We start from the raw sequence: 69,303 nt of genomic DNA, 5'->3' as shown, positions 1-69,303 counted from the left end.
TCGCCGCTGTGGCTGCTGTGTCAAGACTCAGTGTGGGGCCTGTGGCAAGGGGAAGTGGAGAAGTGACTGTGGCCGCCCAGGTGACAGGGCTGAAGCCACAGTGCGGGGGGAAGGGCACACTGCTTGCCGGTGGATTGTATTCTGAGGACCACGAATGGAGGGTGACACCAGGTGCTGCCAGGCCCAGGAGTCTAATAGGACACTGGACAGCACACAGAAAAGAAGTACCAAGCCTCAGTTTACCCACCTGCTGACGCCCGTTTGAGGCTGGTGGTGAGAAGCAAACGAGGTCACAGGTAGCACGGCCATACCCTGGGGTTGATAATCACTGGCTCTCTTCTCTTGGAAAAGCCTGCATGCCCAGCTGGGCCGCCAGAGAAAGGGCCTCAGACCAGCACCTGGGCGGGGCCTGCGAAGCAAGCCCCGTGTTGGGTTGGCAGAGCGGCACGTGCCACTCACGTCCACACAGACCCTGCTCCCGAGTGTCGAGAGCAGCTTTATTCAGAGCTGCCAAAATTCTGAAGCAGTAAAACACCCTTCAGTAGGTGAAGGAATAAGTGAGCTGTGGGTCCATCCACGCGATGGAATCTCACACAGTGCAAAACCGAGCTATGAAGCCGTAGAAAGACAGGGAGGAAGGTGAAATACACATCAGCAAGTGAGAGAAGCCAATCTGAAAAGACCGCTTGCTGTGCGATCACAACTGCACGTCACGCTGGGACAGGCAAAAGTAGGGGAGGCACTGGGAGACAGTGACCAGATCAGGGGTTGCCAGGGCTTAGGGGGAGCCCAGGGAGCCTGAGGGCAGGGACCCTTCCTGTGGGAACCACGATGGGGGCCACATGCCATTACACACTTGTCCAGGATGAAACCTCGCACCCCTACAGACTCTGTGTCACTGATGGGACGGTTTGGTTCATCCGCGGTGACAGGTGGGCCACACTCGGGGGGACGCCAACTGTCAGGGAGGCTGTGTGTAGCAGGGGAGAAGACAGGTCGGAACTCTCAGGAGCTTGCTCAATTTTTCTGTGAACCTAAAACTGCTCTAAAAATAGTCTGTTCATTTTTTGAAAAATGCAAATCAGCTTGAGGCAGAGCCTCACGGGCCCTACTATTCCTTATGGTCCCCCCCCCGCCCCTGTGGGCATGCAACCTCTTTCTTTCACTTTAACTGTCCAAATTGAATGGTTTTTAGTATGCTCACAGAGTGGTGGAGCCATCACCACCAGTTCTAGAACGTTCCATGACTCCCCCAGAAAACCCTGTTCCTTTAGCAGTCATCAATGCAGACTCTGGCCTATGGGGTCTGTGTGTTGGGGCTGCAATGAACAAATGCACATGGACTGCAGAAGTCCTGTGGAGAAAAGGGATGGCATGGCTGCTCTCTAAATGAGCGAACCCCCTGGCCCTTGCCTGGACAGGCTTTTCTTGTTTTTCTGGGCACATTACATCGAGCATGGTCTTCATTTACTATGCAGGGGTTTGCTTTAGGGGGTTACCTTTTACAGAAAACAAAGGAGAGGATGTTGCTGATGACACCACAGAAGAAGGATATTTGGGGTTTTCTGAATCCGGGGCTGGCTACCCTCCCCATTGCCGTGAGGAACGGTCCCCTGTAAGTTATCCTTCATTTTCCTCAACTTCCCAGCTCTGGTGACCCCCAGTCGCCTTTCCTCCCATTCTGCATGTTTCCCACAATGGGGATGGGGCAACAGGTGGCTTTTTATGTCAGGCCTCCTTGTGTGGCACGAGGCTGTAAGGCTGGTTTGTACTGTATTCAGCGCCAATTCGTCATTTCTTATATTGCCGAACAATATTCCATTGAACGCACGGACTGCATTTTATTTATTAATTCATCTCTTGATGGATGTTTGGGTCATTTCTGCTTTTGGGCTATGATGAATAGGAGTCCTACGAACATTTATGTGCAAGTTTTTCTATGGACAGAGTTTTTATTTTTCTTGGGTATCTACCTAAATATGGAATTGCTGGGTCACATGGGAACTCTGTTGAACCTTTTAAGGAATGGCCAGTTTTCTGAAGTGGCTGCGTCTTGTTATCACCCCAGCAGCAATGAAAGGGAGTTCCAATTTTTCCACATCCTTGCCAACACTTGGGATTGTCTGTCTTTTTCACACGGCCGTCCTATGGGTGTGAATCGAGCTTCTCTGATGACTGAAGACGCTGAGCAGCTTTTCACATGCGTCCCGCCTGTCTGCACAGCTTCACCCGAGCAGTGTCTATCCAGATCCTTTGCCCATTTTAAAATCGGGCTATTTGTCTTTTTATTCCCTTTGAGGCTCCTGAAAGCGCCAGGTCTTCCACCCAGGACAACACATACGAGAGCTCAGGCTGGGCCACTCGGGTTCTGGAGCCGGACTCAGGCTGACCCAGAACGGACTCAGCAGGGGAGCTTGGGAGAGGCGCGGCTCTTGCCCGGAAGGGCGCCCCCTCCTGGCTCACCGTGACACTGTTTCCATTTTTTGTAATTTAAGAAACATACTACATCATTACCTGTTTTTAAAGAGTTAATAATTACCTGAATAGTCACACTCTTCTTGGATAACTACTACATCAAAAACATGAATTTTACAAATTAGAGTTCCCCAAAAATTTTAACAGTGATCAAAAACTTCATCAGTTAAACTCTTCCCAATGCAAACTTGATGAAACTATAAGCCAAATTAAAATACCTCTCAGCCGAAAGAAAAGATGAAGTACTTGCATTTGCAGCAAAATGGATGGGCCTTGAGAATATTATACTAAATGAGATAGGTCAATCAGTCAGAAAAAAACGAAGACCTGTATGATTTCACTCGTGTGGGGAACATAAAACTGAGAGTCAGACACAGACAACGGCATGGTGGTGACCAGCGGGAAGGGGTGGGGAAGTAAAGGGTAAAGGGGGGTCAAATGCGTGGTGGCGGGTGGTGACAGGACTTTGGGTGGTGACTGGACTTTGGGTGAAGGGCACACAGTGCAACATACAGATGACACAGCTGGGGCACTGGGGCCCAGCCCTGGATGCCGGTGTACCACCAGGAACCCTGGCCCTGACTGAAGACGGCAGGAGGGTCAAAGGCACTGGGGAGCTGATGGGAATGGTGGACACTGACGTGCCACGGGAAGGGCCCTGGTGGGGGTCTCGGGGGAGGTTCCTAGCTGAGCATTTGCATCAGGGTGGGCTGAAGGCCGAGGCAGCCACGGGCTCAGAGGCGGTGTGCCACGAGGCCTGCCGGCCTGGAGGCCTGCCTGCCCACGAGGACGGTGGTGGCAAGCAGAGCCGTGGGAACGCCTGGCCAGGCTGCTCAGAGTTGAGCTGCAACCCGGAGCGCTGAGCTGCTCACGCGGTGGGGCGTGGCCGGAATCCGGCCTGGTTTGAGGGAGGGAGGCAGGGCTGTGTTTTGGGGGTTTTCAGGGAGGAGGACTCAACGGCAGACTTCTGCCCTTATTCTAACCCTGTATAACCTGCCCAGGGACAGCCCCTCCTCTTTCTCACCAGACTCTTGCTTTGGGAGTCGAACTTCTTGGTGGTGGGCACTCAAACCCCACGGCCGTTCCGGAGCACCACTGGTGGGGTTCTGTGACATTTCCACCTCAGAATCCTGAATTTAATCCTGTCACCACAGACCCCTTTTGCAAAGACCACATCTCTGGTTGCATGGATCGGGACCCCCATATCTTGCAGAGCACCATTGTTCAGCCTGCGGCCTCCCCCCACACAGCCGCCCGATCCCTCCCTTGACGTAAAACGCGCTCTGGGCCCTGTGGACAAAGTGGAGAAATGGAGCCCAGTCGTGGTAACGGTGGGAGGGGCTGAAGTCTCAGACTGCAGGAAGGTTCTTTCCAGATGTCTCAGAACAAACCCAGGCTGCCTGCCCCCAGGGCTGAATCAACAGGAAGAGGCCCCCGAACCCCGTTTCAGAGCAGCTGGAACCTTCTAGCCAAGCTACCAGCGGAGACTGCTGCCCCAGGAAGAGCTGAGAATGTGAGAAACCGCGCTGGCAGCAGGAAACATGAAAGACAGCCCTTTCTTCTGGCCAGAAGGTGTTTTGTTCGTGGAGAACTAGGAGGAGCAGGACTATTCCCCGGCTCTTCTTGCCTCGGCCTTTGCTGTGAAAGAGACCGGTCCGGCAGGGAAGGATAGGCCGAGACCACGGCTTTCCTCTCCTCGGTTAGAAGGCTCTGCAGACTGGGCCCCGGGGCCAGCCCTGGGCTATCTGGGGAACTTGGCGTGGCTGCTGGAGACGGCCCGGGGAGGAAGGGTGCATGCAGGGCATAGCCAGGGGCCAAGGGCAGGTGAGGCTCCCGAGTCAGGGCAGGACCTGGTGGGCCACGGCCCTGCACAATGGAGTGAGGACAGAGCGGAGTCCCTCCAGTCAAGCAGAAGTGATTCTACTCCTGTTTTAACTAGCCCTGGGGACCTACCTCTGAAATGTCCGGTCCCTGCCTGTCAGCGCTCCAGACCACCCTCTGATCCTCTCCCGGGTGGGGGGCGGGGGGCGGGGGGAGGCGCGCATCCAGACCACCTGGCATCCCTTCTCCTGCCTCAAGGGTTCGGAAAACAAACACTCGGTGCCTGGCGGTTCAGTCAGGGGCACTGACCTGAACGAAGGAGAGCAAGAGGCGGGAAGATTCCTAGGCAAGTGGAACGGGGACAGTCAGACATGGAAATGCAACCAGGCCCAAGAGTTTGACAGCAAGACCTTATGTCCTCTGACCAAGGATACTTGGGGGTGGGTGGCCTGCCCCTCTCCTCCCTGTCCAGAGGACACACAGCCTCCCTGGCCCTGCGCCACACGGGGTGGGGGAGAGAGGGGCACCGGCTTGGGAAGAGGCCTCCCGTCTCCCCTGGCAGCTCCTCCTCCCCTTACTCCAAGCAGACTGTCTGCGCTCCCCTAGGAAGTTCCCTCCCAAATCCCCACGTTTCTCTATACAGACTTGCTTCTGAAAGCTGGAGCTGGGGTGGCCGTTAGGGTTGTAACCCTCCACCTTCTCAGACAGCTCGACTCTGACAGTAATGCATGTGCGACTGTAACCCAGTCCCCGTGTCTGTCTGGCTGAGCGGCGGCCAGCAGCACGAGCCCAGGACTCGGTTGCCCTCCGGTTTTGACCTCCTTTCCCTCGGACTGTCAAAGAAAAAAAAACAGAGGCAACAGCCAACCCAGCAATATCATCTGGTGTGCAGGGACCAAAATTATACCTGTTTTTTGGGTCAGATCAGTGAGAAGTATAATGTAAATTTTTGCTGTGCCACAGAATTTTAGTCCTCAGTTTCTGTGGCTCTGAGAGATGAAAAAGGTTGAAAATCGCCGGTCCAGACCATTTCTAGGTGCCCGTGTCCTTGCCGCCTGGCCCCTGGCCTCTGACCTCTGACTGTCCCGGACACGAGCTAGGCCGAGACTGCTGGAGGGGCCCGTCTCAGGAACACACTCTCTCCTGTAAGCCCCCTCGGAACGTTTCTTTGTTCCTTGGAACACTTCCGGGTTTCTCCCACTTTGTGTTTAGTGGTGTTTCAGGTTTGCAGACCGTTAAGACCCTTGAAAGGACACCTGTATCATTTCTGTCTGGAGAAGCCTCTGGATCCTTTCCGAGTTCCTTCAAACAGCCTGGAGAATAACTCCGGTTTCTGGGACATTTGCCGGAGGTGGAGACTCTTAGTTGGAAAGCCCCAGGGCGAGCGGCTGTCTCCACGGAGCACACCTTTGCCTTTCCCAGGCCCCTTCCCCCAGGCACAGGGTTTCTTTCCCTCTCTCGCCCCCACCCCCCACGAACCCCCCTCCCCTGAGCTCCCAGGGCCAAGGGCCTCTGTGACTTGTTTCCAGAGCCTGTTTCTCCTAGGGCCCACTTCTTCTAACTCTGTGACTTTCTAAATAAGCCTTCTCTCGTCCTTAGGGGGAAAAAAGTAACAGGGAGATTTATGCAACGCAGACGCACTGAGCCAGCTAAACAGCCAGCCCTCTGTTCGAGTGCCTGTCCTCTGCCCTTATCAAGGGGAATCAGGAGCATGTATGCCCGGATCCCCGGATTCAATTCTTGGGAGTCCTCCCCTCCCCACCTCCCTTGTTTCCCCGGCACAGGCCCTCCAACCTGCCCCCTGTCGTCGTCCCCCACCGTCCCCCAGAGTTCTGGGGGGACGCACAGAAGGCAGATGGGGACTCAAGACCACGAAGGGGCTCCTGACAGCTCAGGCCCGGCCGCAGGACTGGCAGCAGAAACGATAAGGGAAAGGAATTGCTTAAGCAAGAGGTGGCAAGGGGGTGTGCGAGGGCGTAGAGCTTTACCGAGGAACGCTCTGCACCCCACGTGAGCGTCAGGGTCACGGTGGGCTGAGGGCAAGGGGCCGCGAAGGACCGAGAGCCTGAAACTGGCAGAAATCAGCAGGTGTCTATCGGCCCCTGTGTTGTTCCAAGTTTTGAGGCAACAAGGACAAAACGAAAAGATGGTCTTGTCACTCTTGTCCCCGAGACCATGGGACAGACACCATGGAAAGGCTGTTGACAAGTGGAGAGCTGCTTTGTGGAGCGATCACGAGACCCAGCGATTCCAGCCCTGGGTAGACCTGTCCAAGAGGACCGAAACATACGTGTGCACAAAAGCCCGTACATGCGTGTTTGCAGCTGCATTAGTCACAGTAATCAGAAAGCGAACACCCCGAATGTCTGCCAGCGGATGAGGGATAAGCACAGCTCAGTCCATCCACGCACAGAACCCCGTGTGGCGATCGAAACCAGTGGGGCACCGCTCCTCCACGCTGCAGTGTGGGTGCACTGGAAACCGGGGTGCAGCCGAGAGAGGCTAGACACAGAGGCCCACGTGCCCTGTCACTTCACACGTGTGAAATGTCGAGAAAAGACAACCCCACCGACACAGAAAGCAGATCCGTGGCGGTCTGGGGTGGGGAGGGGAGGGGGAGTCAGCCCGCGACTGCCCACGGGTGGGGGCCGCTTTCTGGGGTGATGAGATGTTCGGTGACAAGACAGGGTTGGCTACTGCGCAGCCTCGAGGACCCACGCACGGCGCCTGGGCTCCGCACTTCAAACGAGTGAACTGCATGGTGTCTGAACCGCATCTTGGTTCAATCTGGTTTGGGTTGGTTTTGTGTCAAGGGTTAAAATCGCAGAATACTGAGGACACCGGCAGGGGGCGGGGGGGGCGCTCACGTGAACTTCCTGTGTTTCCTGTGTTCTTCACACCAGCGTGGTTTCCCTGCTACCTCCTCCAGGCCACAGACACTTCCTCCAGGCGTGTGTCCCCTGGTTTAAATAAAACAAGCAAATGCAATTTCTTGCCACTAAAAAACCCCTCCATATTTTCTAGCTATGGGTTCTACGAAGAACGCCTGGAAGGCTAAAATAAGAAAGGGAAACGCTGACTTTTAAAACCTTTTCTTCCACAGTATGGGGTGGGTCCTCGACGACCGCTGATCTGCGTCCCTTTCTTCCTGTCCCTGCGGTGGGTGTCTGCCGGTGGCTCAGGTGCCCCGGCCACCGCGGTCAGAAGCAGCCGCAGGTGGGAAGGCGGAGCGGGCACCTCCGTAGAGTGGGACAGAGCACGTGGTGGGGAAGTGACGGGCGGGACAATTGGGTCAAAGCAGAGGGGACAGCCCAGCCACTATGGGCAGACCCCTGTGATGGTATCTTTTCTACCGTGTGACTCGGTCCCAACGACTGACAAGGCCAAGGGACGAGGAAGGCCGCAGCCCCGGGGACAGACCCCCGTGAGCGATGGCTGTTTACAACCAATGCTCTTACCAGTCCGACACTCATCTCCGTTTTGCTGCGGTTCTGGGGTTCTGGCCGCGGCTCCTCGAAGCATTCGTGCTGCACTTTAAGGAACACGGATGATCATCAGCTTTGATGTGCTCCTCAAGGGCAGTGAGGTCGGTCAAAGGTCACAGCACGAAACTTAAAACAAGGAAAAGAAATCGGGGACGGAGGGATGGAGTTAGTTTTGCTCACGCCTGCTCCATACAATGACAATGACAATGACAATGACAATGACAATGACGGCTTTTAGGGCTAAAGTGAAGTTTGCCACTGAGGGCATGGTTTCTAGCGAGACCCGTCAGAAAGGGGGGCAGAACTGAGACGCTGCGCCCCCTGCGTGGTCCGCGGTGCACCCCTGAAGTCAGACAGCAACTGCCACCCCCCGAAACGCAGTTGGAGTAACTTTGCAGAGCGTCACCCCCTCTCACGGGCTTTACTTCTCTCTGTCATGGGTCCCATGGAGTTTTGTTCCACGGAATCGGCCCCAGTGAATCTGCACGGGTCCTCGGCTCCCTGAGCCGCACGTGTGATTGTCGTGAGCTCAACACGGCTTCGGTGCACCACTCCGTCGCCTGTGAATTCGAGAGATTCCTCTTGGTGCGCAGCACTGTCCGGGGCTGCCTCGGAGGAAGGGGCCACGGCCCGCTGTGGGGGCGGCTTCTCGGGGGCGCAGGGTGAGTGAGCTGCTCAGAGGCCTGGTGCAGTGCTGGGCGGGGAAGGTGGCGGCCACGCAACCTTGTTGCGGAGACAGGCACCACCGGAGTGGCCGCTGCCCTTCCGGCAGAGGCACAGGGCGAAGGCGTTGTCGGTGGAAAGCGGGCATTTCCACGGGATCTCGAGGAGAGCGTCCCAAGGACCGGTGGTGAGCACAAGGGACTGTGGTGTGTCAACATGTCCTCGAGGGGAAGTAGAAGCCGCTCCCCTGAGTGCCCGGTTTCTCATTTTCGCCCGTCCCACCAGGGAAGAAGCAAGGCCAGGCACCAGTGTTTCCGTTTCATGTTAAAGCCGTCCTTTGGCTCCTGCAGACAGCTGCTGCGGGTCCCAGCAGCCCCCAGACCCACATGGTTGCGTGTCCCCAGCCGAGAGAGAACCCATGAGCTCTTACTGGGAGAGAGAGAGAGCAGGTGAGAGCACTTCTTTGGTTCCCTGGGATTGTAACCGGGAGCTCTTTCAAAAGAAGGAATCAACCTCCCAAGCTTTTGTGGGCGTTGGCAGGTCCACAGCCCCCAGTTAGTCCAACAGTCCTCGATGGCCCAGCACCGCCGCCCCCCAGCCCCGCCCTTCAGCGAAGCAAGCTGGTGCCGAGGCGGGGAAGGAACGGTGCAGCAGCGCTGTGGTCCCCGGGGTGTGAAACTGCAGCTTCCTGAGGAAGCCAGCAGGCTCCTGCTCCCCCGTGTGTGAAGCGCAATGCCCCTTTGCCCCTTTCTCTACGAACAGTTAGCTGAGAACGAGTCATGAGAGGAGGACAGGGGGCGGGCGGGCGGGTTTGGGCCAGGGGCGGGGTAGGAGCCCCTAGGGCATATGGTGAGCTCTCCCCCAGGAAAGCCCCGGGGGAAGAGGAGGGCAGGGGAAGGGGGAGGGAGAAGGGCGGAGGTGGGTGGGGGCAGGGGGAAGAGAGGGAGGAGGAGGAGCAAGAGGGTGCAGGTGAAGAAGGGGTAGCTGGCCCCTGGCTCCCTTGAGGGGCCCTTCAAACCAGCAGGACGCACGTTTCTGCCCAGCGCCCAGTGGTGGCGCACAGGGGGACCTGCGAATGCTCGGCTGGGCTCAGGACTGGGGCTGATTTCTCACAAGCGGGTTCTTCCCTTTGTCTCACTTTCTCAGCAGCAGCTGGTCGCCCACATCCTTCTCGGTACAGCTGGGCTCCAGACCTGCAGCTGCAGAATCCACCCAGGCCCCGCAGGGCACAGGCCTCCGTGTCTGTCAGGTGTCTGGGACGGAGTCTTTCTGTTACACAGTTTCAGAAGTCCCAGCCCAAGTTTCAGCCACAAAGAGTCAACAAGATGATAAAGGTCAAGTACTTCTCCCAAAGCCTGGCACTTGGTGGTCATTCAGTGTCACTTTGTCAACAGGATGAAGGAAAAGAAAAGGGGGTGCCTATTGGAGAGGGAGTCACCCCCACAGCTCCGCGGTGTGAAAACAGAGACTCCAACAGCCCCAGGGAGGAGGCTGTGAGTGCCTGAGGTGACCCGGCAAGGAGACAAGTGACAAGGAGCCAGCCAGGGCAGGATTCGGCCCCAATGCCCCTGCCAGCACCCTGCAGGCGCAGTGTGGCGGCCACAGGTCCTCCTGTCCCCTTCCTCCCAGGGAGCCCCTGGGGGGCTGCGCAGGCACGGGTTGGCCGGTCTCCACACCAGCCGGTGCACCCCAGGGCCCGGAGCTCAGCGGTCCCCTGTGGTTCGGGGCCTCTGCCGGCACAGCAGGGCTCCCTTCATGTGCGTGTCCCCCAGCAGCACCCTCTGTCAGACCGCGGTGGAAACGTCACGCGTCGGACAGGAAGATACTGGGACCAAACGCTTCGTGAGCTGCAGCAGCCGGACGGGTGTGAAATGCCCGCCCTGCTGTGTTTTTCTGAGACCGAGGCCAGTCACCAGCTCGGAGAGCATCTGTGTGTGTGAACCCGCTGGGACCTGAATGCCCGTTGGAATGAGGACCATTTGTAAGTGTTTGTATGTTCGTTACAATTTTCCCCAGCGTTTTATTTTGAACACTTAAATCTATAGAAACGTTGATTGTTTAGATGCCCTTCACCAGCATCACTACTAATGTTTCACAGCATCTGCTCCCCCCAGACATACACCCCCACCACACATCTACACACGTGTGCACACACACGTTAGTGTCTCCGACATTTCGAGGTGTCTAACACTCCGTAGTGAGGCACAGCTTAAGTGGCAACATTTTCTCCACCCTCCCCAGGGGCTCAAACACAAGGTCACAGTGCGTGTGACAGTCGGCCACACCTCAGACCCAACAGACAAAAGGAGGGTCAGAGTGCGCAGCGCGGCGTGGGGCTCCCTGCCAGCCTGCCCAGGTGACGGCTGTCATTGCTGAGTCCCGAGTTCCCACGGCTCCGTCAATCAGCTCTATTTCGAGGCTGTGCCGTTAGGCGCATGTGCGTTTCAGAACCGTCTCGTCTTCCCCTGGACTGACACTCTCCGTGGCTGTACAATGGTCCTCTCAACTCTGGTAGTGCTTTGTGCCTTAAACTCTGGTTTGTATGATATTAATATAGTAAAAGCAACTTTCTTGGTTAGAATTGGCCCGGTATATCCTTTGCCCTCTTTTCCGATTTTTCTGTAGTCTTAGGTTTTCTGTGGGTCTTCTAAAGACAGCTCAAGAGTCACTATTAATTTAGCAAGTACAGTCTGACAATCTTGTCTTTTACTGGATCATTGAGTCTACTTACTTTTGTATTTATTTCTATCACGTTATTCGACCCTTTCTGTGAGTTCTGCCTTTCTTTTTTCAAAAGTGCCATCTTTCCTCCGGCCCTGTCCGAGGAACCTCGTGGCGGAGAACTCTTTCGCATTCCACCTTTCATTTCTCAGCCCCAGCCGTGCTGGCATTGGGACCCAGACAATTCCAGGCCATGTGTCCCCGTGGGTCTGCCTCATATGTCCCCAGTGCTTTGGGCATCCAGAGGCCTGTGATGCCCCTCCAGCGGGGACAGCCAGAAATGTCTCCAGATGTCATCCAGGGCCCCTGGGTGACACAACAGCTCCCTTCTCCGACTGAGAACTGCTTCTTCGGGGATGAAGTTACCCTTGACATTTTCACCTACGTGACGTGTCCACGTCTCAAATCTGTATTTTCTCCGAAACGCAGCAGGACCCGGCGGCGCTTGCTCTTCGGGGTTCTCTCTGAGTTTTAGTTGTTGTTTTGTAAACCCAGAATATACCGTATTTTGCCGTGTATAATGTGCACCCGTGTTTTTGGCTCAAACTTTCAGGAAAAAAGTCTCTAGTTTTTTTTCCAAATACAATTACTTATTTATTTATATTTAGAAGCAAAACCGATGATCATATTCCACAGTTTTATTTTGCATATTGATATTGTTATTGCTTTCTGGAGTGACATTTTTTATGCATACACATAAATAAGAGATTTAAAAACATTTGTATAGATATAGAACTCGCACTATCCGTGTATAATGCACATGATTAGTTTTCCTCCAAAATTTGGGCAAAGGGTGTGCGTTACACACAGCAAAACACGGCGTTACTGCTGTTTGCCACAGTGGATGTTAATCCGGGTGTACGTGAGTCATTCCCAGTTTCTTCCCCACGGTTCTCACGTGTCACCACTTCCACTGGGGATCGTTTCCTTCTGCCTAAAATACAACCTTTGATCTTTACTTAGTCAAGGTCTTTTGAAGTTAAAAGCTCTTAACTTTTGTTTGTCTGAGTCTTTATTTTACCTTTTTCCCTGAAATGCTTTTTTTTTTTTTTGCAGGATATCCCATTGTAAGTTGACAAAGGCTTGTCATGGACTTGGGCGGTGCCCTACCCCTTCTGGCACCTGTCCCGGCTGAGGTGCCGTCCGGAGGCCTTACTGTTCTTCCCCTGGTGCCCGTCTGCCTTGTCTGTGCTTGGTGTTCTGAAGTTTCGCTCTGGTGTGACTTCCGGTTTGGTTGGGGTGTGCTGGGGTTCCTGAACTGGTGAACTGGGACCTTCACCAGCTACCACCCTTTCAAATATTCGAATGCAGGCACACCTCAAACATGCTGTGGGTTCAGACCACTGTGATAAAGCGAATATTGCAATCAGGAGAGTCGCAAGAATTTTCTGGATCTCCAGCACACGCCAAAGTCATGTTCACGCTGTCCTGCAGTCTGTTTCGTGTGCAAGCATCACTGTCTTTTGCCATGTACAATGCTCATTTTTTTGCCCGAATTTTTGAGGGAACAATGAGGGTGCACATTTTACATGGGTATAATGATTACATTCCATGGGTATAATAACGGGCATCATGGGCACAGTCCTGGGCATAATGCACACAGAAATGTGGGTGCGCCCTATACACAGCAAAATACATTGTGTCTAAGAAAACAATGCATCCGCCTTGACGAAAGTTACTTTGTTGCTACACCTGCTGAGCAACTTCTGAGTCCTCCATGAGTCATAACCCTTATCTGCGGCGGGGCCTTCAGGCCCTAAAACACCAGCAGCACCTGGGACGCACAGTGAAAGGAGGTACGCCGGTACTGATGGGCCCTCCCTCCGCCCTTCCCCAGGGACTCTGGTGGGACGTCTGTGAGATCATCTCACTCAGTCACTCGTGGGTCTCCTCCCTCGACCTTCATAGTCTCCATCTTCACATTGCTCTGCACCGCTCCCTTGGGAACGACTTTTACCCGCCACTGTGGCAAGGCCACAGTAACCGAGGGGTTGGCCCATCACCCAGTCTGAGTGTTGCTGTGAGCACTGTTCTAGATGAGACGAACGCTGAAGTCTGAAGGCTTCGAGTAAAGCGGACGGCCCTCGCGCTGTGGGCAGGTGGGCCTCCTCTGATCAGTTGACGGCCCCGAGAGCAGACAGACCGAGGTCTCCTGAGGAGGAGAGGATTTTGCCTCCAGACTGCTGTGGACTCTGCCGAAGCGTGGAGGCATTTCTGACCTGTCAGCGTTCCGTTCCGTGGGGCTTGCCAGCCCCCGGGGTGGGGTGAGCTGGCTCCCCACAGTGAGGTGAGGTTTTCTCTCCACGCTCACAGGCTCACGCACACACCTTCTCGGTTCTGTCCCTCCGGAGACCCCCGACGACGGTGCTCCTCCTTCACTCCTTTCACTCCTTCTCTCTGTCACTGTGTCTCGTCTGCTGTGAGACCCTCCTCTGACTTTTAAATTTCAGTGGCTATACTGTGTCATCCCTCAGGGTCTATTTGCCCCTCCTCCAAAACTGTTTGATCATTTCTTTGTGTGCGGTAGATTGTAATTATCCCTCCCAATTAGTCTCTCCCTTCCTTGTGAGAGAATTACCCACCCCTCCTGCTGCTAGGTTCGTGCACTTCTCCCCAGGCACAGACACTCCGAACTCTGGTGACACTGGGTTTCTCCACGTCTTTGGCCAGAGAAGCAGAAGGGACTAGCTCCATGTCCAAGCTTGGAGAAGCTTCGAGAACTATTGTGGGAGTTGGATTTCTCTTTTATTTTTAAGTTTTTCTATTGTTGTGCAATTACAGTCGTCCCCGTTACTCTCCCCTGCCCCACCCCCCACCCACCACATTCAGCCCCCCCGCCCCCGTTGTCTTTGTCCCTGGGTCCTTTCTACACGTTCCTTGACTTGACCCTCCCCGGGCTTTCTCCCCTGTTATCTCCCACCCCTCCTCTCTGGTCACTGGGGTGGGGCAGTTGTATTTCCATCCCTGAGTGGCACATCCTTCAGCAGGCATTCGGGAAGGAAGAGGTCATGAAGATTAGGAGAGAACCGTGGCTGATCTCCAGCCCCTTGAAGATGAGAAGGGTCTTTGTCTTAAAAGCCGATGAGATCAGGGTTTCCTGCTCGGCCACCGTGGCACTGAAGAAGGCAGCCTCTGTGCTCTGCAGACGTTGGAGATGCCATCTCCGAGGACGAAACTGGGAGCAGTGCGCCTGCGTGGGACCTCTGGCTGTTTCTAGTGACATCTGGAGTCCTCGAGGGCCTGACTCAGCAGCGGGTGGTTTCTGCCGGCTCTCACTTGGTTTTGGGCCCTGTGGTTCCCAAACAGCTCACCCTGAGGTTTTATTTAGCCACCCAAGTGGAGTGATCTGGGGACCTGCTCCTTGGGATGAATTCTCAGAAAAGATCTGTTTTGCCCCTTTACTCAGGAAGCAAATTCAAAACCAAAAAGGCTTCCTTCTGGTCCTGGCCAGGGGTATGGAGCAGGGTGAAGAATGGCCCCAAAGGTACCGGGCACCCGTGAATGTGACCTTATTTGAAAAAAGGGTCTTTGCAGATGTGATGAAATTAGGGATCCCGAGGAAGGGGATTGTTCTGGATTATCAGGGTTGGGGAGGAGTCCGGGGGGGTGGGGGAGACACCCTGAAATGCACCCACAAGTGTCCTCATCAGAGAGGCTGAGGGAGACTAGACACAGGGCAGGGGTGGCAACGAGGAGACTGTGGCAGAGGCTGCAGTGGTGCCGCCGCCGCGGGGGGGGGGGGGGGGGCGAGGCCTTTGGAGCAGACCAGGAGCATGGTCCCGCCCCTCTGAAGGCTCCTCAGGCGCCCGGATGCGGCCTGCTGCCGCCAACTTCAGACTCCTGGCCTCCAGGACGCGAGAGGACGCGTTTCCGTTGTTCAAAGTTGCTGGATTGCGCCCCTCGGTCCCCGCAGCCCCAGGAAACTCACACAGGGGCAGGGCGGGTGTCCTTGCCTGCTGCCTCAGCCGCACATGGAAGCAGGACTCTCTGGGGTTTCAGACTCATGGGGACGTGTCCCCTTCACACCCCGCCCTGGGTGAGTCCCCAGCTCTGTCTCCTGCCCCCTGACCCTTGGGAATGGCTGAGATCTACAGGGTTTGTCAAATGCCCTCAAGGGGAAAGGGGACACTCGACCGGCTTGTCTAGGGTTAGGCCCCTGAATATCCCTTCCTTCCTTGCTAGGACACACGCAGAACATTGCTTTGCAGACATAACGTCCAGCATTTTATTTAGTTGATAGCGTTGACGTCATCAGAGGGGCAGGGAGGTGGCCTGCACTGCCCCACTGCGGGATGTGGACGTTGAAGCGAGGCCTCCCTCTCACGGAGACTGCCTGCGGCTTGTGGCCAGGTGATACACGTGTCCCCTGCTATTCATCACGCCAGAGACATGGGCAGATTTTGCACTAAAGAGGCGGTCAAGACATTAACAGTTACTAGGACAGTGAATTTGCAGGGCACCTGTTTTCAGATCGAAACCAACGTTCAGCCGAGTTGTGGCCCGTGCAGGGTGGAGATGAACAGAGGCCTTGGTCCCCAAGACGCCTCTGGTTCCGTCCCCACAACACAAAACCCCTGTCCTCCCCAGCAGGGTGGGGCAGGGGCTCAGCCGCTGCCTCCTGGGCCAGCAGGACCCGAGCACTTCTTGCCACCCGCCCCCCGTCTCCCGGACGTGTCTCCCATTCTAGGCAGGATGCTGCTCACCCCCGGCCTCCAGCCAGCCAATCTCGGGCTTCACCCGTTTCTGCGGAGCCCTCCGGGACGACCGCCTCCGGAGGGAAGGCGCTCAGTCACCTTCTCTGCTAGGGAGCCACACAGGTGAGGCCTCCCAGCGTCAGGCTGGGTGGGGTCCCAGGACCGCAGAATTCCCGCCACTCCATCTTCTTGCCAGCCGGCCCGGGTTCTTGTTCAAACTCTGGAAACCGACAGGGTGAGGGGAGTGCGGGAGGGCCCCAGCGTGACACGGGGGCTCGCAGAATCTCTGGGAGCGCTGGAGGGGGCGTCCCGTGAGCCAGGCCCTGGCTCTGTGCCTACAGCACGGCAGAGAGGGTGTGGGGAGGCTCATCGTCAGGGTTAGCATCCCTCGGACAGATGAAGGGGCGCAGGCTTGAGTTCGGGAAAAGGGCCGCCGAGGGCCTGTGGCGGGCATAGGACAACCGGCGGGACCCTGCCTTTTCTTCCGCCTGAGCTGCACCCACGGGCCCTTGTCACTCATCAGCAGGCGGAGCCCCAGGGAGGGACAGAACCAGTTTCTCCCGGGGCTCAGACCAGCCCCAACCAGAGGAAGGGGCCTGAGAACCGAAAATACGGTGGTCACACCCTCACAATGTTATTGAAAATAATTTTAAAATACTGAACTGGAAAATGAACACAAGAAAGGTCCACAAACTCCTGATCTTCCCCCCATGAGGCTCCATTTATAAAATGTTATGTCAACAAGTGGCTTTCCTATTTGGGCGGGTGCCTTTGACAAATACGCGTCACGGAGCCATCTGGCAGAGAGAGCGGGATGTTTGTTAAGTTTGTGAGTTAAAGTCATATTGTGAGATTCTGTTGGAGGCAAGCAGCACTTTATGGGGTGAATGAAGGGTGGGGGCACTGGGGTGGGTGTCTTCAGTGGAGATGCTCACCCTCAGGTCTTTCCATCCCCATGTCCGTCTGTCCGTCTGCGCGGAGGAGGAGACTGACTGGCCACAGGCTGGGGACGGTCCAAGGTGGAGTTCAAAGCCCAGGGCCCTTCCGTTCTCCCACCTTCCTGCACTGGGAGCTCCCAGGTGCGGCCAGGCCCCCGCCCCGCCCTGGCTCCCAGCTCACAGACAGCGGGCAGGGACTGCGGGACTCCCACCGGGCAAACGCACATTGACAACAGCTCGCAAGAGCCTTGCCTGGCACCAAACAGCCTGCAAATGCAACGTCATGAACACACGAGGGGCGGAGAATAAAACTTTAATGGAGGCCAGCGCTGTACTCCACGTGGACAGGGAGAAAAACAAAGCCCCCACTCTGCACAGCGGGTTTCTGGGGTTGCGGGCCGGCCGGCGGGGTGACATCATAGCCCGTTTTCACTACTCACTGTAAGTATGTTCAGATCTCACAATGAAAACTGTTCTTTCTTTCGGACAGCGAGCCTGACAGGCCAAAACGACAGCCTTGGTGGGCGAGGCCTTTGCCAGGCAGCCGGTTCCTAGACGGAGTCCTCCGGCCAAGTGAGCCTTTTGAGACCAGTGCCCCGCTGTTTGGACACAGCCCTGGGTCCCAGGTTCCAGACTGGGCCTGGCTCGGGGAGTCTGGGCCCCAATGGCCACTCCGATCACCCTCCGAGGTGGCTGAGATGCAGGAGCTGCCCCTCCTCGGGGACTAGGTGGCGGGCGGGTCCCAGCCCGATGGCGGCCCGAGGCTGCAGACGTCCCCAGCATCCTGCCCGCCGCCTTTGGGGAGCTCGGCAACGACACTCAGTTTGTCGAAGACTTCGCTGTCCTCGGAGCGGGGGAAGGAGACGAAGAGCAGCCTGTTGTGATGCGGCTGGCTCAGAAACTGCAGGAGGAAGGGAGGAAGGAAGGAAGTGCGTCATTACACTTCCCCACTTCTCGTCCCGGGCTGGCAAAGGCTGCGCGCGAGCTCCCGCTGAGCACGCTGTTTTGAAGAACGCAACAAGAACATGTGGGGGTCCTCACAGTTAAACCTGTGGTGACCAAGGGGCCAGCAATTCCATGTCCAGGGAGCCACCCGGGAGACCTGCAGGCTGGGCCTCAGAGACACTCGCACACCCATGCCCCCCACCCCCCATCTGTCACCACAGCCCGGGGAAAACTGCCCAAGTGTGTAGCAGTGGGCGGACAGACGGACGGACACACAGTGCAGGTCACTCAGTCCTGACAGGGGAGGGGTCTCGGACACCTGCCGCCGCACAGGTGGAAATTAGGTGAGATAAGCCATAAAAGAACAAATGAGCTCGCTTGTTCAACAAATGAGCACCCTCTGGCCTTAGCTTGGGACGTCTCTCAAGAGCCACCCAGCTCCCCGGCACCTGGGGTGGGCAGAGGCCTCAGCTGGGACTGCACCCCACCCACTTCTGCCCCCACTTCTACCCTCTGCCCTTAGAGGGCTATTCTCACTACGCCTCCTGATGCAAGTGTCTGTCTCTGCATCTGTGTCCTGGGGAATGAGAGCAAAAGGGGGGCCCCCTAGCGCATCCAGGTTGGAGGGGCAGCCTTGGGAACACACCTCCAGGCTGGCTGGGCACAGGCCCCAGGAGCGGCCCAGCAGGCAGATGTGTGTCTTCCTCCAGGAAAACACGCCGGCCTGGCCAAGGCAGCCCTGACTCGGGGATGGGGGGAGCTCCAGCTGGTCGTGGTTTCCCCTCCACCCGGCTCCCCGCCACCTACCTCCTTCAGGTGCTGCGGGAGCGCATTCCCGTGGGAGAAGATGTGCTTGGTCCTCTTGTAGACGCACCATAGCAGGGCGGAGCAGCCCAGCAGCAGCAGGCAGGTGGCACACACCGCGGCCCCCAGCACGGCGGCCACCACGATCCAGGAGGGGGCTGTTTCTGCAGGGAGAACTGTGCGTCACCTTCCTGTCCTTAACCAGCCATGACCTCACGATGTCCTCACCACCTGGGTGCAGGGAGGTCTGGGAACAGAGCCCCCCACCCCCTCAACTGGCCAGCAGGCGTTGGAGGACCCAGAGCTTCAGACAAGCCCAGCCCCCTCTGATCTTCCTCGAAGCCGGCTGCTGGCACACTTGCACACTCACACAGAGAATAATGAGCAAGGACTCGGACCCTGTCCCTGCTCTCGGGCAGCACGGAGCCCCATCAGGGACAGCCCCCTCTCCCGGGGCCCCAGAGCCCATTGCACAGCTGCGCCTCGACGTCTGAAAACTGAGAGCACGCTCCCCAGGCCCCTGTCCCCACCTCCACCCCCAGACCCACTCTTCCGCTGGCTCCTAGCCGCCCGAGGCCGCCCGTGCCTGTCTTGGCAGTCGAGGCTGCCCAGGGGCCTCCCACGTGCTGCTTGGGCTCTGGGAGGGTTTACCGCGGAAAGCGGGGGCTCCTTCCTCTGCCCTCTGAGCTGAGGGTCCCGCCTGCACCCAGGAGTGTCTCCTCCCGGATCCAGAGTCAGCCCTTCACCACGTCACCATCACCTGGCCAGTCTCCGTCCCCCCAGGGGGCAGCCTGACAGGATGAGCACGTCAGCGTGGGACAGGTGGCCTCCTGGCACGGACACCGAGGGACCTGTTTCTGCCTGTTATTATCTGTCACTTCCTTCCTGACCCCTGTCAGCAAAGTCCCCTCCCGACTCGCCCACCGAACAGACCTGCTTCTGCCACTTCAGCGGCATCTGGCCTTACCTCTGACGGGATCTGCCCAGGAGGCCACCACGGTCCCGCGTGGCCCTGGCTCCGCCCCGGGCCCTCCCCTGCTGCCCTGGCCACCTGCCCTCTCTGCGCCCGACCCCTGAAGCCAGCAGCATCCTCTGGATCGAGTCCCAAGCCTCTGGCGCTGAGTGGGGCAAGGAGGAGCCCTGACCTTCTGCAGCAAGTCACTCAGGGGACTGCTGGGGGGGTGTCCATCTCGGAGACAGTGGGTGTTCCTGCAGCTCTGCTCGCACGCCCCGACCCATGGGGCGTGGCTCCCAGCGCCCCCTAAACACCTGGCCAGGGGCAGGTATTCTGTTTGCCCACCTCGTGCCCTGGCTGAGGTCAGAGGGCCCCGCGCCCCAGGTCCCTGGTGAACTCTTGTTCCACCCACCGTGGTCCAGGGGTGGTGCTTCCCAGCCCCACTTTCAGTGCAAACATGAGTTTCTTGGTGGATGCGGGGTCACACAGCAGGAGGGCTGGCTGGCGCGGCCCCCAGTCCCTTCTGCACAACAGGACTCGCACTTGGGATCAGACATGCCAGCCCCTGGCGGGGGTTCCGGGATCCCACACGCCCACCTGTCCTTCCTTCCAGTGTTTCGACAGCCCTCCAACTTGGCACCGCCCCAGCGTCACCCCTTACGCACTGACGGGCCGCTGGGCCACCTGGCCCTTTGACCAGCCCCGAAGAGCAAGGCTTGGGCCCCTCATGTCCCCAGCTGGGAAAAACAGCATCTCAGATGAGGACAGCCCACAGGCACACCTGGTAGATGGTGACAAAATCCAAAGGACTCGTTTGTGACTGACCCCGAGGGAGAAGAGGGACGAGAGAGAGGGCACTACTTCACGCAGGCCGAGGGTCGTGGGAGTCTCCTCACCAACACCCTCTCCGCAAAGCTCTCGACCTTGTTGGTTCCAGCTGCCGCCACCTGACTCTTCCTTTTGTCCACAGGGACATCGTGCCCTGGCCCACCTGCCAGACCAACCTGCAGGTGGGCACCGCAGCACAGGCGGCCTGTGCTCTGCCGCTTACCGGCGAGTGACTCTGGGCGGGCACCCCCCCCCCCGCCCCAGCCTTCCTGCTCCCGTCTGCAGGAGAGAAGACCCCCACGAGGCCCTCCCGCACACGTGCCGGGAGGTTCAATGAGATAACCATGTTTAAACAACCCTAAGGAGATGTCTGACACAAGCCAGTCTTCAACGAGTCCGACTTTTCCTTTTCTTTTACAAAACGTTTGGTTTTCATCAGTGCATAGGGGATCACTTCTGGTCCCAAGATATTTGAGAAATTGCTCTGTTTGGTCACACTGTATGGCTCATGCCAAGTTTCATGACATAAACCTGGGGAATCCCTAAAATGTCACTTCACTATCGTCATCAGTGACAGTGGCAGCGTCTAACACGCACTCAGGCCGCGCTCTGTGCTGGGTGCACTGAGCCCCCGCCCCCCGCCCCCAGCATCCAGCAGCAGATGGCAGGGAGAGAGGGATGATTCCAAGGTCGGGGGTTGTAGTGAACGGAGCAGCAGGGGGCCCCAGGGAGGGGACTCAGGTTCAAGCACAAAGGACTCTCGAAAGCAGCACAGTGAGGGCGGAAGACGCAGAGAAGGTCTATGGACACACAGCCTGCAGTGTGCACACGGTGGAGCAGGCGTTTGCTGCCTAAAGGCGCTGCCGAGAGGCTCCGCCAGCTCACGCCACAGAGGGAGGCTCAGGTGGGTCCACTCAGCCACTGACCTTGGACCTCAGCCCGGACTGGGGACAACAGGAGGCAGCAGGGTGAGCAGAGTCCCCTCCAGAGAGACAGCCAAGACCTTTCACTTTCCAGGAGGCCTCACGGTCCCGAGAAACCAGGTGCAGTGAACACAGAGCAGCTCTGACCACACTGTAGGCCGTGCTCAGGCAGGGGCAGACCCCTGGCTCAGGCACATGGTCTGAGTGCTCACGAGAGAAGAGGGTGGAAACCCACAAACAAAGAGACACGGGCGCTACAGCCTGTAAGGCCGAGGCTGATCTGCGGAAAAAATACAAACCTTCCAGAGGGGATCAGTAAGTGGTCATTTGCATACCCTTGAAAGAGGTAAGGGTGATAACTAAAAATAACGACATCAGGACACCAAAAAGAAATCAGCTCCGAGAGCTGCCTGGTGTGGTGCAGTGGACTGAGCACTGGCCTGTGAACTGAAAGGTCAGTGGTTCAATCCCCGGTCAGGGCACATGGGTTTTGGGCCAGGCTCCTGGAAGGGGGTGGGGGAGAGGCACCTGATTCCTGCCAGGTTCCTCTCCCTCTCTCCCTCCCTGCCCCTTGATCTACAAATAAATAAATAAATAATCTTCAACAACAACAAAAAAACGTAAAAAAAAAAAAAAAGGAAATTTGCTCCAAGTGGCTGCCTTTTCTTTTTTGGACTGAGTTCCTTGTTGGTAAATTATGGCATGCTGTGGGCTGGCTCTGCTAATCCTCCAAAAAGGTGTGGAAAGAGCAACCACGCTAAGCATGCTGGTCCCCAGGGCGGCTTCCCCGAGGGGGAAATGCCATCCTGGTGAAGCACAACGACCCTAAAACACGCAGCCCAGGTGCACAACGCTGCACTTGACCCGGGGTGTGGGTTTCAGCCTGTATTCGCCAAAGTCTTTCACAACCATGTTGGGGACAATGAAACAAAGCAGCTTGTGTAACCATGCACCACATTTGCAAGGACCAGTGAGCAGCTGGCAGGTGTGAAGGGGTGTGTGTCTTGGAGCAAGAGCAGCCTGGACGCACGGGCGAGGGGCCCGAAGCTCCCCCAGCCGGTCGGGGGGAGGGACAAAGCGAACTCGGACGGGAACTAAGCCTAGGGACAGAACCGGCGCTCAGGAAGAGCTGGCTGCGCTGACACGAGGAATTGATGCGAACGCAGCACTGCAGTTTCCTCGGATCTGCCCAGGCACAGGGCCGGTGAGGTTAGGGCCGGGGCCTCTCTGGGGGGATTCTGTCCCCTTCCCCTGCATTTCTGAGGCCCCAGCTCCGTGCCTTGCTCCCGGAAGGGCCTCGGTAAGTGAAAACAGGCAGGAGGCACAGGCCTGCCCTCGCCCTCCCACGGCCTGAGCCAGCTGACCCTCTGACAAGGCCTCTGCGTAATACAAGGCCCAGGCGCGCAGACGTCTGGCTGCGAATTCATCACCTTGGCTGCAACTGGGCTGTGTCTATGTGGGAACACGCTCAGGGCCCAGGCTTACAGGGACCTGCCTGCCACCCTCCTTTCCTCCCTGTTTTCCTTAAGAAACGACAACCATGGAGGCTCCCTGCTGGTCTCAGTGCAGAGGTCCTGGCACCCACCTCACAACGGCCCCTGACCCCAACCCGGCCTGCTGGAGTGGCTGGGTTCCGGAACCTACCCCTTCCCATCACGTGTCCAAAGGAACTGGAGACGGGCAGCCTTTGCTGGAGGCTGTGGGGGCGGATGAAACTTGGCTCAGGGGACGGGCTGAGCAGAGCGCAGGAGGCCGACCTCAGCGCCCCAGACGGGAGAAGGCCTCTGTTCGTCCCTTCACGCCAAGAGTGAGTGCACTGCCTCTCGAGGTGCTGGTCTCTGCCCAGCACAAGGCCTGTGGGTCAGGGCTGCCCTGGGCGGGGTCGAGCTGGGCGGGCGACGTCTGCGGGGCCTCCCGAGCCTCGCAGGCCCAGGGGCCCAGGAAGCTGCGTACCACACCCTAGCCGAGCCCTAGCGGAGCCGCGGGCCACCCGTCCCGACTCACCGGCACTGGAGGTCTGCTCGCAGACAGGCTCGCTCCACTCCCCGGCCTTGTTCTGATCGAGAAGAAACCCCTGGACGCGAACACAGTACGTCGTCCAGGGCTCCAGGTTTCCCACGACCTCGAAGTCACGCTGACAAGCAACTGTGTGCTAGTGACAAAGACAAAAATAAGGACATGGCTCCATAGTGAAGGGACACCCTCATTCCCCTCCTTGTCCCCCCCGCCCCGGGACGTTCCGACTGCTCTCTTGACTTCAGGCTCAAAGGAGGAGGATGGAAGAGCCGGGTCCCTGTCTCCCGGGTCGTGTCAGGGACCCACTCTGAGGGACGGGCGGGGCCGACTGTGGCCCTCACAAACAGCCCCTCCCCAGCATTCCCCAGGTTAAAGGGCATGCGAACCGCCCCGCTCCCCTTTTTAAACAGATACTCGAGTTGCATACATTGACTCCCTCCCTCGCCTGACTGGTGTCCTTATGGAAAGAAGAGCTTTGACACAGACGCACAGGGAAGGTCCGGTGTAGCCACGGGGCAGTGGTCAGGGCAATGCTCCCACAAGCCCTGGAGCCCAGGCTGCCAGCCCTGCCGGGAGCTGGGAGAGGCGCAAGGGACAGAGACCCCCAGCTTCCGGGGATGGCCCTGCCACACCCTGGTCTTGGCCTCCGGGCCTCCGGAACCTTGAGCCGACACGCTCAGGATCCCGGCGGCCCGGTCTGTGGCGTTTCCGTGCAGCAGCCCGAGCCCCGGAGCCTCTGGTCGGCTACTGTGGGACCCACTGTCGTCTCCTTTCTAAGCCAAGGGCGTGTTTCTGACGCTGGCTGCCTGGGGTCTCCCCCGAATCTCTCCTCCCCTTGGGCACCTGGGCTGCCCTCCCCCAGCGGCCGCCTCACCTGGAGGGCACACGCCACACCTGCCCCCGGGGGGCGAGGCCTCCCTGACTCCCTTAATCTGATATAAGATATCACGACTGATGATAGGGTTTGTCACCCTCTTGTTGATACTCGTTTCTCGTGTGAGAAGCTAAATTCACTGCGGGCAAGCGCTGGATCAGGCAGACTGAATGCATAAAGGGCGTGGCAGGCCCTCCGATAATGAGAAACAGAAATGACCCCCGAACCCCAGTCTTGCAGGTCCGGAAATCCGAACCCGCCGAAACCTTCCAGCGCTCTCTTTTCACAGGCCGCACGCAGAGCGGCCAGGGGAAGGCCGGGGGAAGGCCACTCCGAGGTGCCCTCTCGCTTGCCGTGTTTCTCAGCCTTCCCTGGCTTCTGGTTTGATCTTCTCGCTTTCTCCCATTGAGAAGCAACAGAATTTCTAAAAGCCTTTTCCGCTATTAGTTTAGGGCCCTAACCAGGCAGGAGTCCACTGGGAAGCCCTGGCCTTCTCAAAGAGAGCTGCGTTGTCTGAGTCTCTTCCGGCTGCTAGAGCAGGACACCCCAGGGCGGCGGCTTCCAAACCATGAGGCTGGACGTCCAAGACCAAGGTCTGCTGNTCTTCTCGCTTTCTCCCATTGGGAAGCAACAGAATTTCTAAAAGCCTTTTCCGCTATTAGTTTAGGGCCCTAACCAGGCAGGAGTCCACTGGGAAGCCCTGGCCTTCTCAAAGAGAGCTGCGTTGTCTGAGTCCCTTCCGGCTGCTAGAGCAGGACACCCCAGGGCGGCGGCTTCCAAACCATGAGGCTGGACGTCCAAGACCAAGGTCTGCTGAGGGCCACTTCCTGCTTCCTAGCTGCCCATCTCCTCGATGTGTCCTCATGAGACGAGGTCTCTTTTATTACACGCAGGAATCTCCCTCGTGGGGGCTTGGCCTTCGTGACCTCACTCCTGCCCGAAGGCCCACCTCCTATGACCATCACATTAGGGATTTCGTGCAACACAGGAATCTGGGGTGGGGCCCAAATATTCAGTCGATAGCCCATATAAACCAGTCTTAGTGACATTGCAGGCGCGGCACGTCAAAGGCCCAGGAGTGGGACACACAGGTGACCAGACGCCTGTCCTGTGGGCGTGTTCAAGATAAGAAGCTGAACAGACACCCGGAGGCCCTCGGGCCGCTGGCTGTGGACTCAGCCCTTAAATCAGAGCCTGCTGCACACTCCTCCTCCAGCAGGTGACAGGCTCAGGAGACAGGCTGAGCAGTCAGCCTGTCTTAGTTCTGCATCCTGGACCACTCGCCGGTCTTAGTTCTGCATCTCAGAGCGGAGCAGAGACACCCGCATCTGACGAGCGGCCATAAAGCGTATCGTTCTGTGTTGCTCTCTAGACACACTTTTCCTGGGGTCCGAACTACAGGCCGCTCCCTCGATTCTGTGAAGAAGGCGGACATCTTGTATCATTCAGTGGAGCATTTTCTGGGGGGGGAGTGAACGTGACATTTTGTGGGGGCTCTGCAGTGTGCGCGTGCAGATTCAGCTGTGTCGTCCTAGGACGGTGCCTGGGGGCGACCGCTCCCTCCAAAACGCTTGAGAAGCGGGTGATGAAAACCAGTGTTCTGACGTGGAGGAGAAAACGTAGATGGAACTCAGCGCACATAACACGTGTGTGTCAGTCAGGGCCACAGATGACACTCAGCTCCGACCCACTAAGAGTAAGAGCAGGACCTGTCCCGGGGGGAACGAAAATGACCTTCCCATGCCTGCGTGAGGGCAGGGCAGAGGCCCCACCTGCTGACCACGCTTACTGGGCAACGCGTCAAGTTTATTTCTTCATGACGTCATCGAACTCCCCAGCAAGCCTGTGGAGAAGGCCATCCCCCAGTTATTAATGAAGCAGGTTATTAGCCCACTTTGCAGACACGAGGAAGCTGAGGCAGCGTTCCAGCAGGTCTCTGCATCCCCAGCCCCCGTGTTGGAAGGAGCCGTCCCCCGAAAAGGAGGAGCCGTCCCCCGAAAAGGAGGAGAGCAATTCGGAAAAGCAGCCCCAACAGGGAAAAGGAAACACTGTTCATCCAGCAATGGGGGAGGGGCTGCCTGACCACGGATCTGACTCATGGGGTTCGGGGGGCTTAGGGTTGCTGCTGGGAAACTGGAGTCATTCAGCCGATCACCTGACTCAGCTGATTCCGAGTCCCCCAGCCACTCGCTGAGTCAGCTCTGCCTCCTCCTGCAACTTCCCTTCTCAGAAGCCAGGCCTGCGTGACAGGCAGAACGCCGCCCTGGGAGGCTGCTCTGCCTGTTCCCTCAGGCCTGGGAAGCGCGAGGCAGGGACGCTGATCAGCCTTCAGACTGGGTTTTTCGGGCGCTCAGAAGACGAGGCCTCAGGCCCTCTGGACCTCAAGCTGCCACCACCTTGCACGACCCTGACTACGTGGCCCGCCGACCCCCTCCCTCCCTGGTCACGGCCTTGGACCAGCCCTGAGCAGAGGACAGGGAGCCACAGCCGAGACGCATGGGGCGTGCCTCGCTCACCTTCTCGTCGGAGCCGTTCTTCCAATACTGCACATTGTAGACCCACGAGTCGTAGATGTTCCTCATGGTCCAGGTTTCGTGCTCCTTCTCAATTCTGGGGGCTGAGAAACGGATGTGGAGAGAATCAGCAACTGCTTCTACGTGTATTCCAGGAGGTCCAATGTCAGCTGCGAACAAACACGAGAACAAAGCAAAGCGATGATCAGAAATCACATCTCCAAAATGTCAACTGTGCAAACCGGTTGGTCTACCAAAGGGTTTTGCCCTTCGACACACAGATACGACTGCGCTACACAGGCCGGCGGCACGCAGCGCGGGGACGGGCCGTGCATGGGGCTGGAGCGCACGGCCTAGGTGAGCAGCAGGCTGTCCCACCCGGGTCTGTCTCAGTGCCCGAGATGGCTGCATGGTGACCCACCACTGATGCGTTTCCCAGGGGGCACCCCCGTGGCTGAGCAGCGCAGATCTTGTACACGGTGCTGGCCCCGAGTCTCTCTCACCCTGCGGCGTTACAGTTACTACATTTATACCGAACTCCCTCACTTACTGATATCCTGTCCTGTCTCCCCAACAAACTTCTGGAAGGCCACACCCCTCTGTTACAGAGTCCCTCAGCTCCCTGCACAAGCCCATCCTCTGCTCGGCAGGCACTCGGTGACTTCCTGCTGACAGGCCAGCCCGCGGGGAAACACAGAGGCACGAGGAGGACACCACGAGGGGATGGAAAACAGGGGGACTTACTGTCATCCACAGGGCAGAAGATGAGGGTCACCCACTGGGAGTGCTCGTCCGCCCGTTCCGCCCTGACTCTCAAGGTGTGGTTGCCGTACTTGGAAAGCCCGGAGAAGTCACACTGAGTCAGGGCGGTGCTGGCACACACGTCCTGGAATTTCCTGTAACTGCGAAGCCAGCGAGAGGACACTGTCAGAGCTGCCACTGGGGCCGGAGCCCGTGCGCCCTGCTGCTGGGGAGGGGGCGGGGAGGGAAAAGCCATGCAAATTCTTCGTCACCCATTGTGATGACCAGTACACACCCTCCATGAGTGGTTCACAAACTGTGCCCTGCAGCACCTTATAATCCTTGAGATGTTTCAAAAATAGGCCGTTCCACAGCCAAGGGGTTTGGGGTGAACATGAAGAGGCGTCTGTCTTCACAACAGAACTTCTCAGAGACTCTCCCCCCCCCCGTGGGCACGTGTCTCTCCGGAAGGGGGCAGAGGGGTCGACGCCCTTGATGAAGACGGCTTTTCGCCTTGCCACTGTGTTCTGTGTTCCGAGACCGGGGGCACGGTTTGTGCAGTATCGGCAGACACAGGTTAGCCGCCCCTGGTCGATTACAATGACTTCGAGTAACGTCCTATAAGTGACCACTGTTGCAATCACTCTGGAAAGATGGGGAATAATTCATTGCGCTCCGATCCCCAGCTCTGACACAAGCCAAGGATGGGACTGAGAGAGGCAGGGACTTGAAGTGGAAGAAGAAAAGGGGAGTCTGGGCACACAGCAGGTGCATGCGACCTCACCATCCACAGCCTCGAGAGGTGTGATTAGCTGCCCCTGAGCCCAGAAGAGCTGGGCTCTTGTCTTGCCAACAGTGAGGACTTTGTCTGACTGGTTCCCCAGTACAACTTCCTTGTGGCTAAGCTCAGAGGTGACAAGGAAGGCGCTGATAAAAACACTGATGGCTAACACTGTGGAGCAGCTGGTGACAGGCATGGTGCTGCGTGTTTTATCAGTGTCATTCCCTGATTTTGCAGGTGACACACAGGTGTGGACGATTTAAGACGCTGGTCTATCCGAGCTCAGTCGGCCTGACTGCAGAGCCTGAGGCTCCGCGCACCATGCACGCCTGACCGGGTTCTCAGTGAAACCTGGGATGAGCTCTTGTGAACAGCAGGGGGAGCCGAGTGGGCCCATGGTAGTTCGCCACCTGGTTCTTCCACTTAGTGCACCACGGGCATTGCGACGATCGAGCAGCCCCGTGGTCGCCTCATGTCCCACCGTCTGGGAAATCCAGGGCCCGGTCCCCTAAGTGGGTTTCCTCCCAGGGACCCCTCCTTCACGAAAACGAATGCACCCATTGGCTGGAACACAGAGCACTCCCAAAGCTGTCCTACATAACATCTCTTTTACTAGGTAGTTTTATCACATTCAAAATATTTTCCTCCCTATTACATAGGTAATACCATGACCATTCCCCATATTTACATTTAATGTTTCCATATCGAAAGCACAATTACAGCCCTGGCCGGTGTGGCTTAGGGGGTTGGAGTGTTGCCCTGTAAATCGACAGGTCACAGGTTCAATTCCTGGTCAGGGCACATGCCTGGACTGAGGGTTTGGTCCCCAGTCAGGGAGCCTATGACAGACAACCAGTTGATGTTTCACTTTGACGGTTCTCTCCCTCCCTTTCCCTCTAAAATCAATTAGCCCGTCCTCAGGTGAGGAGTAGCTTAGATAAACAAACCTTTGTTTATTTACAAAACCACACCTACGCGCTCTGAGCTGCTCCTCCTCTGGCACCCCCTGCCCCAGGCGACCACTCAGGCGTGATTCTGAGCAAAGCTGCGGCAGAGCCAGAGGACTAATGAGAGTTTTCTCGAAGAAACTGCTTCCCCAAGGACACCCCCAGCACAGTCTGTTGTCCTACGCATTTCCACACCCAGGAGACCGGGATGTCGCTGGGAAACCTCACGTCCAAACCAAACCCTCTACTACCAGGGCAAGGGACAGACTGCCCAAAAGAAGCCCCAGGAGGGAGGTGGAGGGAGGGGAGTGGGGTCGCTAGGGCGGCGACTGAGGGGAGAGGACAGAGGCGATGCTACAAGAGCAGCCAGTGCTGGAAACAGGGCAGGAGAAAGCCCCGCCGCAGAACCGCGCCCCCTCAGGCCCGGGGCAGGTGCCCAGAAGCAGACGGGGCCGTAGAGTAGGCGGGGGTTGTGTCAGCGCGACCCGAGCACGCAAATGGCCGCGCAGCTGCAGAGACCACCCGTGCTCGCAGGAAACACACAGGGAGCTGTGAAGGGGCAAAGGGCACGAGGTGGGGAGCCTCGAAAACGGGTGGATCTGGATGTGGGTCATTAGGATGTTCTTTGTATCATGCTAGGAATTTTGAAATGTTCTGGTAGCTCGGAAGTATCTGGAACTAAACCGTTAGAAGCCAACGGGACAAGCTCGCTCATCTCTCTCCACGTTTTCTCAGACTCAGCGGGCCTTGGCTGCGGCTGTGGAATGAGAGCTGCATGAGCGGGGCGTGGGGTGAAGGGGCTCCGGGCCCCATGCCTCTTCCTGCCCATCGCTGGGTCTGCCTGCCTCTGCACGAGAGTCACACTGGAAGCAGGCGGCCTGCTGCTGTCTGCACCTGGCATAAAGGTGTGTCACCTGCGGTCCAGCCTATGGTGTGTGGTGGCAGGCTGCTAGGGCGGGCCGGCACAGAGAGACACCACCAGGCAGGACGGGCCCTGGGAGGTCCGGGCACCGTGGTGGTGACCGTCTTTGACCCTCACTCTCCCTCCCTTTGTGAGTCCCCAGTGTTTGCAGAAGACAGAGCTTTTCCCCTTACAGTCAACTTCAGGACACAGGCAGGGAGGCACTGGGCACCCACCATGCAAACTTCCGGCGCCCAGAGCATGGGGGTGAACCTTTGGCTCTGTTGGAGGGGCTAGGGGTACAAAGGTTGCTCTGACTGGGCCTCCATTTCCTTGGACAGCTTCCTCCTGCATGTGGCTGACTTTCAGCAACACCCTTCTAATAATGGGGCCTGGTACCAGGGACAATTTTCTTAAAAGACACACTGATAGGTTGGCTTTGTCCCGGGCCACCACTGTGTGGTGACTTCCACGCTTGAGTGACAAAATGTCCCTATCTGCCGCCATCCCCGTGATCGCCCTGCCACACGCCGCCACAGGACAAAGTAAATCACTCATCTGCTTCCCGAGAGCAGAGTGTTCGCGGCGCCGCCCAGAGAGAAAGGAACAGGGCGGCGGTGGGGAGGCTCCCGTGGGCCATCACGGCCGCCCGGGTGACGGCCGTCAGACTCCCTCCTGCGGCCCAGCGCAGTGACCAGCCCGGCCACCATCCTTGGGCACCTTCCTGCCAAGGACGCCCCAGACTCACCTCAAGTACTGAGCCGTGAAAGTCAGATTCCCTTTGGGAAAAACAGGAGGCTCCCATTCTAGAATGTTCTTGAAATTAACTGAATTCATTCTGACGTTCTCAGGAGGAGGGACCATTCCTAATGCTGTAAAAAGAAAGGGACTTCTTTTTGACTTTTTTCCTCAAAAAGGCCGCCCAAGAAAACGACCACACCCAACACTTGGGTTTCCTACGGCTCTGTGCCCTCAAATGGGCATGTGGGTGGGGACAGGAAGGTGTGAGGGTGGACAGGTGGTGAGCAGACACGTTCCCGGAGGCGTGAACCCTGGGCTTTCGGACACATTTGCTGTGGAGAAGCAGAACTTGACCTCCACTCCTCGGTGGGGCACCTGAGGCCATCAGGCGGGGGCAGGGAGAGCAAGGGTCCCATTTTAGCCACGTCAGGTTGGGGGTGATGGTGAGCCATGGCAGGGACGGTGAGAGGACAGGGTCTCAGGCACTGCAGGCAGATCTGGGCTGGAGATGGAAGCCTCGCTCAGACGTGTTAGTAGAAAAGGTCAAACACATGCAAAGGAAGAGGGGTGAGTATGACAAACTGTCACTGGCCCAGCATTGCTCGGCCAGCAGAGATGAGGGTCTGAGCCACAGGCCTGAGGCTGGGAGCCTGGGCCTGGGGCTGCTGATGTCCCCCAGAGGGTGGTGCAGGGGAAGGCGAGGAGAGGGCCTGGCTGTGCACCTGGCTGAGGTCTGGCTAAGGCGGAAGACCCCGCATGGAAGCAGTGGCTGGAAGGAGAGCACCTGGGCAGCGTGCCCGGCGGCCAGGACGCGTCCATCAGGGAGGACGGAGGGTCCACGGCCCTCTGCACCGGGGCAGGGGGTGGGAGGAGGGCGGTGCTGAGGGTCTTCGTGACTTCCCTCACATTCAGTGTTGGATCTTGGCTCTAGAGGTCACGTCACTTTCTGCCTCGCTCAGAAACCTAGTCTTTCCCCCAGATCACCAGCCATCTCCCGGGGCTGCAGAGGACAGTGGCTTGGACCTCACTGATGGTCGCAAGGTCGGGACCTCTGCAGGTTGAAGCGAACCTACATGTTCTGGCACATGGACCTACGTCATGCGCTGGCTCCTGAGCCCTAAGGTGGAGTAACCCATCCCCCCTCTGGCCACTCTCCCACAAGGCCAGAGAGACACAGGGACAGACCTCAGAGCTGTCCTTCACAACTGGAGAGATGACTTGTCACCCTGACCTCACCTCTAACAACCAGCTCTGGGCACGGCCCTGAACCCCTAACCCCCAGTGCCTTATGACTTTGCCTATGGAATCTGTCACCTACTGGCCCTTGGGGAGCTGGGGCTTCCGTTCTCCCATGGCACCATCTGTGATCAAATAGGCAGTGTCCGCCCCCCACAGTTCTGGGGTCTGGTGTGTGGCTCTGCTGGCTGGGGAGGACACACTGTCTGTCCTCTCACAGTGGCAGGAAAGGACCCCCTGGATTTGGAACTTTGAAGCCACAGAGCTTGGAGTTGAGGCAGAAGAATTCAGATGTTGGGGTGCTGAGCGCTGAGTAGGAGGCCCTGGCGGCCTACCGAGCACTGGTTCCTTCCAGGGGGCCCACGGGTCTGCTCAGGGGTGGCCCTTAGGGTCTTCACTAACCAACGTCGCACTCCCCTCGGGTTCCCAAGCGCACCTGTCAAGACGCCCCAGAGGATCCGGGCCCGGGCTGGCGGCCAGCCCTGCAGAGGACGAGCCCGCGCCCCGGGACCGCCCTGCCCGGACCCTTGGTCGCAGGGCCTTACCTGACACCAGGAGGCAGCTGCCTAGCCAGCTCCAGAGGCTGCGCGCCATGCCCGCGCGGGGAGCCCCGAGGGCGCGGAGGGCAGTGGGCATACGTCCCTGAGTCCCCTTGATGCCACGACACTGCGGCCGGCCCAGCGCCATAGCGCTTCCGGGAGCCGGCGGGGCGTGGCCCCCAGGTTCCACTTTCGCCCCCGCCCGGTGTCCGGGCTGGGGGGGCGGGGCCACAGAGGAGGACCTGGACCTCGCCCCGCCCTCCGCGGGCCTGGAGAACACCGGGAGCAAAACAGGTTGCCGAGCTGCACGGTCCCGCAGGTGCGCTCTGAAAGGGGCCCTTGAGCTCCACACAGGCCAGCGCGTCCCCGAGGCGCCACCTGGCCCGTGAGGGTGGCGGCGACGGCGTCTCCTGTTTCAGTTGACGTGCGTCCTGCGACCCCGCCTCGCCCACCAGCTGGCTCTAAAGCACTTTCAGAACGTCTGCGGTTCCCGCTTCCCCTCCGGGGACAAACGGCACGAACCCAAGTCATTGACCTGGCAAGGACTGTTTCTGTCTCACGGCTGCGGGGAATTTCCTCTTTTTGAACTTCCCCAGTGGGGAGGCTGTAAACCCCAGACAGGGGAAGCGCAGGGGCCGCGGGGGCAGGACCCTGGGACCGTCCACGCGCGCGCTCGGCCAGGCGGTTTGCGCAACGGCAGAGGGGCCGGCAGACCCCAATCCGCCGCGCGCGCGCTCGGCGGGGAGAAGCAGCTCCCAGTGCATCCCGCGTTTGTGTTGGAAAGTGTGCGTGGAGGGCCCTTTCCCAGCCTCCGACCGTGACACAGAATTTAAAAGCACGCCCTTATGCACGCTGCTGTGAAAGATCGCTCTGGAAATCTTTCAAAATACGGCAGCTGCGCCGGGAGGGCAGAGAGAAGTGGGCTACGAACACTAGGAAGTCCCTTTCCGAAGAATTAGAATTGCGTTAGAAGGACGCGCCCGGTCGCACTGACGACCTCTGCCTTACTTTAGAGTGATTATAAAAATAACCGAGTCAAAGTCTTCGAACTAGGACTCGTGTCATTTTTGTTTTCCCCCCTTTGAACGGACCCAGAAAAGGGTCTGAGAACCCTGCTCCCGGGGCCAGGGGCCTGAACTAGGGTCCCATGCCCTTCGTTCACCCTGGGAGCCCCCCTGCAGCACCTCCACTGGAGTCCCGAGTCCCCTGTGTTTCTTAATAGTTCTCCCAGCACCGTGGGGTCTTGGAGATTCCCTGGCCCAGTCTGCTCCTTTCCCGAGCACAGACCCCCGGAAGCTAAGCCACATACTCAGGGTCACAGGGCAGAATGGACTTAGGGCAATGGGTCCCGTCCTGCGATGGTTGCTACCGCTATTCCTGACGCCTCCCTGCACCCCACCCCCCTCCTCAGGAACTGCAGGCACAGATAGGATATTGGGCATCAGTGCACAAGGCGCTTCTCAAATTCTGACAGACGCCCCCAGGAACGTCAGGCCTTATTTCTCCTGAAGAAGCACCTTTGCCCTTTCGCCATCTCACTTGCTTTTCAACAAACCTCAAAGTGTGGCACTAAGGCCCTCTCCCGCAGGCAGCCGTTTGCTTCTTCTGGCGCCTGCCTGTTGCCAGAGAGATTTGTGAGTGCGGGTCTGTCTTCCTCACTCAGACTGAGGGGCTGTTTTAGGTTCCAGAGCACCCGCAACAGGACAGGGCACCTGGGAGGAGCCGGACCCCCCGAGTAACCATGCGAAGGTCCCGCCACCTTCCACCACGAAGGCCAACACGCGAGAGGCGGGTGCTGGTACAAAGGGCCGGTTTATTTTCAGGCGCCAGCCTCCTGGGAGATGGGGAGTCACATCTTAAAGCCCGTCTTCCCCTCTCAGCTCAGGCAGAGGTTTTGTGAAAAGGGAGAGGGCACAGAACAGAGAGATCTGGGGAGGGGGCTGCAAAGTCCTCTGCATGCAGATGAGCACTGTTCAGTCCCATAAGGCAGGCGACGGTCCCATGTGCGTCACCCTGGCTTCACGTCATCCTGGCCCCAAGGCTGAAGGTCAGCAAATCTCCTGGAGCTGGGATGCCTGAAGGTCTTTGTAGTTAGTTCCACAGATTTTTCTACAAACACACCGCTTGCCTACAAGCCACATACTTGGTAGAGTCAGCACCTACGGGAACAATGTCAGAATGGCAAGGTGGGTCACAGTCCCCCGTCACAGTTTCCCGCTGTTACACCAACCAGTCCTGCCTTCCTTCACCCGGGGACATGCCCTCCCACCTCGCGCTTGGCCCCCGTTCCTGCTTTCTGGAACCTATGGGAGACACTGCCCGGCTTGCTCCCACTGTGGACCCCCTGTCTTCCTTTTCTCTCCCCACGCCCATCCTGGGCCACCCCAGAAAGTCCCAGGAACCTTGTTCCTTTGGGAGACAGGGGCAGAAGCACGACCACCGGACAGGGCATTTTCCCTTCGAAGCCTGTCATCTTGAACACGTAAAAAGTGCACACCGCGACACGTGGTTCCCGCCACCCCTTCCCCCACCCCAGGAATTGCACGGGTGATGTCACGAGGAAGAAGGGGGCACTCTGCCCCAGGGAACACCTGCTGATCACAGGAGCAGCGAGGGCACCAGGGTACAGGACAGAGGTAGACGTCAGTTAATTCAGTGTTTGGGGATTCATCTCATTAAATAACCATCCCCGATGTTGACATTAGCATCGACACGAGCGTCGCTGTCAACGTCCGACTCAGAAGTGTCACTTCTATCCGAAGGAGCATCCTCAAACCACAGGCCCTGCCCAGGGTGGCCAGGGAAGGGCAGCTGGGAGCCTTGTGCACTGGCCACTGGAAGGCTTGTCCCCGTTTCGTCGGGGTCCTCTGGGTCGACTGTCTCTTCTGCAGGAGAGGGCACTCGGGGGACCTCTGTGTCACTGTCGTCCAGGACCCTCACAGACACAGAGTTCAAGTTCACGTTGAAGAAATTCCTGTCTGCAGAGCTCTCGGTGGAGCCACTGTCCTCCTTGAACAAGGGGCCTGTCGGTGGAGTCTGCAGCCCCTCGGAGGCCCCTCCGGCACACTGGGAGCACCAGGGCCTGGGCTCTGGCGCCACTGGCGACTGGGTCTCCGGTTCGGACAACTCATCCTCCTGAGCACTGGGGCTGCTGTAGTCCTCCAGGGGGGCTGAGGAGCCGGACACCAGGCACACGGGCCTGACGGCCAGCCTATGCATGGTGTAACCGCCTGCGCTGGCTTGGAGCACGGTCTCATCACTGTCACTCTCGTCATCATAGTTGTAATCCCACACTTTCTTCTTTCTGTTGATGTTGATGACTTCCAGCACAGCCACAGTTTCCAAGGGTGGCAGCTCAGGGAACACCCAGGCCGACAGGTTTTGGAACTTCTTTGAGAGGGAGGGAGGGAGAGAGAGAGAGAGTCTATCAGTTGTGTTTGTCCATCTTCCAACATCATAAAGTTGAAGGAGATGGACCCCCAGGGGGGAGGCCGGGGGTGTTCTAGAGTGTTCGTGGCGGGCGGGTTCTGCGTGGCGTGCCGACACGTTCGTTTCACCCTCATGTCCACATCGGGACACAGGCATCCTAGACTCGCTCCCGGTCCGCAGGTGAGGAAGGAAGCCGACAGGTAAGAAGCCAGCCCAGAGGAGCCTGGCTTTCGAACCAGGCAGCAGCGAGAGGTTCAGACCTCGTTCTGGCCCCGCCCCGCCCTCTGCCCCTCCTGTGTGCGCGTTCAGGCTGCACCGATGGCCATCCTGGAGGGTGTCAGGGAACTGTGGGTAGGGAGAAACTGTGGGGAGCCGACTGTGTGGGGCCGGGGGTCGAAGCCCCCTGGGCCGACCTCCAAAGGGAAGGCAGAGACTGAGCACTCTCTTCCAGTCCCTGGAAGAAAACACTCCGGAGTCAGAGGTGGGGGAGCCAAGGAGAACACAGGCAGACTGAGCTTCCCGGTTTCCAGGCGATAGCGAGGCCAGGCTGCGGGTGTGCTCCGCACCCTGCTGGTCTCCATCTGCCCGCAGCCAGCCGGGACTGCTCCATTCCACGAGCTGGCTCCTCCTCCCTCTGCCCAGACCCGGCCTTGGGCGGGGCCAGGCGTCTTCTGTTGGGGTGTCACCTGTTTTCTTACGGACTCATGGGAGGTCTTATACAATCCAAATGCTAATTGTTTGTCCATTATTGTTACATATATTCCCCCCCCAGTCTGTGGTTTCATCATTTGACTCTGCTTAAGATGACATCTGAGAAAAGGAAATTCTTAATATATGAAAATGTATCACTGCTCCTCCCTTACAGTTTTTGCTTTTTGTGTCTGAGAATCTCCTTATCCCAAAGCCTCAAAGAAGCCCCTACACTGACTGCCTCCTGAAACAGTTACAGTTTTGCCTTTCACACGCCAGTGTGGATGAAACCCGGCACAGAGTGTCCCGTCCACATATCCTAAGGCACAGCCCCATGCCAAGTTCAAATCCCAGGGGTAGTTAAAAATCTCCAAAAGTACAAATACCGACCCAACCAACAATCCTCCCCATCTCACCCGACCCAGTAAAAACAACAAGAAAGAGAATACAATTACCTTATTTTTTGACTATAAGATGCACCCCCCCAATCTGGGAGGAAAATGGGGGTGCCTTATAGTCCGAATGTAGCTTTACATTTACATTGGTGAAATATTATGTTACTGATGTTATTAAATATTGTACCACATATTTTGCTTCAAATTTTTTTTCCTGTTTTCCTCTTCTAAAACCCAGGTGCATCTTATGGTTCAGAAAATATGGTATATCAACTCTGGAGGAACATTTAAATATGCAGCTGTTAAAAAAATCAGATGAGGTGAGTCCGTTTAAACACAGAAAAATCAGATATTTCTGAATGAAAAGCTGCATAACTAACTGTAGAAAGAAAGCAACGGGGCAGGGAAGTGACGACTGAGGGACAAGATGCGAGGGCCATTTAGGGATGTGTGGGGGCTCGGGCTCGGCCGACTGAGTGAGGCCCGGGCAGGCACGCAGCGGAGTGAAGACAGAAAGGCTGGTTTCGCTGACAGTGACAGTCACGTGCACGAGAGCAGGCGCAGGGCACCGTCCCACAGGGGAAGGGACAACAGCGGTGGGAGCGCTGAGGCAGGGTGAGCCGGGCTCTGCAGCAGCGGTGACCCTGACTGGTCACCGCTGGTGTCACCAATGACCGCCTTATCTTTTTACAAGGTAAGTCCACTCAGTGTGCATCCCACCGGGGTCATCTGGAAGGAAAAGACAACCTGTGCAAAAACGGTCACAGCATTAGTCTTAACGGCCAAAAAATAAAGACAATAAAGGAAAAGAATAAGAAAGCAATCGATTCAAAGCTGCAGAGTGGGGAACGACTGAGGGGAGGTGATGCGTTCACACCTAGGGCCCGGCGAGCACTGCAGGAGCGCGCAGAGACGTAGAAGAGGAATGCGAAGTGGGAGACTCCGTTCATGCGATGGACAGGGAGCCAGAGTGGGCAGCACTGGGGTGTGTTCAGAGATGGGGTTTTCTGCTGTGCAAATACCCAAGTAGAGACCAAAAATTCTTAAGTTAAAATAAAAGGTAAAGACAGAAATGAAAACCCCCCACATACCAGCACTTTAGGGGGCACGCTCCGTAAGCATATGTAACCGACCCGTCTCAGCAACACCAGGGCGCTCACGGACACCACCACTATTATGACCACGGCAACCAAGGCTCCGGTTCCAGCTGGTTCCGGCGACCCTGCTGATGAAGAGTTAAACGTCTGTTTCTGAACAAAGGTCGGAGGAGGCACAAACACCCAGGGGTCTGGCAGGTGACACCAAAGGAGCAATAGGTGAAAAAACAATTGTTAGGTTGTTAGATACAAAAAAATGGAAATACACAGGAATCCAAGTGCACATTTTCTTATAGTGATAAAATTGAGATTTAGTTTTTTGTTTTTTAAAGATTTTATTTATTTATTTATTTTTAGAGGGGAAGGAGAGAGGGAGAGAAACACCAATGTATGGTTGCCTTTCGTGCGTCCCCTGCTGGTAGTTAGCCTGCAAGGAACCGGCCTGCAACCCAGGCATGTGCCCTGACTGGGAATCGAACCGCGATTGTCTGGTTCGCAGGCCCGTGCTCAATCCACTTAGCTAGGCCAGCCAGGGCTGAGATTTAGTTTTTATAATGATGTTCCATGCAGGCTGTCCAGCATGGAGCCCATTAGCAACCTGTGGCTACTTAAATTTAACTGATCAAAACTGAAGATACCTTGCAGTGCCTGAGTCCCTTCCGCCCGCTGCCACGAAAGTCAGTGCTCGGGAGGCAGGGGCTGATGGGAAGGAAAGGGGTTTATTAGCAGGTGCTGGCCACCGGGAAGATGGGGACTCAGGTCTCAGAGCCCATCTCCCCCTCTCAGTGCAGGCAGAGGTTTTATGAGGAGGGAGAGGGAACAGAACCAAGAGATCAGCAGAGGGGGTTGCAAAGTTCTCTCCGTGCGGAACAGCACTGTCCGGTCCAATAAGGCAGGTGACGGTCCCCTGTGCGTCACCCTGGTTTAGTTGCCTGGCTTCACGTCATCCTTAATGCACGGCTGAAGGTCAGCAACTCTCCTGGGATGTCTAAAGGTCAGGGTCTGTCACTTTGGACATTAGTTCCCAGGATCCTCCCCAAACATGCTGTGTATCTACCGGTTATATCCCAGTCAGCACCAGACTCACAGAAGCAGAGTCAGGAGAACAGCAGGGCGGCGACAATTCTCCGCTGTCTAAACTGGCCCCCCGCCAAAGCCCACTTGCCACATGCTCACAGGCCCTGCAGGTGGAAAGGAGTGGGCCATGGGGGTCCGCCTGCCTGAAACCAACCCCTGGGCCATCCCCAGGCGGACCTTGGTCACGCCAGGACCCTGGAGCCAGGCTCTGCCCCTACTCACAGTAGGGCAGAGAGTCTTTGCCCTACTGTGAGTTCCCCCTTAGAATCTCGTCCAGCTTCCTTTTGGAAAATTTCAACATTCTACATGACAATAACTTGACTTCCTAAATCCAACTGGACTGAGAGGAAATCAGCAGTTACGTAATGATGGTGAACAGGGACAAATTCTGAGCTGTCCTAAAGAAAGTGACAACAGGCCAGGAAGTGGCAGAAACAGAAAACTGAAGTGATCTGCTGACGGCCGTGGGCGACACAGAGACTCACGGTCTGGAACTTCCTCTGAGACTCGGAATCAACTCCCAGGTGGTTGTCTCAGAAAACCCACCAGCCAACCACCAGTTCGGGCTCGCTCCAGCACGGTGCTGCCCCCTGCCCGGCAGGAAGGGGCGGGCTCTCCCTCGGGACTGTGCACGGCCCCCCCTCCCCCCTCCTCGCTGTGTGGCCGGTGCAAGTGCTTTCCAAACACCTCCCACCCTTCCCAGACTCACTGTGGAAGAGCCTGCCAGTCCCAGGGCGGTGGACACGCGCCTTCCCCATCTACCCTGGCTGCTGGTGGCTTGGACTGGGTGTCCCGGGTAGGGAACAGATCTGCACGGCAGTGGGGAATGTAGCCCAGCCCGATTTGGAAAACCAGCGGGGAGCGAGTCGGCACACAAGACCCACGCTCACAGATTGGCTTTCCTGTGGGGAACCAGGCCTGTGTTGTACCTAGGCTGCTATAAGGCTTGCTTTTTGCTAAAACTCCCTCACCCTGAATTGAGGCAGGAAATGTTTACTGCATATCTTTAAAGTAACTTCCTAAAATCTGAGCTAAACCTCCCAAGGATGGAGTGTAACCAGTTCAATCACTTTTCCATTTGCATCTGCAACATCCTTTTTCTTTGAAGTAATTAGCAACATTGTTTCCTTTGTTATCTGTAAAAGGTAACCACCTAAAGCAAACCTGTGCACAGTAAATGAGGACCATCCTCCATGGCATGTACCCAGAACAATAAGAGCCTGTCCGGCAGGGGTCGGGGCCCTCTCTCTCACTCAGAGAGTGGCCATGCTGTCCCCTTTTCTCCACGGGACGTCTGCAGTCCGTGTATTTGTTTGTTGTGGCCATGACACACAGACCCCCAGGCTGGAGTCTGTGTCATCCCAGGCTAATATACGGCTCCATAAAGCCTTGCTTTCAGAAATGCTTTGGGCCTCAAGGGTTTTGTTTAGTAGGGACTAATTTAGTTCTGGAGTTTCCAGAGAGACCTCTACTGTCATTGATGTAACCACCGCCTCAGGCAAAACGGAGAGAGAAAAGGCAAGTGGGCTTTCCTAAGAGCCGCTGGAGCAGGCGTGAGAAAAGGCGGCGAGGACAGCGGCGAGTGCACAGCCACCTGGGTTCCGGGGGCCCTGAACAGGGCCCCCTGCCACCAGCCGTAACCTCCTGGTTCTCTTCCTCTGAGTCTGTGAAACAGGACAAATCTCTGCCTCTAGGGCGGAGTCCCCTTTACTCAGCCACTGCCCCCAAACACCACTTACTGACTGACTGCAGCCTTGCTCTGTCCCAGGCGTGGAAGTGGAGCCCGTCAGTCTGGGGCCTCCTGGCCACACTAGGGAGGCAGAGTCTGCCTGAGAAGACGCCGCCAACCCCCCAGCCCGCAGAAGGGCAGGGGTCCTTGTCCCCAGTACCCGCTCTTCTGACGCCTCGGTCCTGTCCTCTTTCTTCCTGTGGAACCATCCCATTTAGGACAAGTCACAGGAGCACCTTGTAGTTGCTGGGTAGGACGCTGCCCGGTTCATGAACTGCTTCGGAAAGCTCAGTGATCTTCGCATTTGCCTGGCTGAATTTTGTTCTTTAGCATCGTTGACTTGAGGTTTCATTAGTGTGACACTGTGGTTTTGATAAGAAACACACACATGTGGGCTGTGACCCAGTATCTGGCTGGGAGCTCTGTGGAGGACCCTACGAGCCAGAGCCAAGGTGTCTTCCGTTGTTCACAATCAGCCCTTCCCAAGACCACCACCACGACTGAGCTGATGAAAATGACCGACTTTTGCAAAGATCTAAGGTGGGGAGAGGCTGGTTGCCAGGGGAACCAACCCTGTGATGGGGGTTGGAACTCCCAGCCCCACCTTCAGGGACACGCTGGAGGTCGGACTGATCACCAGCGAATGGCCAAGGTTTGCTTCAGTCCTGCCTTCGTGATGGGGCCTCCACACTACTCCTCCGTGACGGGGTCCAGGGAGCCTGGGGTGAACACAGCAAAGGCAGGGAGGGTGGACCCCACACAGGGCTGGAAGCTCCAAGCCCCTCTCCACACCGCACCCCAGGGGTCTCTACCACCGGCCACTCCTGAGTTGTATCCTTTTACAAAAACCAGGAATCTAGTTAGTAAACTGTGAGCCTTTCCAGCAAACCATCAAACCTGAGGAGGGCTCTGGGACCCTTCGATGTGTAGACAGTCAGTCTGACGGCCCAGTGACACCAGGGACTGGCGTTTGATGTGGTGGGGGGAGGAGGGAGCGAAGGGCAGTCTCGGGGGACTGAGCCTTTCACCTGTGGGATCTGTCACTGTGTCCAGGTATTGGGCTGGCCAGAAAGTCCACTTGTTTTTCCCATAAAACGAGACACGTTTTTCATTTTCACTGATAAGTTTACTGATTTGGATATTTTGAGTATGTTGGCCACTTCCTGCTACTGGCTTCCTGAGGGAGAGGCCAGGCTGCTGCTAAACACCTTCCAATGCACGAGACGGCCCCACAGCAAAGAATTATTCGGCCAAACTGTCAAGAAGACCAGGAAACTTTGCAAAGTACTTTTGACACATCTGATCAGTCCCAGCATCTTCTCTGTACACTGCACAAATCTTTTTTTTTTTCATTTTGGTTTCATTTTTACCTTTCTCGAAATAATAAAGCATAACATGTCCCAAATTGTTACGTGTTTTCCTCCGTCTCCCGTATTAAAATGGCTGCACAAATTGTGATTAAGTTTTTTTAAATGCATGCCAACACGACAGCTGTCACCATACAATGTAACCAAGTTGTTTCGAATGGACTTACAGACAGGCAACTACGCACTACCAGAGCCATCATACGAAGAAAAGCAAACGAACTTTTTGGCCGGCTCATGGGTAGTGTCAGGACTGACTCAAATGGGGGGGCGGGGCTGTGCTCAGAGGAACCCTTGGGGTGGGCGGGGCGGGGCCGAGCCCTCGGAGAACGGAGGTGAGCGGGGAGGACACTGTCTTCTCTCCGTCTGATTGGCTGTGTAATTCTGTTTGCAAGCTCATGATGTAACAACGACAGTAACACAGGTGGCCCTCGTTCCTGGTTCTTGGCACAGGGCCTCCAACCCCTCGGAACGTCCTGAGTGACACGGGATGCGAGTGGCTGTGGGGCCGTGTCTGTGCCATGCTGACGAGGCGGCTGAAGGGACGGGGCTAGTCCGCAGAGAAACCAAGGTGTGATGAGGGGGTTGGGACTTTCAGCCCCACGCCCCGACCTCTGGGGAGAGGGAAGGGGCTGCAGATGAGTCAATCCCCAACGGCCAGTGATGTAACCAATCACACCCACACAATGAAACCAAATAAAAATGCAGGACAGCAAGGCTCAGAGCTTTCCGGGTCACTGGACCCAAGTGCTGCGAGGGGGTGCACGCTGACTCTGAGGGGACAGATTCCTGTGCTTGGGACCCTTCCAGACCTCGAGCCTCTTCCCCTGGCTGGTCCCCTCTGCCCATTCTGTACAACGGTAATCTCAGTCCAGTGCTTTCCCAGGCTCTGTGAGGCACTGAAGGGAATTATGAAATCTGAAGGGATGCTGGGAACCTGAGAGTTTGTGGCTGGGTTGGACAGAAGTTCAGGGACCCTGGGGACCGAGGACTTGAGACTGGCCTCTGTTGTCAGGGGAGTCTCATGGGACTGAGGCCTTCTCCCGTGAGGTCTGCAAGGAAGCCCGGAACCCACCCGGGCAGCGTCGGAGGACTGGCGTTAGGACGCACCTGTGGGCATTTGCTCCGGTTTACGCTTTTGGATGAGCTACTGGCCTGAGGAACCTGCACAGTTTTGGGTTGGTCCACATTTAGGTGACATTATGGAAGTAACAAGCCAAAGGCTGAAGATGCTTTTCCCTTTAACACTGGTCTGGGCATCCCTCAACCCCAGGGAACCGGAGAGTGAGGCCACGCCAGGTGTCCTTGAGTGTAGCCCACCGGGAAGCTGCAACCCCCCTCGGCCTCCTGACCCTCCTCCCGTCCTGCACGTTCTCTCCAGCCAATCACGGCTGTAGAGGGACTGTCTCTGGGGCTAGGAAATCCCAAAAGGCTTCTTTGGGGGAGAGATCCACAGCTTTTCACTTTTGGCCACAGAGTTGGAGACCTAGTGACCTTCAGAGACAACAAGCAACAGCGACTGCTCCTGGGCCTGTTCTCACTGCCAAGTTCTCCGTGCAGAGGACGGCGTGGGGGGCCATGCTGTGTAGAGGTCCAATGCCTTTGAAACATGAGGGCTATCGGCATCATCCGAGACGACCTTGGCCACACAGGTGAGTCCCCTTTCGTCTGAGCTATGGCCAGCCTTCCCACGAGCCAGGCCAGACCACTCAACGGCACCCAGCCCGCCCTGTGACACGGGCCACCAGCGCTACGCCTGCCCCTGTGCCCCCGCCTCCTGCTGCACATGGCTTGAAGAACGCCCCAGCTAAGGGCACACAGAGCTGAATCTGCCCCCAGTGCCCTGGAATAAAGGCGATTGTGCTGCAGGAGGACTCTGACCTTAGGAGGTGGATACCAAGTATCCCTATGGTGTGGCAATACAACAGTGGCTCGACACGCGGTGGGGACTGGTCAGCTGGAAGCCCCTCCACCCAGTGCTGCCCGACAGTCCGATTCTTTTCTGTGAATAGGGTTTCCCTCAGAGTAAAAGCAAAGCCGATGCTCGAAAACTGTCCTACCTGATCGCTGGGCAGGCTGCAGGTGGGTGCACTTCAGGGGGGACCTGATTATATTGTGCACGGTCCTCGGGCTGAAGTAAACAGACACACAGTAGGTTGTGTTTGGAATTAACCTGTCCAGGACATAAGTGAAATTCCCTTTGGTGTCTTCATTTAGTTCCAGGTTATGCTGTAAAAAATTAAGCAAAATAATCAGTAAGACGTGGACTAGAATTTTATTTAGAGGCAGGCCCCAAGACTATCTTTGGGGACTTGTCTTCAAATCTTGGAAAGGGACAGAAAGATCAGAAGTTTGGCAAGAAGTATTTACAAGTTACTTGGGGCAGGCATGTTACCATAAAACTACATGCACGTATATACATCTTTAACTGTGAAACCTCATTTTACAAAGGAGGAGAAAAAATCCCAAAGGGGAATAAAGGTCTCTGCGAGGTCACTTTTGCAAGCTTATCCTATCTTGCAATAAGATGATCTTATTTTATCAAAGGTACGTATCTACTTTACATTTCAGAATGTGCTTTCATTAATATGAGCTCGTTGGTCTACCAAAATAGTCTGTAAAGGAGACATTATTCCCACTCTGAGCAAACCGGCTCAGAGTGGTCAAGTAACCTCCCCAAGTCCACACAGCTCGTCATCAGCAGAACTGAGGCTGATGTCTGGTTCCCGCCTTCTCCCTTGAGACCCCTGCCTCGAGACCCCTGCCTCTTTCTTCCTAGTACCTCTGCTCCATTTTGGGAACAGAGAGATGTTAGGAAGGTTCTTTTGTATAATGACTTAGAGTTCTCAGAGTGCATTCTTCCTTAATTTATAAAAATTAGGATTTCTAGCAGTTCTCATACAGCCTTCTGCAATACCGTTTTTCTGCAAGTCTCTATTGGAAAGGAGGAAGAATTATTTAAAGAGAAACCAACACACTAAAAGCTCATGCATGATAATAAGCGACAAGGAAGAAAAAGGGGACAGAGGCCGACTGGAGCCACGGTGGAGGGGCTGGTGCCTCGCAGAGAGTCCGTGCTGGAGGGTCGCAGCGGGTCACGACCTGTGGGCTCCACTCCTGGCGCACCACTGTCTGCAGCGCCTGCCCCGCCCATTCACCTCAGCCACTCCGTCTTGTCCTGGCCCCCCCCCCCCCAGGACTTGGACACCCAGCACCTGGTCCCAGCCAAGGCCAAGCCGTTCTCATGCTCGTGATGTCCCACCCACTCTCCTCTGGGATGTTGCTCCAGCCACCCCCACTGGAACATTCCATGGCATACAGATGTGCTTTCACTTCTCCCCATCTTAAAATGCCCCCCATCCCCGATCCCACTTTCCACTCCAGCTGCCACCACCCCCTTCTTCCTTTCCAGGACTCCTGAGACATGGTCGCTTTCCTCGGCTGCCTCCGCCTTCTCTTCTCCTTCCCACTCTTGTGCCCAGCATTGGGCCAAAGCCCCCACTTCTCGGTCACCCTTACTCCCAGGTTCCTAAAGCTAATACTCAATGCCAAGTCCTCTTCCAACTTGTCCCATTTATAGCATTTCACTCTCTAGATCATTCTGTCCTTCCGGAACTTTCCTCTCTCGGCTACAAGGACACCACTCTCGTTCTTAGTCTCTTTTGTCCTTTCCTCCACATCTGCCCCTGGCCCCTCCCGCCTCGCCCTCCGCAGGACCACTCCCAGGTGACCTCCCCTGGGCTGGACACTCGATACATTCCAGGGAGCCCGCAGCCCTGGGACGTCTGTCTAGCCGGCAGCTCCACTCTGAACTCCAGACACAGTCTTTCCACGCCTGCTCAGCACCCCCTCCCGGACGCTGTCCGGGCAGCTCACAGGGAAGGCGTCCCAAACCAAGCGACTGATCGCCGGCCACCCACCCACCTGCTCTGCCCGTGACCTTTCCCATTTTCAACAGTTCTTTTCTTTGACTTTTTAAAATCGACAGACCAAAAAAAAAAAAAAAACAACAACAACAAAAAGAAACTAATGGTCTCTCNCGTGACCTTTCCCATTTTCAACAGTTCTTTTCTTTGACTTTTTAAAATCGACAGACCAAAAAAAAAAAAAAAAACAACAACAACAAAAAGAAACTAATGGTCTCTCTGATGCACTGGGCCATTTCATTTAAAAATCAGAGGAATTACAGCTCACCTTCACTGGGGCCTTGCTGTGCGCCAGGTACAGTGCTTTATCCAAACAGACCCACTTCATCCTTAAAGTCCCTGTAAGGGGAGTGTGACCCCACTTAAAAAGGGGCTCATAACAGTACCTAGAATGTGCTCTATAGGCATTTCTTAGGTAAATAAATAAAGCCAATTGATTTTCTCCATAAAATCCTTCATATATGGCTTTTCTTTTCCCTCCCCCCTTAACTTTTTACTTTTAATGATTATCATTTAACACCAAACCAGCTGAGGTCTCCGTTATTTCTGAGATCATCACCTCATCACTATACTAAAATTGCTTTTTCAAAGGTCACTAATGATTTCTTAAAAAAACACGGTCTTTTTTTTTCTTCATTCCCCCAATGCTCTGCATGAATTAACCGTCCCCGTGAATTCTCTCCTCTCGATTTCCGGGTAGTTTGGGTTGTGGGAACTCGCGTTCTAACACGTCATTCCCCACCTCTGTTTCTGCAGCTGTGCCAGTTACGGCAAACCCCTTCGGTTTCGCAGACGTGACCGCCCCCCGACGATTCCCTTCCGTCTCAGTGACACCTTCCTGGCGCCAGCTGGTCACGTGGTTTCCGCCTTCGTGCGGACGACTCACACCCGCACGGCCAGCCACGGCACATAGGCTCAGCCACAGATTGGCACTTCCAGCTCGACACTGGGCAGCTCTGCTGGCCCTTCAATTCAACATGGCCAAAAACTCCATTTGTTCTCTGCACTGTGCTTACGGCTCTGTTGCCAAAGGCGGCATCCGTGTTCTTCAGATACCGAAGGCCCAAAACCTGCGAACCGGCTGCCAATGCATTATGGAGTCTTTGCACCCTTTGCCACAACGCACTCCAGTGATCCTCGGTAACTCGGTTCCGGCACTTCATCACCTCTCATGAGCCAGATCCTACCTACGACTCCCTCCAAACACCTCCAGGGAGCCCTGGCTGGTGCCCTGCACACCAGCGGGGTCCACCCCCAGCAGGGCGCATGCCTGGGTTGTGGATTCGATTCCCGGTTAGGGTGTACATCACATGTAGGTGATCAAGGTTTCTGTTTCTCTCTCCCCCTTCCTCTCTCTAAAATCAATAAACATATTCTCAGGTGAGGATATTAAAAATAAAAACAAACCTCCAGTAAGAATATCTAGACATTAGCTAAAGAGTCCAAAACCAGTTTATAGAAACCCCTGTGCTATATAGGCTGGCAGCCAGAATGGCACGGCTCTCTGCTGTGCCTATTTGGCCTGGTCACTCCCTGCAGACCCCCGTAGACCGTCTGGCTCCTCCACGGCTGGGCCTGGACCTCGGCAGACTTGCCCCGCACCTGGACACCGGCCGCCCCGCCACTGCCTCGCATCCCATGCTTATTATTCCACAGCATCATGACCGACTCTCCTGCCCGAAAAGCACTTTTCCACATTACCTTCCTCTAGGTGTGAAATTCTGAAGTCACTTCCTTCCTTCCTTCCCAGCACCTGCCCCTGGAGGAGTTCACACGCACGTGACTCAAACACACTATATCATAGTACACTTACTTGTTTATATCCCAAACTTGACCCTAAATGTTGGAAAGATACACCTGCACTTTGCCGTAAGGTACACCCACTTTTTGTGTGTCTTATACATGAGATTATCATGCCTATAGTATGTGAACATTGTACCTACGTATAAGGCACATCCTCATTTTTCCCTCAAAAATTTGGGCAAAAAAGTGTGCACCTTACATGGCAGAATAACCCTCTGTGCCGGGCACAGTGCCAGCAATACAAAAGGCGCTCTAACCGTTAGCTGATCTGCAGGACACGCCAGCCAAAGACTAGCATCGCAGAGTCCCGCCAGCTGGCACTGAGGCTTCTGCTCTGGCACTTCCTGTGAGACGCCAGAGTCAGGCATCCAAACCGACTGGTGGGCCCTCAGCTGCGGTCCCAGGAGGTGGTCCCTGGAGCATCCACAAGCTCCCCACTCCAGCTGAGGGAAGGGGAGGGAGCAGGTGCAGTGCGGGGCTGGGCCAGGGGCTCCTCAGGTCCACTCCCCCAGCCCAGGCCAAGGGGCTGCATCTTTCTGAAGTGCCGCCCCTTCTGGGAAGATGCATCGCCTGTCCTCCTGCAGCCCACTGGCCAGCATCCGACTGCCCGGGGGTCCCTGGTGGTGCCTCGCCAGGCTGGGGCTTGGGTGTGTCCTCTTCCTCCTCCATCGCCCTGTGGTCTCTTCTTGGCACCGCAGCTGGGACGCCCCCGGAAAGCCTTCGGTCCTCCAGGGGCCTGCATCACACTCCACATCCGGCCCTGACCTCCCTGACCTCACCCCTTCTATTCTGGTCTCAGTCACTGCACCCCAGCTCCTGCTGTTTCTCAGCCCCCCAGCCATGCCGGCCTCAGGGACTCTGATGCCCTGCACCCTCTGCCTGAAGCGCCTGCCCCTGACAGCTGGGGGGACCCAGGCTCTGTCACCGACACAGGGCGACACAAGCGTCAGCTGCCATCTCGGCAGGCCCACCCACCAGCCAGCACTGCCTGCCTGTTCTCACTCACGCCAGTGTCCTGAGTGGACAACTCAAGAGAACACCTTGTGTGAGGTCCAGGTCTTTCCCCTACTAGGATCACCCGGGTCACAGACATTTAGTCAACCGCCTTGGGGACGTGGAGGGCAGAGAACTGCCAGGGAGGAGCCCCTTCCCTCCGAGGGCAGGAAGGCAGTGGGGAGAGAGACGGAGGTTTCCGAGCGCTGCTGTGCCGTCCACGTGGAAGAGCCCGCCTGGCACGCTGCCGTCTGCCTGCTTGCCCTGTGCACCCTGCACGCCCCTCTCTCTCCTCTGTGTCCCTCTGTGTCCCTTGCATGGTTGGCTCTTTGAAAGGCACCTGCGCAGCGGGGCTAAGTCAACGCAGTTCCATGATGAACGGGCCCCGGAGAACGGTTTCCTGGAATCAGACCACACTGACCCGCACCCTTCAGATCTAATTGTTATTACAAACGCCTTTTTAAAAAAGAGAGGGGAGTCAAATGTGCCCATGCAGAGTGGTCTTGGGCCACTTACCTTCTTCACAACCCCCTCTAACCGCTCCTCAATGACAAGTGGGAAGTGCCACCACCACAGTCCGGGCCCCTCGGGCCCCTCAGGCCGGGCCGGGGGGAACGCCAGGGTCACACGAATGTGGTCCGTAAAACCAGCGATCTCAAACTCCGGTGGCTCCAGGTGCACTGTCAGGGGAACAGGGTCAGAGACTCAGCCCACGTCCTCTGCCACTGCTGGGTTGTCCTGATGTGGCCCTGCTTCGGTCCCGCTGCCCCCCTGCCCACGGTCCTCCTGGAAGCATGGGTGTTGCTTATTTACTGGGGAGCGTGATTCTGTTTCTTATACATATATTATTTTCAATTGGTGAGAAACGGGGACCAACAAAAGTGACTGGCATGCCACAAGGAAGCGAGGGCAGATCTGGGGAGGAAGGCCGTGCTTTCCTCATTTTCAGGCTAAATTCTAAATACAAAACTAAAAATGACTTCTTTCCACATTATAATAACAATCTATAACTGAGGCAGGGGCAGCGTAGGAAGAACTCCGAGGCTGCGCTGCTGTTACTGGCCAGCGTCTGGCACCCTGGTTGCCAGGAAACGCCTTTTACCACTTAGGCTGATTAAACAGTAAACTGAGGCAGGAAGGAGACGTGTCACACAAGCTAACTCCGCAGTCCTGAGCCTGGTCTGATACTACTGCCAGGTGTTCCAACGTCACAAGAGACACTATGTTTGCAAGTAATAAGGGAAGTCCTTGGAATTCTATGTAACATTTCCACTGTCTGGGAAAGAAAGCCTGAAACTGTGCTTTCCTCCTCAGTCCTGAATGCGGGAGAGGGTCCCCGGTGCCCAAAGAAGGAGACCATAAGACAACTTTGGTGAATTGCCTGCCTCTGGTCACTACCTGTTTTCCGAGGGAGTCCCTGATGCTCACAGAAAGAGCCCATATATAACTTTGGAAAGTGCCCCAATTTTAATTAACTGCCTCCTGTCACATATTTGTTTTACAACAAGATGAACAAATGGGGTCTGGAGCAAGATAAGGATTTGGGCGAACAGACCTCCCCCCCCCGCCCCCCGACATACCTAAGTTTGGGCAATCACATTCCCCCAGGAAAGTTGGCACCGTGTGTACCCGTTAATCAATGTGTAACTTTTCCCCTCCTATCCTGCCAACTATATGAGTCCTCAGAACAAAGGACTTGCTCTCTCTTGGGGACTCTGGAGCTCTTGGCTCTCTGGCCACCAGCCTCGGGCCACCCTGGTCTTCAGCAGCTCTCACTTGGCTGCCCTGCTTTGCCTTGGAACTCTGCCGTCCCCCCTCACTCTACTCAGTCCCGTTCTCTTCCCTGGAAATGGGCCACTAATAAACTGATTGCAGGCTAACAGCCTTGCTGCTCTGTAATTCTTCACGTGCATCCGGAAGAAGAACCAGGTCTCTCCTGCCGTTGGAGAGATCTCAGGGAACAGAGAGAAACTGTCCCTGGATGTGGTTAATCGCCCTGTCTCTGCTGTGTATGTGACATATACAAATATAAACTGAACTAGTATGTGTGACGAGCTCACACCTGCCCCCGCCCCCAGTGAGCTACAATTAGGCCATTCTTCACCTGAGCCGTTTCACATGGTGGGTGTTTTCACTCCTTTCATAAATGTATTAATGCGGATTCTCCTACATCAGGGGCTGGCGAACAACAGCCTGTGGGCTGAGCTTTGGCACAGCCTGAAAGCTGAGAATGGTGTTCACTTTTGAAAGGGCTGAGAACAAAGGAAGACCATGCGCAGAGCCTGGACACGGCCTGCACAGTCTACAGCGCTTTTCTCCGCCCTTCCCAGGAGGTCGGCTGCCCTGACGGTCACAGGTGTGCACGGCCGCTTCTCCCCCACCAAGCGGCGGGGGAAACAACATCACTGATTCCCGGTCTGACTACGATTTCTCTGAGAAGAATCTGTGTGTCAGCGAGTCTTCTCGGAGCTACATCTTCGCTTTTGCCCACGATCTCTCCAGGATAAACTGCTAAGGAGGAACTCGGGACTCTGGCAGGTATTTTGCAAACACCTTTTGCAGAAAGACTGGGCCAGTACGCTCCCTACATTTCCTCTAAACCTGGGTCTTGACCCATTTTTCATACTTGCCACTCAAAAGTCCTGAAAAACGCTATCTCATTATAACTTTAATAGCCTCTGTGGAGTGACCTGAATACTGTGACCTGTGAGTTGTGTTTTTCTTTCTTTTCTAGGTGGACACACACAGAAACAGGCCTGGACACGCACAGAAACACTGCTGCTCAGCTGTGGCGTGCCCCGCCCTGACCAGGAGCTAAAACTGATGCTTTCTCTTGGCCGCAGCTTGCAAATCAGAACACTGGAAAAGTGATGGCGTCCCTCGGAGGGCCACAGACACTGGCTGTGCAGCTGACTCCAGCCGCTGGGAGGAAAAGGGATGCACGGCTCCTGAGCCGCAGACTTCTCGGGGTTCGGTCCTCCAGGGGCACGTGCATGGCGGCAGCCCCAGAGCAGATGGCTACTGGGGCGCAATCTCAGGGAGGGGCTGCAGTATTAAGGGAAACACTGGCCCAGAGAGCTGTGGCCACACAGACACTGGGCCATGTGACCTCGCTCCCCACTTCTGACCGGGAGGAAAACAGACTGACCAGCAGCAGGTCCCCCTGCCTGAACATCTGCCTTCCATGGGCACCAGTGATCGTCAAAAGGCACAGGGGACTGTCCCACATCCTGCATCGGAAAGCCAAGGCTCGGCGGGGCCGAAGGACCAGGAACCAGCGCTCGGACCAGGGCACGAACCCAGGCCCAACTCGAAAGCACCTGTGCAGACCTGCCTGCTGCACGGCAGAGAAATACAACGGCCCTGACAGCTGTGTGGGGATGACAAACAGAGACCAACTCACTGTCCAGCTCTGGGAAGATGCTGCTGAAACAACGGACCAGCGTGGCATTGCCCCGGGACCCAACGAGCTGCACTTCGTACATCTCGGACAGGTCCTCCCACAGGTGCGTGACATCACAGGACAGGCTCGTGATGTTGGCGCAGTGCTCCACAATCTCCATTTCTCTGTTACTTGGGTGAGAAGAGAAACAGTCAAGGGAAAACTCCGGCACTCACGGGATGAGACTCCGTTACGGGCCTGGCCCGCTTCCTCCTTCCTCTGTGGCTCTGGTCAGGGGTCACTGCACCAAGTCGTGGGGCCTAGCACCTCTTTAAAATGCAACACCGTCCCTGCCCCGTCCACCACTCGCCCCCCCCAGCCTCCTTATCTGTCTATTTTTATTCAGACCGTTCACCACCACCTGCCACATTTCAGCTCGGTTCCGCTGTCCCTGCCCACCTGCAGATGGTCTGCACCAGCAGGGAAGGGACCCTGGGTCACGGCTCTCCCAGGGGTGTCGTCGCTGGTGCTCAGTTAACATGGGCTGGATGAGTGGGGGTACAAACCCGGGGTGTTCACGGTGGAGGCCCTGGATCTCCTTGCCCCTGCAGGACAGTCATGAGCACCGCCCCTGCCCCCGGAGAGAGCTCCGGCTGGGGACCCCGAGGCCCCTCCTAGGTCTTCCTGTGCTACAGGGACAACACAGACGTCCGATCTCTTCAGCTTCAGAAAGGCACGTGGGTGACCCACGTGACCGCACGTGCAGAGAGAAACGTAGGACTGCAGCAGGCGCCACTCTGGCTCAGCTAGTTAGAGCACCATCCCATAGCCTAAGGTTGTGGGTTGGATCCCTGGTCTGGGTTCGAGGCAACCAGCCCGTGTCATTCTCTCTCTGAAAGCAATGAAGAAAATGTCCTCTGGCAGGGATTTAAAAAAAACAGACTTCAGAGGCACCAAGGAGAACCCTGAAGGCCCCCCGGTCTGTCAGTAGCAGCTCCGAGGCAAGTAACTGCCGAACAAGAGGTCGCCCCTGAGGGGCTCCTGGGCCCAACTGCAACGTGCCGGGTGCTTGTCCGTGTGGGAAGAAGAGGGCCATTTTGTCCTCGGTCCTGGCATCGGCCCCGCAGTAGGAGGGTCGGTGCGGGGAGCCTGAGCCCTGAGCCCAGCCCCCTGCTCCAGCCCCGCCAGGCCCCAGGCCTGGGCCGTGTCCACTCTGGGCCGGGATGTCTTCTCAGGGGCCATTTGTCTCTGAGCAAAGGAAAGGGAATACGAACCATCGATCTGGTCACCAGACCTTTGGACTCCTGTCCTCAGAAAATAGCTCACTTTTAAACACCGAGAGGTACCGAATTAGAGAAATAATTGTGAAAACTGTTCACAATGCTTTGTTTCTGAGGCTCTGAGCTGTAGAAGCCGGCTTTGGTTATAAACGTGCTTTGTTAAAAATAGCCTTGAATTGTTAAAGTGTTCAACCCAATTACAAAAGGACTTGTGTTTTATCTTTGGAGTTTCAAAGCTCTGAATAAAATACACACGGGCCAGGGAGCTCTGCCGCTTACGGGACCCCCTGCTCCCCACTCCCACACAGTGGAAAGACAACACATTCAGCGAGGGGAAGTGAAATGTCACACTGACCTCAGGTCTGTGTACCACAGTGTGTAGTGGGTCGGTGCAATGGAAGGGTCTCTTAATTTCCACGATATGACTGGCCGGAAGTTTCGTAACAGCACGGTGAAGTTGCACACATTATCTGAGAGTCGTAAAGGGAACAAGGGGCAAAGTAAACACACGCCGGAACCAGGGGTGCTTTGGGCCAGGATCCAGCCGGGCGTTGGGCCTGCAGCCCATGGCCCCAGCAGAGGAGCCCTCCCTGCAGCCCGCTGTTCTCGGAAACACAGGGAGGAGAGACGTCTCTCCTGACACGGATGTGAACTAATACAATGAGTTAATGGGCCCTGAGACATCAGGGCAGGCCAGCTCCGGGAGCGGGACGTCAGCACTGTGTGGGCAGGGCTGGAGCTCACCCTGCTCTTCCCTAACTCGCAGGGCTCACTGGCTCACAACACCCAGGTGTCCTGCGACGCCCCAGTCTCTCTGCTCACCTCCCAGCTCCTGGGGCGGCCTGCCCGGCCCCCCTTCCACAGCTCCACCCACCACCATCCTTTCCTCCTCTGCACCTCCCCCCCCCCCCCCCCGCCGAACTCACTCCCTGTCCCAGAGGGGAGCCTGAGTGGGCCCTGGTTGGGCAGGTAACCCCACAACAAGGCTGAAGGAGGTGCCACAGAACCATGCTGCAGGCTGTGGTATGGAGAAGTGGGGGTACTGAATACTGGCAGTGGGGAGGTGGAAGCTGTCAGCGAGCCTGAGGTGTCATCCCGCCTCCCGCCATGCTCGTCACAGGACTGGGTGCATATTGGACACAGAGTTACACATGTAGGAAAGAAGGTTACTTTAAAAAAGTATCTTCCTGCCCTGGCTGGTATGGCTCAGTGGATTGAGGCCGGCCTGTGAACCAAAAGGTTGCCAGTTCGATTCCCAGTCAGGGCACAAGCCTGGGTTGCAGGTCGGGTCCCCAGTAGGGGGCACCCGAGAGGCAACCACACATTGTTTCCTTCTCTTTCTCCCTCTGTTCCCCCTCTCTAAAAATAAATAAATAAAACCTAAAAAAAGAAAGAAAAGTGTCTTTGCTTTTCTGGTACCAGGCAGTGAATAAGAGGTTGAAGAATGCACTTTAAAGGGAAATTATTTTTGGATCACTTTTGTTTGGCATAATCTGTGTCTCCTCATTCTTCTATTAAGGCGTTTAAATGGAATATTACTTTAAGGGGTTTTAAAATGAGCTCTAGTGTTCATTTCTCTAGTGTTCATCAGACAAATATGAAAACCAGAATTGGCTAATTCTGCCTCCTTTTCCAGAGAAAGTATTTGAGAAAAAGATTTTAAACAGAATGCGCAATGGACCTGGGATCGGAAACACCAAATCTCCCACAGTTTGGGGGACCTCCCCTTCCCCACTCCCACGCAGTGCTTCTGAATGGTCATCCAGCACCGTGACCCTTGCACAGAGTCTAGTTAAGGCAGGAGAACTCTCTTACCGGGCGAAGGCTGTGAAATACCAAACAAGAGGCCGACATACCCTAGAAAGAAGAAAAACATATTAGGCAAACAATACTTTCCCTGGGTTCAATTTATAATTGCTGTTTGGAGTCTGGTATTGTTTTACACATTGTTACTTTTGAATGAAGACTTCCTATGCTAAAAAACAAAACCAAAACTCCACTCAGATCGATGCTCTTAGATGGTGGACTCCGTATCGGTAGCAGCTGGTCCAGGGAGTCCGTCCTGAGCGGACCCCAAATGAGACCGGCGTGGGAGCTGGCACTAAGGACAAGGGCTGGCTGGTCGAGGAGGTGTTCTGAGAACTACTAGTCTGTCCGGAAAAATTCTCCAAATATGAATAAGCATGTTGCTAATTAACAGACTTTAAAGGTAACGAGAGTCAGCAAGGGTGGTGGGGGAGAAAGGCGTTGGGCTGCGGCTCGGCTCTCTGGGTGGCACTGTGGGGGGTGGCAGCCCTGGATGTTGCGGACAGGCTGCACGGACGGTCCTGCCCGGGAGATGCCCCACCCATAACCACGGAGCAGGTGACACAGTGGGGCTGGACGGGAATCAGGAGAAAGGCAGAGAAAAGGCACAAACGACCACAGGAAAAAGTAACAAATGAAGCATTAAACCAGAGTTCACAGACGGACTCCTGAGGTTGGCCATGCTGCTCGGAGAGAAGGGGCCGGACTCTTTCCAAATAAGGGCAGGTGATTGATCCCCACCCCTCCCCCATCAGAATGAGGGCATGAAGAGAAGGGACTCTTCAAATCACAGGGGAGACATTCCCCATCGTTACTGGACCTTGAGTCATTCTCGTTTATCTGGCTTTTCTCTCCCTAAAATTAACAGCAGGTCAGAAACCTCGATGGACGCCAAACCGTCGGCGCAGATTTCCTGTCCGCGCTCCCCCTGGCCCTGGGCACTGCGCAGGCTGCATGGGTCTCAGCTGGCTGTGCCCCACAAGGGCTCTTGGCAACAATGACGGCACAGGTTGGCTCCCGAGAGAGCTGTGACCAAAAGCAGCACTCACCCAGGAGACACAAGGTAAGCAGTCTGATGGCACAGGCGTTGCGGCCCCAGAGCATCTTGGGTGTGTCGAGAGTCCTTCCTTACTCTCACATCTGAAAGGAAAACAGCGTCGGGAGATGGAGCCGCTGATATGTCTAACGCAAATGGGCTCAGACAGGACAGCGGAGACGGAGGCAGAGTCCTGGTCCCGGCCTCCACACGCCTCCCGGGGGCCAGACTGTTGGCCTACCCCCACCCCACCCCCCTCCAGCACCCTGGCCTCGAGGGAGGGATTTAAACGTAAGGCTTGCGCAGTGAGACGGCCGTCCGGTGCCAAAGCTTTCAACATACAAAAAGCAAGTGGTGAAGAGGCTTGCTCCCTTTAGAAAAGTACTTTTATTATTATTGTTATCCTCATTTTTGGTGAGCCCTTCAGAATACCTTTATGCATAAGCAAAAGCAAACTGACGTTACTGCTCCTGTTTTTTCGGACAAGGCTTGGCATACACACGTCCCCCGTCCGACCCTGCGTCTTCCCGAGTCGGAGTTGGGAGGCCTTTCTGTGTCGGCACCGAGAGGCGCTGCTGTAGTTGGTTCACACAGTCACGCCGTCTGTCCGACGGAAGGGCATCATCGACACCACCGGTCGGAAAGGCAGCTGCTGCAACTGCTTCTCGCCTTTTCTGTGCTGACACATCTCAGACACGCGTCCTGCACAGGGGCCCGTCTCTGCGGAGGGGAACTTGCTGGAACTGGGACTGCTGGCCAAAGGGCTGAGCAGTGAGAGTCCCAGCAGCAGAGTGCGTTTTGAGACGGTCTTTTACCCGACGTGTGAACAGGATGTAGGCAAACCGTAAGAGTGTGACGGGGGCTGTCACCCCCCTGGGCTTGAGGGGCAGAGGGCAGGTGCCCACGCGGGACTCTGGGAGAAGAGAATCCTGTGTGAGGAGCCGGGACCTGAGCCAGACGGGGCTGAGGGGTCAGTAACTGACCCAGCACTGCCTTCCCTCCCTTCTCCTGGGGCTTCTCTTCTGCGTGGGTGGAACCCAAGAAGAAGTCAGAGAACAAGGATGCTGGTGGCTACACCCACAGAAGACAGGATGCCAGGGCCAAGTAAAGGGTGGGGACAGTGGGGGCAGGGATGGTGGGGGTAGGTCGGGGGGGGGGCAGATGGAAGGGGCCGGGTGCAGAGGAGCCATGCATCTGTGATTTTGACGGAACAGGCCTGGCCCCCACCTGGGGGCTGCCCACAGGGCGTGAGAGCTCTGCCTCCCCCCCACCCTGGCCTCTTCCCTGGGTGGTCAGAAAGCTCTGGGGTCTCTAAGAATCAAATCCACACACGAAGAACCGTTCTCCTATTCTGAGTGGGATTGAGCCTGTCTTCACATCTGTAGGAGCCATTCTCCTTAACAGTCTTGTATCTTTGCCCGGGGTTGCTCTTTTGTTCTCTTCCTGGTCTGCGGGGGTAGCCTGGTCCTTTGTGATGAGTCATCTCTGGTCCCCTTTCCTTGCCACCTGCCCCTTGATTTGCTTACACCGAAGTTGGTTTTTCAGCACGCAGAAGTTTCTGAGTTTTATGTTGTCACGTCTGAAGGAATTTTCTTTCTTAGAATCTGTATTTTCAGTCCAAAAGTCTTCCTCACTCCAAGGCAAGAAAGGAATTCTTCTCTCTCTCACAGCTCCTGTCTCCACCTGAACATTGTGGCTCTGTGATGCTGGGGTCTTTCTGTCCCCAAGGCCGGGGCAGCTGCCAGCCCCAGGTCAAAGTGAAACAATGGCCACTAAAGAGCATGGGACTTCAAGCCAAAACAAGCGGACAACACCTCTGGCCTATCTCAGGAACAGTGACGGCATTCGTCATCTGTGACATCATCTTCGATGTCATCGCTGTGTCCCTTCTCAGCAGAGGGCTTGCCTGGCTGTGGAAGGCCATGTTGAGGGGCGAATCCCTCCCACCTGAACATCTGCCCTGGGGTCTGTGCCCCCCTGTTATTCTCTCGGATGGCGGCCCCTCTCCGCCTTCACTCTGCATCCGCAGAACTTCGGCACTCGGGGGACACACACACACACTACACGATTAAAGTCCTCTCCTTTCTCCTCCCCTTCTTTGTTCCTGGTGCCTCACGCTCCAGTGTCCAGCGGCTGTCTGGTAACGAATTTTTGCTTGCTTGAAAAATCAAATTTCTCCTCTTGGCCCCCTGCCTGAAATTGTTCATGGAGCTCTTAAATCTCTGCCTGACTACAGAGAGCTCGGCCTTCCTAGAGGCCAGCCCTCAGCCATCTCTGCTTCGGCCCCAGGCCCTGCACGCAAAGGGGCTCCTCCGCTTGGTTCGATGCTCCTCTGTGGCTGATGTGAAATTCTGAACAGTGTTCACTCAGTCCTGGTCTTTTGTTAGTTGAGTCTGATGGGACAGTGGAACAGTGAGCCCCGGCTCACCTGGTCTGGCTTCTCCCCGCCCCTTCCCCATCCCCTGCAGGGTGAGGGGCTCACGCGTGACCACTGACCACTGAGGACTGTGAGTGGCTGCTGGGTTTCACTGTTGGGAGAGCCCCGCGTTACCTGGATGCCTTCCCAGGAGAGTGGAAGCTGCCCCCCCACCCCCACGACCCCAGCTCCGCCCAGGGGTTGGCTAGTCTGCTGACCTGGGGTAAGATCCAGGTCAGCCCTCATCCCAGCACGGCCAGCTGGCACAGAAGGTCAAAGACACACGGGCGCTGTCAGTCTGCTGTTGGCTGCGATGGCAGGGGGGGAGGGCAGGCCCAGGCCCAAGTGCAAGGGGTGCTCAGAGACGCCCTGGGGAGCTGCAATTGGGCCTGTGTGTGTCCCTGAGCTGGCTGTGTGCCCAGGGACCCTCTCTTCCCGAGTCTGGCTTCCGTTTGCCTCTTCCGGGAGGCGAGAAGGCCCGGAACTAAGCTGGTGGTGCCGTGACTGCCGACCGGGGCACCCAGCGACTCCCCACCCGTGCTTGTCCGCAGGCAGGTCTGGTTTGCCCCGTGGAGGGCAGACTGGTAAAAATCAGGCCAATCATTTAGAATTTTGTTTTTTAACTTAATGGAAGGACGTTAAAGGCAAATTTAAAAATGACAAGCTGAGACAGAGACTGTGGAAAAGAAAAAGCTTCCTATTTTAGTATCTTCAGTGATCCTTCCCCTGGGAAATGGCATTTTCTTTTGGCCCCCAGACCATTTTCATTTCATTTCCACAACATTCCTTTCATCCTGCTTTTCCCGGCATTTCCCGCCCCATCTGCCGGTTTCTCTGCACTGGGGACGCCCATCATCCTGAAGCCTGACGGCGCCGTCTTGGCCGCCCCGAGCCGCGACTTTGTAACTGGCCCAATCCTGGCCCCTTGCCATGTGCATTCACTGGGCTTCGATTTGGCCTGTCCTCTGAAAACACATTTATTCTCGGCGGTATCTACTCTGCACCTTCCTCCCGTTCCTCCCGTGACCAGGGTCCCATGGTCTTCGATGTGTTCCCAAGCCTGCTGTCTCCCTTTTCATCTCCGATTTCAAGTTTCCTCCTCCTGGACTCACCGATGGGATTCTCATTTTTGCTGGGTGGGAGTGGGCCCTAAGGCTATTGTGAGAAATGTCTTGCTCTTCCAAGAGTCGTACTTTCTCCTTAGGACGACCCCTTGCAAGCACCTCTTTCTTTCACTTTCTTTTCCTCCTGCCAAGGCCATTCCTGTTCACCTGCTGGTACCTGGACGGCTCTGTCACCTGACACTGTGACTCAGGGGAGGGAAACCTTGACCTCTCCGTACAAGTGTGCCTGATGCCAGCTTGTTCGAAGGACTGGTGCTGAGACGGGAGGCGAGGGAGCACACACCGGCAGGAACGCCCGGACCCGCCCCTCCAGGGAGGTGTCGTAGGGTGGGCAAGGATGAAGACTCAGGGCTCTGGGGGTGGTCCCCCGACCCTGCTGCTGACTTTTCCAGCTCAGTCAGCCAGCAGACTTGCCTCATCTCCCTGACCTCTGACCTCTGTCAGAAGAGGAAATAGCTAAATGTGCCAAAATTCCTTTTTTTTTTGCCTACTCATTAGGGAGCATTTTCAAGATTTTTGCTGACTCACCAGTACAGTGTCTGGTGATCAGGTGCACGTAAATTTTAAATACTTTAAAAACCCTCATAATGAAAACAACAGCGATGCTCAAGAATACCGCTCCCTTGTCTGGTCTGTACAGCCCTGGCTGGCAGGGAAAGGAGGTGCCCGCAGCCCCCTGCTGGCTCGGGAGATGGCTTGGCCCTGCTCCCCGCACCCTGCTCCCCACACCTGGCTTTCTCTTCAGTTTTCTCCTTTCTCTAGCTCTGTGCACCCTTGCTCCAGCCACCCGCCCTCCCAGCCATACACGTGTCCTTGGTTCTTCCCAAATTAAATGAAACAATGGTTGACGGGAGAGACCTGGTTCTTCTTGCTGATGCATGTAAAGAATTACAGATCAGCAAATCCAGTAGCATGTAATCAACTTATGAGTGGCCTGTTCCCAGGGAAGAGAACAGGAGTGGGCAGAGTCGGGGGTGAAAGGCAGTTTCAGGGCAAAGCAGGGTGGCAAAAGCAAGGGCGACTGAAGACCGGGCTGGCAAGCTGCTGGGCAGCTTGAGGTCAGGTGGCCAGAGGCCCTGTGGCCTGAGAGCCAAGAGCACCAAGAGCCACTGAGAACGAGCGAGAAAAAGAGAGAGAGAGAGAGAGAGTCAGTCCTTTGTTCTGAGGACTCATATAGTTGGCAGGATAGGAGGGGGAAAGTTGCACATTGATTAATGGGTAAGTGCGGTGCCAGCTTTCCTGGGGGAATGTGACTCCCCAAACTTAGGTATGTGTGAGGGTCTGTTAGCCCGAGTCCTTATCTTGCTCCAGACCCCATCTGTCTATCTTGTTGTAAAACAAATATGTGACAGAAGGCAGTTAATTAAAATTGGGGCACTTTCCAAAGTTATATATGGGCTCTTTCTGTGAGCATCAGGGACTCCCTCAGAAAACAGATAGTGACCAGAGGTAGGCAATTCACCAAAGTTGTCTTATGGTCTCCTTCCTTGGGCACCGGGGACCCTCTCCTGCATTCCAGGCCTTGGGATGAAAGCACAGTTTCAAGACTTTCTTTCCCAGATAGTGGAAACGCTACATAAAATTTTAAGGACTTCCCTTCTTTCTTGCTAACACAGTGTTCCTTGTGACATTGGAACACCTGGCAACAGTATCAGACCAGGCTCAGGACTGTGGAGTTAGCAGGTGAGACTTGTTTCTTTCCTCCTTCCCGCCTCGGTTTACTATTTATTCTACCTAATTGGTAAAAGGTATTTCCTGGCAGCCAGGGTGCTACATGCTGGCCAGTGGCAGTGTTGCCGTCTCAGAGTTCCTCCTGTGCTGTCTCCTGCCTCACAACAAGTTTCATTTTTCTAAGCAAAGCATGTCCTCGGGAACTAGGGCCGTCCAGCTCTGCTCTAGCTCAGACTGGATTTCCTACTTCGTCAAAGGCCCATTTCCTTCTGATATCTGGACGTCTGGGAATCCACAGAGCTCCCTCCAGGGGCACCAGGGAGTGCGGCCGGCAGCGGATTTTCTTACTCAGTCACGTAAAATTAAAGAGCATCTTCCCACTCAAGAGCACTTAAGATTCGGGAAAGGATAATAAGGGAGTCAGAGAACATACACGCCATGGACTCTTCAAGAGTTGGAAGGTTTATAAATGTATAAATGTAACAGGTAAATGAGTCCAATAGGCTCTGTGGGCTCAAGTGGGAGGAGTGGAATATTTATTTTATTGAGTTTCACTTTCAAGACAGCATCTCTGGGTTACACGTTCTTCTAACTTTTCATAAGGCAAATTATAACATTGTTTGTCAAATCATAGGAAACACATTTCAGGCAGATAGTCTTTCACTTTCAAATAAGTACATGAGAAACTTAGAGGGAAGGCAGACAAGAATAAAAGAGCCGTACGGATTTTTGATGCTCTGAAATCGAGAAGTAACTTGTGAAGTACAGAACGAAAAAGTTCAAGTCACTTCCTGGGACAAACAGGTAACTCTTCCCCAGCACACCACATACTAGGGAAGTCTCCGGGATGTTTTCTTCGGGTTTTGGTAAGGCATCGCACCTGCCCCGTTCCTCCCGAAGTGCTGGGGAGGGGGCTGAGAAACCCTGCCCAGGTGTGGGTCAGGCGTGGGTCAGGCGTGGCCTGCGGAGCGCTGCACAGAGGGGAGGGGGGCCACTCCAGGACTCTCCACACCTGCCTCTGCCCCTCCCACCTGCCCCGCTCAGAGCTGACCCTAGGGCATGTCCCTACTGGTTTCTAAGATCTCGTGCAAAAAAAAAAAAAAAAAAAAAAAAGGCAAGGAAATCAAAGGAGGCGGGATATCTAGCGTTTTCCAGTGAGTGGACAGTTTGCCAACTCCTAACGGGGTTTAACTGGTTGATCTGCTCCGGGCTCAAACGCAGGAGCGGATTCGCTCGCAGGCCCTCACCCGCTCCCCACCCTGGGGGGGTCCACTCCTCCGCCTCGCCCCTTCCAGCTTCCAAGCGACGGATCTGGAGGGACGTGGGGCGCTCGGTCCCAGGCCCCTCTGCGCCCCTCAGTCGCACGGCTCGCACCCCGCAGCAGCCAATGCCCGGGGTCTCAGGCATCCCGGCTGGGGGAGGGCCCGGGTCCGAGTGGGGTAGGAGCGGCGCGCGGCGCTGGGGACACGGACAGACGCCCTTAAACCCGCAGGGCCCGGGGGGGGGGTGCCGGGGGTGCGGGAGCCGAGGGCGTTCGGGGGGAGGGATTCCGGGAAGCGGCCGCAGGGACGCGCGGCTGCTGGGCGCCCACCGCGCAGGCCATCCCTTCCCCCCTCCCCGCCAACCCGCGGTTTACGACCTACCTTGGCGGTTTGTAGCCGCTCGAGTCCCGGACGCTCGCCCGCAGCCCCGTCGCATGCAACCAGGCTGCGCCGGGGCCCTTCCGCACCCGGATCCGCGCGCCCGGGGTTGCGCGCCGGCAGAAGCGGGCCGGGCGGTGCGTCCGGGCCCGGAGGCTCCGCTGGGCGGGGCGTTGGGCGGGGTCCTCAGGCCGCCTTCGCGGAAACGCGCGGCATTTCTCCAGCGCGGGGGCGCGCCGAGCGACTGCCCCCTAGGGGCCGGGGGCGGGGTGGCCGGGGCGGGGCCACGGACCGCGCAACTTGGGGACCTCGCTGAGTGGGCCCCTGGCCGGCCGTCCACACCCGCTTCGCCGCGTGCCCTCCGTAGGGGAAGGGAGAAGGGGACTTGGGCTGTTCCGTTTCCTGTGGTTAGCTCCGAGGCCAGAACAGTGCCTGGCGCTTCATTTAATTCATTCCATTTAAAGTGAGTCCAGTGAAGGGAGAGGAAGAATCAACATCCGTTAAAATGGCTGTACTTCCCGAAGCAATCGGCAGCTGCAGTGCAGTCCCTGTCAAAATCCCAGTGCCGTTTTCCACGGAATTAGAAATGTACAGGGAGCCACAAAAGACCCCAAATAGCCGCAGCAGTCAGTCTTGAGAAAGAGGAACAGAAGGACAAAGTTGGAGGGACCATGCCACCAGATAACAAAACCCAAGTCCACAGGAATTAGCATAGCATGGTACTGACATAAAAACAGATCTAAGGGGGAACACCAAAAACCCGGAATTTATTTATTTTTTTAAAACGTGTCTTTATTCTTCCATGTTTAAACTTCAGTCACCCTCAGAGTCTCCACTCGATATAATACACCTACTAAGGCGTTTTTTCCCACAGCTCGAAACAGCTTTCAAACTTGTCGATGTGGTCACCCTTCAGGGCTCCTGCCGTTTTTTGTTTCGCTCCTTCCACATGGGAAAACCGTTTCCCTCTAAGGACTTTTTTCATCCTAAATTGGGTGAATAGGGAGGGTAGGGTAAAGGGAGTCATTCTGTTTTTGGTAAAAAAAAAAAAAGTGTTGAACATTCCTGGCTGGTGTAGCTCAGCGGATTGAGTGTGGGCCTGTGAACCAAAGGATTGCAGTTTGATTCCCAGTCAGGGCACATGCCTGGGTTGCAGGCCAGTTCCTGGTGGGGGTGGGTGCATGAGAGGCAACCATACATTGATATTTCTCTCCCTCTCTCCTTCCCTTTTCTTCTAAAGACAAAGAAATAAAATCTTTTTAAAAATTATAAAACAAACAAAAAACACTGCTGAACACTCAGCTCCGTGTGGGCAGGTATGCTCATAAGTCATCCATCATGACATGGGCAAACGCATTGAAAGAGTCTTCAAAAAAAAATCACTGAAGCCGAACGCAGCCTCTCACAACAACGCCAGCTGGTGCACTGAAACCCTGATGGGTTTCTACAACTCTCACCTAGTGGGGGAAGCCTGAGCTACAAGGGGCCTGTCCTCCAAAAGATAATTCTGTTTTTTGGGGGGGTCCTCTCCTTGGACATAGAGAATGTCCATAGAAATGGAACAGAATTGAGAGCCCAGAATAAACTGATGCCAATATGATCAATTAATCTATGACAAAGGAGGCAGGAACATCCAGTGTGGTAAAAACAGTCTTTTAAATTAACGGTGTTGAGAAAACTGGACAGACACATACAAAAATGAAAGAACCACTTTTTAAATACCACATACAAGAATAAACTTAAAATGAATTGCTTAAATGTAAGACCTGAAACCATTAAACTCCTGGGAGATAACATAGGCAGTAATCTCTTTTACATCATTCTTAGTAATAATTTTGGGGGGTATTACTTTTTGGGCAAGGGGAACAAGAGGAAAAAATAAACACATAGAACCACATCAAACTAAAAAGCCTTTCCATGGCAAAGGAAACTACTGACAAAATAATAAAACAACCCACTGAATAGAAGGTATTCACCAATGATACATTTGGTAAGAGGTTAAGATCCAAAATACATAATGAACTCATACAACTTAACCCCAACACAACAAGAACCAATCCAATTAAAAATGGGCAGAGGACCTGAATAGACACTTCTCCAAAGAGGACACACAGATGCCAACAGACATACGAAAAGATGCTCAATGTCACTAATCATCAGAGAGATGCAAACTAAAACCACGGTGAGATACCACCTTGCACTGGTCCGAATGGCTACCATTAATAAGTCAGCAAGTGCTGGTGAGGTGCAGGGGACCGGCTTGTTTTGGTCTGGCAAATGTGGCTCAGCTCTGTATGGAAAACCTACAGAAGCCAGGTGGTGGGCAGGAGCCAGACCCTCCAACCGAGTTTTCCTGTGGGAAACAGGCCTAGAAAATGCATCCCTACTGTTACGGCTCACTCTTGCTAAAACTCCCTCACCCTCGTCTGAAACAGGAGACGTGTATCACCTATCTTCAAGGTAATTTCCAAAGCCTGCGTCAACTTTCTTAAGGATGGAGCTGATCAGCTCACCGCCTTTCCCTTCCGCACGTGGTATTTCCATTTCCTTGATTGTCCCTAAAAGGTAGACAACAACATTCTATGTAACAGATGATACATCCTTCTTTGATGTAAGACCTGAGAAAAACAATAAAAGCCTGTCCAGGCGAGGGTCGGGGCGCTCTCCCCTTGAGAGAAGTGGCTGCGCTGTCCCCCTTTTCTCCACGGGATTGCTGTCGCCTGTGTGTTTATTCTCGTCTTCCGTCACAACAGGTGGACTCTGCTGGCCGGAGTCTTCCACAGTGAGGTTGCAGAGAAAAGGGAACCCTCATGCACTGTTGGTGGGAATGCAGACTGGTGCAGCCCCTGTGGGAAACAGGATGGAGTTTCCTCCAAAAATTGAAACTGGAATTGCCTATGACCCAGAGATTCCACTTCTGGGGCTGTATCCAAGGAAATTGTAAACACTAATTCAAAAGCACGCGTGCACCCCTGTGTTCATCTTACCCTTTGTGACAGCGTGGATGGACCTGGAGAGCATTATGCTGAGTGATATATGCCAGACAAGTACCATACAATCTCACCTATATGTGGAATCCAATGAACAGAATAAACTAACAAAAATAGAAACAGACTCACAGACAGGGAGAACAGACTGACAGCTGTCAGAGGGGAGGAGCCATTGTGGGTGGGGCTGGGTGAACAAGGTGAAGGAATTAAGCAACTCCCCCAAAAAACCCTCAGACACAGACAACAGTATGGTGATCACCAGAGGGAAAAGTGACATGGGGGGAGGAGCCGGGGGGGTTCAATGGTGATGGAAGGAGACTTGACTTGCGGGTGGTGACCACGCAGTTCAATATACAGATGATGTGTTGTGGCATTGTGCACCTGAAACCTATGTCACTTTGTTAACCAGTGTCACCCCAATACATTCAATTAGAAAGAGCGTTTTCAGTTTGGAGGAAATGGCCACACTGCCTTCCAGAGTGGCCTGCACCATTTCACATCGCCGCCCACAGTGAGCGAGAGAGTTCCTGCTCCACACACTCGCCCGCGTCTAGGGTTGCCAGCGTTTGGATTTTAACATCTTAATAGATGTGGGGGGGGGTATCTCCTTGTTGTTTTAAAGGGTGAGTATTTTTTTAACACGGGAGGTTCTCATGCAAGTTCACGGTCTGTTGAGAATGGGGCACTGAGGCGGGAGGGGAACCCTGCGGGGGCTGGTCATAGGCGGGAGCTGGGACCTTGTGTTCTCTGTGACAGGAGAGAGGAAGGCGGGCAAAGAGTGTGGATTGGAGGCGGACGCTCAGAGTGTGTCTGGCCGCTTCGTGCAGACAGCATGTGGCAGAGACCTCTGCTGAGTGTGATGTGAGCAGAAAGGAGGGTCAGGAGGGGGTTTGTGGAGAAACAACCCTGATGTGGAATGCCGCTGTGCAGCAGACTTCCTCGGGCTAGGTGACCCCACGGTGGCACTCTCCGGGCCGCAGAGTCCTGACTCAGGCTGGGGCCTCCCCTCAGCACGGGCACACTCCTGCATCCCGACTCTTTGAGGAGTCTGAGGACAGGACAGAGAACTGGGTCTAGTCTCAACTCCGTCACGAGCGTCTCCTGGGTGAAGTTCACTGCGGGGGCCCAGTGCCCGAGGTGAGCTTCCTCGGGGTGGGTTCTGGCTGAGGTTCTAGACGGCTGTGCCCACGGTAAGCCATGGCCTCTCCCTCAACTTGTGTGCGTGAGGAGCGGGGGCAGTTCCTCCTCTGAGTCACTGGCAGAGAGACCCTACAGCGTAGTCTGAACTCACTCACCATCTGCCGAAAGAGGAACTGGGGCGGGGAGGGCCTGCTTCTCCCCCTTCAACGGTCACAGCCAACCTCAACTCAGAGACCAACCCACATGCACGGGACCCTCTGCCCTCACCTGGTTCTCAAAATCACTCATTTCTTTCCTCTCTCAGCTTCTTTCTAAGCCACCGTCTCTCATACTGTCACCCTGCTAGACTTCTTATGGGGAAGGTGTCAAGGCCCTGGGGCCACCGCAGTCCTGCAGACCCCAGACTGTCCTGTAACTGGGCGCAGGTCCACCTACCCGCTGCTACGGAAGCCAATGCTCAATAGGCAGGTGGTGATCGCAATGGGAGGGGTTCATTTTCAGGTGCCAGCCGCCAGGAAGATAGAGGACTCACGTCTCAAAGCCCACCTTCCGGAAGATGGCAGACCCAGGTCTCAGAGCCCGTCTCCCCCTCTCAGCGTGGGCAGAGGTTTTATAAAGAGGGAGAGGGAACAGCACCGTCCTGTCCAAAAAGGCAGGTGACGGTCCCGTGTGCGTCATCCTTTTTTAGTCACCTCAATTCACGTCGTCCTGGCTCCGTGGATGAAGGTCAGCAAAGCCCCCAGAGCTGGGATGCCTGGAGGTCAGAGTCTGTTACGTGAGTTCCTAGGACTCCTCTACCAACACGCTGCTCACCCACAAGCCGCACGCTAGTCGGAGTCGCATTTACAGAAACGATGTCAGAGGGGTGGTGGGGTGGGTTGCAACTTCCCACCGCTCCAGGTCCCCACCGGCAATTTTTCTCCTATTTTTATGGAAGTTAGATGATCGTAGTCAAAACATTTAAGAAAACTAGAAAAATTCAGGATCCAATATAGTTCACAAGTGAAAAATTTTACAGACAATTTACTGAATCAGAGATTAACATTCGTAACTGTGTATAATAAATTCTATCAAAACACAATTTTTGTCCTAAAATCAACCTCATTTTTATCAAGGAGCTAAATTAATACCAATTCATTTACTGCATCGAGTCCAGTTTCAATTTGGCCTGCTTATTTGCATAAACAAAAAAGAAATAGCACCCTGGCTGGTGTAGCTCAGTGGATAGAGCACAGGCCTGCGAACCAGACGATCGAGGTTCGATTCCCAGTCAGGGCACATGCCTGGGTTGCAGGCCAGTTTCCGGCAGGGGCCAGTTCCCTGCAGGGGATGAACGAGAAGCAACCATACATTAATGTTTCCTTCCTCTCTCCTTCCCTTACCCTCTAAAGATAAAATAAATAAAATATTAAAAAAAAAGAAATAGCAATTAATCAGTTTTCTGGAATCCGCTTTGTGGTAATGTTAGAAGGAATTTCTAGATTGAGCCTCTCAGAGCAAAGAAACCAAGCCACACAGTTGCCACCAGGCTTCGCTCCCTGTGACACGCAGGGAGAGCCTGTCAGCGTTGCCCAGAGGGAGAGCTGGGAGGGACTCCAGGGGGAGTGGAGTGGAGCCCCCACCCACGACAGGGTCAGCGCCCTCCTCAGGGCTTGAAGAGGCCAGCAGAGCCGCGGGAAACGAGAGGGTGGCGTCTCAGCCGTCTGCTCTACGGCGTTCTGTCCCAGCAGTACGAGCGGACTTCGCATGGAGTGGACATGACCGCATTTTCGAA

General features: G+C 55.7%; 2 protein-coding genes across 3 annotated transcripts; both read right to left on the bottom strand.

The window, feature by feature from the left end:
* Window positions 1-17,093: 17,093 nt before the first annotated feature.
* IL10RB (interleukin 10 receptor subunit beta) lies at window positions 17,094-32,786 on the bottom strand. Of its 2 annotated transcripts, XM_037065280.1 has the most exons (7): window positions 32,548-32,785; window positions 30,774-30,897; window positions 27,400-27,557; window positions 26,659-26,825; window positions 23,257-23,404; window positions 18,550-18,710; window positions 17,094-17,698 (listed from the first exon to the last, which is right to left on the bottom strand). In XM_037065280.1, the coding sequence occupies exons 1-7, from the start codon at window positions 32,687-32,689 to the stop codon at window positions 17,522-17,524; spliced, it is 1,077 nt and encodes a 358-aa protein (XP_036921175.1). In that variant the 5' UTR covers window positions 32,690-32,785; the 3' UTR covers window positions 17,094-17,521. The 2 variants fall into 2 exon arrangements, with proteins under 2 accessions (XP_036921175.1, XP_036921176.1); XM_037065281.1 differs by lacking the exon at window positions 18,550-18,710 and having other exon boundaries at window positions 32,548-32,786.
* A 1,855-nt stretch (window positions 32,787-34,641) lies between these two features.
* Window positions 34,642-63,627, bottom strand: IFNAR2 (interferon alpha and beta receptor subunit 2). Its single transcript, XM_037065279.1, has 10 exons — window positions 63,403-63,627; window positions 56,562-56,652; window positions 55,522-55,563; window positions 54,062-54,176; window positions 52,448-52,617; window positions 49,561-49,724; window positions 44,383-44,551; window positions 38,147-38,277; window positions 35,039-35,931; window positions 34,642-34,700 (listed from the first exon to the last, which is right to left on the bottom strand). Exons 2-9 carry the CDS (start codon window positions 56,614-56,616, stop codon window positions 35,209-35,211), a joined length of 1,569 nt encoding a protein of 522 aa, XP_036921174.1. The 5' UTR covers window positions 56,617-56,652; window positions 63,403-63,627; the 3' UTR covers window positions 34,642-34,700; window positions 35,039-35,208.
* Between the last annotated feature and the right edge of the window lie 5,676 nt (window positions 63,628-69,303).

The sequence above is a fragment of the Sturnira hondurensis genome, unplaced genomic scaffold, assembly GCF_014824575.4.
Source record: "Sturnira hondurensis isolate 20B ecotype Veracruz unplaced genomic scaffold, ASM1482457v3 Scaffold0015596, whole genome shotgun sequence".
In the NCBI taxonomy this organism is placed as follows: Eukaryota; Metazoa; Chordata; class Mammalia; order Chiroptera; family Phyllostomidae; genus Sturnira; species Sturnira hondurensis.
Note: the sequence above shows the minus strand (reverse complement) of the source record. Positions and strands in the feature narration are given on the sequence as shown.

Excerpts from the sequence above, each read along its gene's own strand:
- IL10RB (XM_037065280.1), bottom strand. The coding sequence starts at position 32,689 with ATGGCGCTGGGCCGGCCGCAGTGTCGTGGCATCAAGGGGACTCAGGGA. Across the intron at positions 30,898-32,547 it reads CAGCTGCCTCCTGGTGTCAG|CATTAGGAATGGTCCCTCCT; the intron begins GTAAGGCCCTGC and ends TTCTTTTTACAG. Across the intron at positions 18,711-23,256 it reads CGAGCAGACCTCCAGTGCCG|AAACAGCCCCCTCCTGGATC; the intron begins GTGAGTCGGGAC and ends TTCTCCCTGCAG.
- IFNAR2 (XM_037065279.1), bottom strand. The coding sequence starts at position 56,616 with ATGCTCTGGGGCCGCAACGCCTGTGCCATCAGACTGCTTACCTTGTGT. Across the intron at positions 44,552-49,560 it reads TAGAGGGGGTTGTGAAGAAG|CATAACCTGGAACTAAATGA; the intron begins GTAAGTGGCCCA and ends AATTTTTTACAG. Across the intron at positions 38,278-44,382 it reads GCAGCCTGCCCAGCGATCAG|GGTCGCCGGAACCAGCTGGA; the intron begins GTAGGACAGTTT and ends CTTCATCAGCAG.